At 45.3% G+C, this 50,715-nt stretch overlaps 1 protein-coding gene across 1 annotated transcript; it reads right to left on the minus strand.

Moving 5' to 3' along the window:
- Positions 1-1,343: 1,343 nt before the first annotated feature.
- On the minus strand, positions 1,344-28,114 carry TTI1 (TELO2 interacting protein 1). Its single transcript, XM_054724393.1, has 7 exons — positions 25,791-28,114; positions 21,367-21,573; positions 18,665-18,813; positions 15,661-15,801; positions 13,462-13,666; positions 13,090-13,177; positions 1,344-2,043 (listed from the first exon to the last, which is right to left on the minus strand). The coding sequence occupies exons 1-7, from the start codon at positions 28,087-28,089 to the stop codon at positions 1,860-1,862; spliced, it is 3,273 nt and encodes a 1,090-aa protein (XP_054580368.1). The 5' UTR covers positions 28,090-28,114; the 3' UTR covers positions 1,344-1,859.
- Positions 28,115-50,715: the final 22,601 nt, after the last annotated feature.

Here is a 50,715-nt window from a genome sequence, read left to right on the forward strand (position 1 = left end):
CGGTTCCTCACATGCATCTGGTGAGGAAGCATTTATCACCCCTGGGACCCTTCAGCACATGTGCGTGCGCTTAAATTTACATAACCTCTGTGTTTCAAATCACCGAGGTAGAAACTCAAGTATTTATCCTGCCTCTTTTACACAAACTCCCTCAAGGTTACGGCTGGTGGATGAAGGGAAGGTTTCCTTACACAAGCACTTCCTAAAAGCAAGCCATGGTGGGCGTACTGTGCAATCCCTAAAGAACGCGTGGACCCAGGCGAGGATCACCACGGGCTGCTGTCACAGGAAGAGATCAGACATTATATGCCACCTGATGGAAGTAATAACACCACCTATGAGGAAGAGGTGCCACAAAGCAAAAACAAAAAACCCAAACCTGATCCAGCCCGCTGTTCTGCTTCACTTACAGGAAAGACGGTGGCCGGAGGAGCCGGTGCCCTGTCCCCTACAGGGATGCGATCAGTAAACCCAGACTGTGGGAATGCTGGAGCTGCAGGACCCCGTTTCCTCGCCATCAAACGTACAGGGAGCCCTACCCGGTTTGGCTCAGTGGATAGAGCGTCGGCCTGCGGACTAAAGAGTCCTGGGTTCAATTCCCGTCAAGGGCACATGCCGGGTTGTGGGCTCGATCCCCAGTGGGGGGCGTGCAGGAGGCAACCGATCAATTATTCTCTCGCGTCATTAATGCTTCTATCTCTCCTTCTCCCTTCCTCTCTGAAATCAATAAAAATATAAATAAAAAAACTTACAGGGAAAGGAAGAGAGGTGGAGGGGAATCCATGAAGAGCAGTGCATTAAGGACGTATTAATAACAGCAACGTACATACCTTACGGTATGTGGATCCTGATTCCCTCACACTGGGAACTTGAACACTGGGTACAATATTAAAGGGCCATTGTTAATTTCGGTAGCTGTGATAATGCTATGTGGTTACGTGTTTAAGAAAAGGCTTGGATACGACATCTGGGATTGGCTTGAAAATAATCCGGGGCTGGTGGGGTGGGAGGTAAATGGGCAGGGAGCGCTAGAGCGAGGCTGGCCACGTGCTGGCATCGGGGGCAGCTGCATTATGGGTACCTGTGGCATCAGTATACCAGTATCCACAATCAAAGGTTAAAGTAATTAATCTCCTACTTAAAAGAAATAAAAAACGTTGTCATGAGCGTTTGCTTTTGGGGAGAAAACCAGGTGACTGGGGAATGGGAGATGACTCTTCACTGTTCCCATTCTGTGCTGCTTGGATTTTTATACCATGGCTCTGGACTATCCATTCAAGAACATTCACCCACTTTTAAAAAATCACCCAATTTAAATAGAAAACTTCAAAGTGAGCTCTTGATCATCCTTTTCATCCAACGAGTGTCTTTATTTCATTTTCTTCCAAAGAACAGGTTAGGTGCAACGAGTCAGTTCCATCTCATTATTCGAGGTGAGGGGTGTGCGTGTCTGTGACACTGGGCTGTGTTCTGAAGACTCCTGGTGAGTGCTGCCGCCTCGTGGTCCTCGGACACTCAGAGGACACACAATGCGGCACGCAGTCCAGGCCCCTGCCCACGTGTCTGTCAGCTCGCCGGTGTGAGTCTGTGTGTGGGGGGTGGACTGTGAGGCAGCTGGGGCCTTGGACAGAGTAAGCTAAGGAGTTAAGCCCTTAAGAGCTGCCAGACAATGTCATCTGAAAACAGCAGGTATGAAATATAAATAACAGTCAGCTACTTTCGTTCAATCCAATTTCTAAGCAGTTGTGTGATCGATCAATTTAGAAATCGATTGCCTGTCTAATCCACCTTGCTGTCTTCTCTGCTGTTGCCATGGCCTGTGGCCAGGGTGGGGTCACCCCATCGCAGGAGGGGGGCGCTCACTGCAGCTCCCGCAGCAGGAGGAGCACGTTGGCCGTGTAGGGGTTCTGCTGCCCCGTGGCCCCCCGCAGCTGCACAGGGTGGAGGGCAGGATGGGGGGGTATGAGCTGCTCAGGGCAGTAGAGTTCGTTCAGGAGGAACCAGGTGCAGTCCGGGTCGACCTTCATCAAGTGGAAGAAAACCCTGTGGAGAGAGGAACAGCAGTGAGGGGAATGGCGGCGGGGGCACAGGGAGGGAACCTGCTGGTGTTCTACCAAGAGGCTACTTCCTGGCTATTTGAGAAAAAAATTGATAAAACAGCAAATCACCTGAATAGCAGGACAAACCACCTCATTCATAAGACAGAGTCACATGGATGGTCCCAAAGTCTAACAGAAACAGAGGCAAAGAGTTTCCTATCCCTAATTAATTAGTCCGAGCAGAACAATATTGACATCAAACAAGATCTTGGCAAAGAAACTGGTTAAGTTCTGACACGCAAAGCAAGACTTTTCAGAAGGAAGAAACGGACAGGCCCACCCTCGCGCCAGGCTCCACTCGCTCACAGGACCAGCCCCAGGGCGGGGCTCCCAGTCCTGCCTGGGGAGCCCGGGCAAGCCCTCAGCTCCCGAGTCTGCAGGCCCTCACTCCGGGCCCCCAGCTCACTGCTGAACCTGTAGCTGGCCCTTTCTGGCCACGGATTCTTGGTGGGTTAGACATGCCTGGAGGGACAAGACCGGCTGAACCCTGTCCCACGACCTCTGGCAGAGGCAGGGCACTGGTGTCCCATGCACAACACAGACGGAGCTGAGAAGCCTGGACCAGCTGACACCAGAGGCCCACCAGGTCTGAAAAGGTGTCACAACCCTTTTCTCCTACCTGCTCACATCCCATTCAGTCATGTGCCCAGGGCCACTGCACGGGGCAGTCCAAATGTCAACCTCCCCCGGCTGACTCAGTGACCAGGGTCTGGCTTTCCCACCCAGGAAGGATGAGCCCTTCCCCAGCTGGGCAGCTCTCTCGGCCACCTGCCCCTCAGCTCACACATCACCTGCTCAGAGAGGTCGGCTTCCGGGACCATTTAAACAAACATGCCACTGCTCAGCACCAAGGGCGGACTAGGGAGCTTTACTAGCAGGATTCACGTAGCCGTAGACACCACTAGCCAAGTGGCTGGGGAAGATTATTCAACTTGTCTCGGTCTCAGTTTCCTCACGTCTAAGAATGGGGGCGCATATCACTCAGGGCTCTGCAGAGGCCCACAGCCTCACAGGGGGTCCCTCTCTCCGACGGGTGGAGTGGATGGGGTCTATTTGATGGACACTTTTCATTCTTAGCCACCATTCCTAGGAACCTCTTCCTTATAGCTGGGCATCAAATACGAGTTTAAATGCTTGCTAAACGGAGCTAAATTCTGGTTTTTAATTAGGTTAATCTGAAAAGCCTGTGCACTTTCGCTTTCTTCCTAGGGTTTAATATTCATATTCGAAGGAGGCAAAGGAGGGGCACTCTGAAAAACGTTCTGGCCTGTTTTGTGCCTAAACAATCTAAGTTTTCTTTACTTAGGATAATCTTGCGTTTGTAACCTCAGCGGTAGATGCTGGAGAAGTGATTAGAATATTCCAATTCATCGTTTCCACTTCGCTGCAGAAAGGAGATGGGGCCTGCGTGGAAGACAATTTTTGTTTAAAAACAAATATCTTTGATAATTAGAGCGGCGAGGGAAATTATGAAAAAACGCACCAAAAATGGGAAGCAGATTTCTATTTACACGTGACACAGTTGACAGTTTTCCCTGGTGCCAAAGACTGTTAGAATGCAAATGGTTCCATTTGATTTTTTTCCCTTCCAAGGACTGGAACAATCTCTCAAGCTGCAGCACAGCGCACTCGCAGCTCCAAGGAATATTCTGATCTGGGCAACACCCAGCAAAGTGTCACCACGGCTCCGTTCAGTCACAGCTCTGCTCCGACTCACACGGCACGGAAACGCTGCAATGTTCATTTTCTGAGAGTCCTTTTAAACATGCTAAACGCGGATGTCGTCTTCGTCGGCAGGAAAGGAAAAGCTACTCTCTTTGCCCGGTGAGATCTCTAAATAAAATGTTAACAGGGAGGCAAAGCTAAATGTGTACAAAGTTCACCTTTTTATTAAGCAAGAGCCAAACTCTTGGAAGAATGATTTTGGGTCTCATTTCTTAGCGCTTAAAGGCGTAGAGTCTGCAGAGTGACAGGCAGCAACGAGGTTCCTTCTCCCACCTCTGGGGCTCAGAGCAAATTATTTTGCCTCCATAAACCTGTTTCTTCCTCTTTCTCTGACGGAAGATGATCGCACCCGCCCCACCCTTCTCACGGGTTTGTTCAAAGGCTCTAAGGAGATGAGGTGCAGGAAAACACTTTGAAGTGTGTAACGAAAACACTGTTCCTTCCAGAGAAAGGGTGTGTGTGTCTCAGGAATAATTATCACTACCAACCCTCGCTTTCTGCATGCCATGGGAACTTCTCAGACACTCTGAAAAGGGCAAAACATCTGTCTTTTGTTTCCCTCATAATGTCCTTCACACTGATTTGGGGGGTGGGTCCCAATTCTCAGCCAAGTGGGTTATAATTTTGCCCTCAATTTTAAGGAAGAAATGAATGCAATAGTCTCTGTCCTTTGCATGCCTGAGGTCAGGAGCAAATGCCATGCTATGCAACCAGGCGTAGCTGTGCTCTTGCTTGGCAAAAGGTATGCAACCCGCTGAACTCTAAAGACCGACAGATTCTGAACCTGGATTCTCGTTCATTTTAAGCTCCTGGGAGAACTGAGACCCAGGAGATCTTGTCTGAGTGCTCACGGCCCAGCTTTGCTCCAAACTCTGCTCCCACTTGGTCCTGGGCCCAGTTCCTGCCCATCCCGGGTCCCCTGGAGAGTGGAGAGCAGAAAGCTGAAGACCTCAAAAGCCCTTTTTGCATAATCAACAGCCAGAAGACAAAGACGGGGCCTCTGCTTTGAACTGATTGCAGTAACTGCCAGGAAAATGTTCCCGATACATCTTGAGACACGGCAGAGATGGCTGTTGAACGTGCCAAATGGCCAGCTCCATCTTTTTTTCAAACCCAGAGAAACACTTTTAAAAAATATATATGTATGCGATCTAACTTCTGAACAAAAATTCCTTTCTCTTTCCCCCGGGCCCAAATCAGTGGCTCGGGGGAGCACAGTTATCAAGAGATTCTCTGGTCCCCAGAGTTTGGGGAGGCACTCAGCTGTGCCTCCTGCCTCCCAGTGTCCTGAGGCGAGTGATTATCTCTCAATAACCTGTAGGGCCGTGTAGCTTAAATGATAACTTGACTTTAAAAAATTTAGAACTCGCTGTTAGGCAGTTTCTAAGCAACCTCTGTTTCCATGGCAAAGAAGCCTGGTGTTTATACTGATTTTTCACTTAAAATGCGGTCTTATTGAATTTCACTTCATGCAGGCAGCCATTTCCCTGCATTTCAGCCCTATCTGCAGCTGACGGCTATCCGTAAGTACCTAATAAACTCTAGACGCCAAACCAACAGAAGCAGCTCATTCCTGCATGATCAATATCAGGGTGCTCGGGATGACAAAGCTAGGGGTGAGGTGGCCTGGGGAGGTAGGGAAGGTGCTACCAGAATCTGGTCGGCTGAGTTTGGGTCCCATCTCTTCATGGCTTACCAAGTGTGTCCCAGCACTGGTGTCCAGCCCAGGCGCCGTGCCAGGCGTGTGGGATACGAAGATGGGTGGATGGACAAGAAGACTCTGGCCTCAGGGCTTCCTGACTGCTAGGGAGGGCAGACTAATCACAGAGGCCACGGTGCGATGTGGAGAGGGCCATGCTAGCAGTCACATGTGGGCTGGAGCCAGGATGGAAGGGAACGGGCAAGTTTCTTTCTTCTCTGTAAAGCGGGGGAGCATCAGATGAGTCCTAAGGCCCCCCCTAGCCCTAATAGTCCACAACGTGGGCGCTGGATCACAGGCCCTTCCCTCCAAATGTGGCCAAACCAAAAAGAAACTCCGCTGCTGCAGATGCAAGTAGCACAGAGCGTGTCCTCACCACCTCAGTCTAGACAACATCTGCTCATAGGGAGCTCTAGAAAACCACCAGCCAATCAAGGCCCAGTAAGCTAAATAAACTGTAACCGAAACTCAGAGCTTCCAGCTCTCCTGGGTGACAGGCCATTCTTTCTCTGTCAATTACTTGCTTGAGGGATCTGCTGCTTCTTGTCTCTCTCTGGATGTGTAAAATGCTCCCATGAGCTGCCTGTGTAAATGCCAGTGGTAAAGAACTTGGGGCTTTGTGATCTGTTTATTTATTTATTATTTTGGGCTTCTAAATCAGTTCTTCGGGGGTGTCTCCTTAGGAACATGATACAGGCTGTCTCTACACGGGCGTGACTAAATGCAATCGGAAAATCAACTCACTTGTTGGAAAGCAAGCAGATTCACAGAGTTTCAGCTTCGCTGTTATTCCCTCTCTGACAGAACAGCCTCCACGTTCCCCCTCTCCTCTGGCCATTTCTTGTCCTGTGACTCCATACATGATGCTACAGATGAGGCTGCGTGCTTCCTTTTAAACAAACGGATGCTCAGGGTGTCGACATGTCCTAGGCAGCGAGCAGTGGGCCGATGTTTCCATGCTCGGTAATTTACTCTAGTGGGTCTTGGTTCATCGGTTAACCAGTATTTCAAGCCTGTCCTTTCTTGCTATTCAATTTAGCTATCTTCCCCTGAATGGAGGCCTTTTTTTGTTTCTAAATGCTGCAAATGGGGGATTATGACTTGAAGCAACAATTTACTATCTAAATAAGTATGTACTACCAGTTACCTTTCCAGCTATATATTCCTGTTAGATTTAACTATATCCTATTCAAGACCATTCATCTATCCATCTAATTCTAACCCACATACTCATAGCGAGACTGATATTAAAAATATTTAAGTGTAACGGGGACAGGATTTAAAAGCATAAACACCAGTAGAAGCTTATGATGCTAATCTTGCCCCGAAAGTACCACAAGACAAAGTATCATAAATGCGGCGGAATGACTCCATTGCTTTGTGCATATTTAAAAAGATACGGCACTGAGAGGACCAATCTGTCACAGGCAATTCAAAAATAAAACAGAGCCTCGAAGGGCTTTAAATCCCACTGGGGCAGGATTGAAAAGCAGCCCTTTCCATCTGGCCAGCTCTCCTGCCTCCAGGCCTCCCGCAGGCCCAGATCCCACAACGACCACAATGCTGCTAGGCACAGATTTTTTGCAAGTGGTCTGTGCCAAGCACAGAGGCCGCTGGCTTGGGCCTTGGCCCCTGCTGGTGGCATCTCAGGCCACATACAGAGTTTCCTGCTCCTCCCGGCAAGATTCGTACCCTTGAAGATAAAGACATCTCCGTAGCAGTCTTCCTACTTGCCCCGCTCCCCGCTGAACGGCTTCCCTGGAACCCACGCTCTGGCACTAAGCCAGCGGCCTCCGCTGATGGCTGTCGTAAGAAACAGCTCTAGGAAATGTATTGTATTTACTGCAAGGGTGTTAGGGATATTAGTCACAACAACACTCAGAGCTGTTCTAAGATGACCCAGGGAGAAATTTTCTTAGGGTTCAGTACCAAGGAGAGCTATGCTTCTTTCTGAAAAGCTTTCTCTTCTTATTCCAGTCAAGACCAGCACTGCACAAGAGATGCAGTTCCCTCTTTGCTCTGCCTGGTAGGAAGCTCAGAGCCACACTGAAGGCTCATCTCTAGCAAGGGGTACAGACCTCCAAGCCTGCATTTTCTATATGAACCTCAACCCTGGTTCCACCTTCTTTTCCTCTTATTTTTCCTTTTAAGACATTTGTTCACTTCCTATTTTTCTTGTTGCATACACTTAATTTGTAAGATGCCTTAGGTTTCTTTGGGAATAAGGAGGAAGTTTAAGTAATGATAACTACTACTTATTGACTTTTCACTCTGTGCTGATGTTTTGTGCTAAAGAATATGACTTTACCGAGTCCTTGTAATAACTGTATTAGGTGGATAATAATAGGTATGCTTATCCTAGTCTTGTAGATGAGGTAACCGAGACTTGGAGAAGTAAATTAATTCGCCCAAGGTTACACTGCAACTGAGCAGCAACGTGAGACCAACTCCAACTTGGTATTCATCTTTGAAATCTTTCAACTCTCAGCACAGTACCTGGCTCACCCCCAAAGGGCTTTTAAATAAACACACGTCATGACACAATCGAGGCCACGTTCCTGGCTGCTTTACTAGGTGCTGAGATCACATTCACTCCAGCCGCTCAGGTGTTCAGGACAGACTGCAGGCCCTGCAGTGATGACATGGCTCCCCGTGGTCTGCCAAGCCTTGGGCTACCCGAAGTCCACCTTGTGCAGGCGGTCCAGCTACCAGGAGCACCAAGAACATCCTTGTTCTTGACCCAGCGCGGTTCGTACACGCACACGCACACCCCAGGTTTGCCTTTCCCACTGGGTGGTGAAACGGTCAGCCCTGGCAGATTATCCATCACATGGCAACGCCGAGGGAGCAGGGGAAGGGTGGGTAGCATCTGATTTAAGCAGCACAGAGGTCCCTGCCTTCAGATCTGAAGCCCAGCAACCCGCTTTGTTTGTAATCTGCATGGCAGATGTCTCTTATCTCTGACACCAGGAAATCATGCCTATATATGCACAGCGAACAGCTTCAGATCGGAGTGTATTTTTAGAACAATGAGCCTGGAAAAGAAACGCAGCAATGCCTGTCAAAAGATGGATAATGGGAAAGCTAACTACTTGGGTCTGGATTTGTCAACTATTAATCAAATGTCGAAAGGAAAAAAATATTAGGAGCGCCCGCATTTCCATGTTGGGTGCAATCCAAGGGGGAAGCGGCTCTGCAGCCCAAGCTCAAACAAACTGCCCACACCATTTAAGGGGATGAGCTACTAATTTCAAGCTCAGCTGAACTAACGGATCACCTCCGTGGCTCCTGATCCGTTCAAATATAATAGGCCCAGGGGTGGGTAGAGAGAGGCGTTGGGGCTCTGACAGGGATGAAATGAATGAGCCTGTGCCAGGCTGTTCGTCCAGGGTTTGAAGGCACCGCTGGGTTCTTTGATGGGCTGGATCCTACTGCTAGAAGGAAAGTGGGGAAGTCAGTCAGTAAATGAACCTTCAAATCTGGTCCACGTTTCTCAAAAAACGGGCGGTAGTGGGAGGTGGCACAATTAACATGAAAAAGATCATTCTGAGTCGAAAACGGTTCTGATTTCAGTCAAGATGAAGCAACAAAAAATAGCATGACCAAGTGTATATGCCTGTGTGTAACACATACATCATCCATCTTATATTTGGTAAATTTATATACATATTTCCCACACGGGTGTGTATACACACATAAATATATGCCTGAAAATAAGCACCGTGAGGGCAGGGCTGCCTCTCTCTTTGCTCCCTGCCATTTTCAGTGCCTAGAACAGTGCCTGACACAGCAACAACTCAGCTAATCAGGAGAATGAGTGAATGCTGGGTGGATTCCCTCCCGTATTCATGCAATTCATCTGCACAGTGACTCTGGGAGAAAGGTTATCACCACCCCAAGTTTATAGAGGAAGGAAATGAGGGGAAAGGCAACTAAGTCATTTGCTCAAGGTCACCGAGCCAGTAAGATTTGAACCGAGGTTTCTCCACTCCCAAGCCTGGTGCCCTTTGCCCTCATATACAATGGCTAGGCAGAGGATGCTGGGAGGGCACCGCCCCCCTGCCCTGCACAACCAGAAGGTGACCAGCTGGTCACTACCTGCTAGCACTTTGCATCCCCACTGGTAGAGGTGGGATTGGGGTGAAGACCAAGAGGCCTAAAAGCATTGTTCCTTCATCATGAGTCTTGTTGGGCACGAACTTTATCTTTTAAAAATAGGCACTGCCCTGTTTATTCCTTATAGCCCTGAGGTGGACGCCTCGTTGGATGATTTAAGACAGGGAGCCTCAGAGGCTGCTCAGAGAGGCCCGGGGAGGATGGTTTTAACGGAGCTGAATTGAACCAGGCTGAGAGCATGTACTGGCTTGAAGGAAAAACACAGAAATCTGGGGTATGTGCTCGCATCTCAAATTCCTTTGATGTTTGGGAAGGAAACGCTGCATGGCCAGAAAGCACAGCACTGTGGAGGCCCACTGCATGCTGGGAGATAACTCAGAGGCTTCCGGGGCCACTTGGGAATTTAAATCAGCTAAGTTAGCCTGTGCCAAGGTTGAGAAGGTGGCGCGACTGATATGACCTGTTATTCTGTAATCCAATGCTTACCCTCAGGGACACTGCCTTATTTACAGCTTGTGGTCTGCTGACCCCTCCTCCCCACCCCAAGCATGATTTTCTCATTTGTCATCCACTGAAGTTATTTAACTAGATGTACTTTGGGGGAGCTGGTATTTTTCTTGCACAGCCAGTTAACAGTGACACCTGGTGGTAACAGACAGGAAGGCTATACCCTGCCCTCTATTCCCTTCCCTCCCCCAAGTTGCAAGATTTATGCCCCTCCTCACAAGGCACATTCGCTAGATAAAAGCATTAAACTGGAATGGCATCTCCGTTCTTAGCATTTACAGCCTTGGTTATACCAACCACCCCCTGATCAATTTCCATTTCTAGAATTTACAGCCTGGTGTAAAAGCCTGCCACAAAGGCTATATTTAATATGACAAATTAAAAAAGCAAACACAGGCTTGGTCATTCTTTGGATCCCGGAAAAGCAAACAGAAGGAAGGAAAAACCCAAGTGTAATGCACACAAAGAGGACATTTTATGGAGCTGCCGAGTTTGCCTCCATTCCCACTCCAGGGAGGCTGCTCCTCAGAGGTCCGGACAGTCCCACGGAGACGCCCCCCTCACAGGTTCTTCACCAGCCCTGCCAGACAGACACAGCGGCTACTTCCAAAGCAAGCGGGTCACCTGCCCAGTGCAGAAACTCACTGCCTCTGAGGGAGCGGGCTTCTGACAGCTCTGGCTGTACTGGTTCTGAGCACTGAGCTGAGACCGGTTTGCAACCCTCTGGCTACAGGGCTCTCCACTGGGCCCTGGCACTCAGCACAACAGCCTTCTCTTCTCCCATGAGTGGGTGGGGGTGTCACTGACGGCTGTGTGGGGAGGCAAGGGGGGAGTAGGGGGCTGGGAAGGCTTCTGCAGTCATTCAGGTAAGAGATGAGGGTGGCCTGGCCTGACCTGGATGGAGGCTGGGAGGTAAAGAGAAGCCGACAGTTTGAAAGGAGATTGTGTAAGTTCGGTAGACAGGCTTTCACTTCTGAATGGATGTGGGGTGTGAAGGAAAGAAGAATAAGGACAAAGAATGGATGGATGGTGCGGCCATTTGCCGACCTTGTTCATCAGTCCCTGTAGCTAGGGCTGTTTCAGTGCTAATCGGCCCGCCCACCTCCCTCTCCCCACTCGGTAATGAGCTCACAAAGCAACTAGGTTTCCCATTGTCTCAGGCTTCCTCTCCCTTTAGAGAGCTTATTAATTTTTGAATCAGGATGCCAAATCAGCTCCGGATCGAGGCCACACTGATGTTTTCTCCCCTGACTTCAAAATAAGTGTGCAGATGATGTATTTGTGAAGCAATCAACCCTGCACTTCCTCCCTGCCCGGCCCGGCCAGAGGGAGGTCATCTGACTCAACCCCGAAACGAATGAGCGCCAAGGAGCAAACAAAGGCGCTGCACTCAAGTGGTCTGGCTGCATTCCCTCCTCCCCGGCACCTGGAACACCAACTCCAGATGCGGCAAGGCCCAATTCTGGGTTTAACTGGTTTTCATGGCAAAAAAGAAAAAAAGAAAATGGAAAGATAATGAATTGCGAATATTAGTTTGTTTGATGGGTCTGGTATGGATGGGTGTAGAAGAAGGAAAATGGGACGGGGGCTGTGAAAATCAGATCTTTGTAACTCTTGGTTGTAACAGGCACACAAAAGCATTTACTTCATTATCTTCTTGAACTGTACTCTAAATCATAGCACATTAGCGTCAGGGACACTGCCCAGGGGAGGACCATTTTCACCCTAAGTCGGTTCTTTAAGGAACAGAATGACTGGGGATAAGAAGCTGGCTAGGATGCACCCCCGTGCTGGAGAAAGCATGACAGATGCTGGCCTTAGGGGATGTGATGGGAAAGAGACAGAAAGAAAAAAGGAAACTGGAGAAATCATGAGCAAAAAATTGCAAAGGATAATAAATCAATTCAAAAAGGTATTTCCATCACTCCCAGGGAGTGCAAGGTTTGTAAGGGAGCAAATAGGCTTTCCTATTTCACGGTCAGAGCGGCCTTCAGCCCCTCAGGGACCAAGACTACTCCTACCCCACCCCGGAAGATCAGGGACAGGATTCCAGAAGCCCAGGGAGTGGGAGGGGCAGTTTCTTTGCTCCAGCATATGGAGCTGCAGGGACAGTGTGCCAGGCCGCACAGCCAGCTTTTGCCCCAGCAGCTGGCACCCAGGGGATGGCAGTCCCAGGGCGCAGGCTGCTCCCAGCTGAGAGGGAAGCTGGAGAAAGGGGGCCAGAATGCATTTTGGATCCCAAGTCTGGGCAACGCTGCTGTGCTCAAGGTTTTAGCTTTTGAGAAAAACCCTTTAGGACTCCAGGAACCAGATATAGCTTCTTCCATCAGAGGTGGCACAGCTATTCTCGAGTAAGCAAACTTTGGAAATGAGAATCACGCAATTTCAGAGTTGGACAAGGCCCTTTAAGCCATTAACCCAGTGGCTCTTAACATGTCTTGGTTCACAGACTCCAACGGTAAGGACACCATCTAGAGAGAGGCTGGTACGTGTCTGCTTGCACACACACAATTTTGCATATAATTTGTGACACCTGATGCCCATTAAATTATGCCAGATTAGTAACCCATCCTTTCATTTTGTAGATGAGGGAGCTGAGGCCCCGAGAGGTGCCAGGGTCACCTGATCACAGACGAGCAGGCCTAGAAGCAGATCTCCCTCCAGCCAGGAGAGCCCTGCCCCTCCAGCACGCCATCTTCCTGCTCGCCGCCCTGTGGCATTGGTGCTGACGTTGCAGCAGAGGAGGTAAAGGTTACTTGCAAAGGGAAATGCGTCTAGTAAAAAACGCCATCTCTAGAGGTGGCCCGGTTGAAGAAATCACCTTAACCTACAAGAAGACAGAGAAGAGGAAAGCGCAGCGATGCCTCAACTCTGCGTGCCATTAGCAAATCATATATAATTTAGGACAAACGTAAAGAGACGCGGGTGATCAAGCAGACGTACCTCCTGGCAGCCTCTTGTAATTTCACGGGCTGTTTGGCGCTGAGGTAAATCAGGCAGGCATCAGCCACTTTATTCAGGTCACCCTCACCTGCAGAGAGGAAAAACAAAACAAGTGCTGGCCCTTGGATTTCACTTGGGACAAGCAGTAGCCAACTGCTGTCTGGGAAACTGGGAAAGCTGGGCAAGAGGACATGGGCTCTTTACCTCGCAAACAAAACACAAACATCAGAGTGAGTGGATAAATGAGGTCAAAGTAAGATGGAAGCATGTACACATGAAGGGAGAAGAGGGGAGCATGGCTAAGTGGACAGTGCAAGGGTGGGTGTGGGGCAGAATGCAGAGTGTGTCCAGGTGAGCCTGGCTGGTACCTACCTAGGTCCAGTCTCTCGCAGAGAGGGCCCAGGCCCTGCAGGACGGCCAGCTGCAACTTGAAGGCCAGCGTGTGGGAGTAAACCGGTCCAGCCCGGGCACTGACGGGAGCCTGGGCGACCAAGGAGCCAGCCAGCTTTGGCAGGACATCTTTGCAGAACCGGCTCCGGAGAAAATCACCACACTTGCCTCCGAGGGTACGCAAAACCTGCAGAAACAGCCCCAAGCTGGTGTCTGAACATCGCCAGGGCAGCAAGAGAGCTAAAGAGCGCTTGGTAATTCAATTTCATCTGGGTCTATGCTTGGGAGGTGGGGGTGGGGGGGGGGGAAGGAATTACTGCTGTTAATTCCTTGCCCATGGTTTGTGATTCTGACAGTTATGAATTCAGAGGTCTCTGCTCCCAAGGTATGGCTGCTTCTATTCATAAATACAGATTACACAGTAGAGTATTTCATAGGAATCTTGAGTTGGATGAATATGATTAATCCCTTGATTTTCCTCTCTCTTTTGTTAAAAAAAAAAAAAAAAAAAGAAGGCCTTAAAGCAGTTAACATAGATCATCCCTTGAATCTTCCTAACATCTCTGGAGAAAAGATTTGTGTTTTTAACTGTAACTGGCTGAACAAATACAAACACCGAGGCTGGCTGCTGCCACGTGTGGGCAAGGGGAGGGCAGTGGCTGGCTGAGGGTCCTCTGGCTGAGTGAGGGCAGAGTCCCAGTGGTCAGAGCTGAGTTGGAGTTCCTTCTGTTCCACAGCACAATCTCTTATGTACATCACCCTCATTCCATCTTTCACAACAGGCAGTTTCTCTGCACGTCTCATTTTAAACTTTCTCTAGCAGAACATATTGAAACGTTTTGCCTTGCTGCACAAGACTGAGTATACAGGATAACAGGAATTTCTTTAAAAATTGGTAAGCAAGGCATAACCAGCACAGAGAGTGTTTGCCGACTTTGCAGAGAATAAGGCGCTATTTCGGGTCCCTTGGCTGGGCTGTGCAAGGCCTGACAGACCTCAGGTGTCATCGGCGTGTCTGGCAGCAGAAGAGCAGCCTCTGTTACAGCACACAGGTCTTTATGTTTTTTCATTTTTCTACACTTGCTGTCATTTCAGATAACCTATTAATTTTCATAAAGGAAAGCAGCACATCTGAATAAGATTTAGCAAGATCTCCTTGCCCCTTGCTTTCTCTTGCTCTCTCTCTCTACACACACACACACACACACACACACACACACACACACACATCATTTTGTGTTTTATTTTTGGAAAAAAAAATTAGCAATTTTATATGTTTTAAATGTAGGCTTGTGTTTTGATCTGGCATATGCTAAAGAATCTTACAGAAAACCAAATTTCCTTTGCTAAGTATCTTAGTTGTGCTCCTGGCTTCATTTTTATATTCCTCGTCTTGCTCACCTACCTCTAATTTATATTACCTTGCCATGGTAAATGTATCTCTGTAGGTTGCCTTAAGTGCTTTTTAGAACAAGAAAGAATATACATAAATCAGCTAAAATATGTGAGCTAATACAAGTCAAACTAAGTCAGGGAGAACAATATCTTACATGTATGTAGGGCTTTAAATTTTTCAAAGCATTTTACCCAGCAGCCCCATTTTACCCTTGACAACAGCACTATGAGGAAGATGGGCCAGGTGTTCCTAAGCCCAACCTGAAAATGGGTGGTCACTGGCTTTGCCCAAGTCACGCGGCTGGCAGAGGATGCCCATTACTAGAACTAGATCCCTTCACCTGACTCTTGTGCAGTGCAAAGAACATGGCGTGAACTCACAGGTTTGGTTCTAGCACTTACTAGCTGTGTGATCTTGAGAAAACTTCTTAGCTTCTCTGAGCTTGTTTCCTCCTCTGTCAAACATGGGGATGATAATATCTACATCACAAGGTTGTTATAAGGAGATGAGCTCATGTGTGGGGAAGTGCCAAGCACACTATATGACACACAGTAGGTGCTCAATAAATACCGGTGGCCCTATCATCCACTAGTTGCCCCTGCTTCAAATTCAGAAGGAAACTGACTTTTATTTTCTTCCTTGTGCTTTTCTGATTTCTTTATGCTTTCTTCCAGGTGTATTACACTGCAATCAGATACAAAGAGAACCAATCCCAAAAGACACTGGTGAGCTCTGTGCTTATTCCCCTCTGTCCCCACGACGGTAGGGGGCCACCAGGGCAGTACCTTGAAGGCTCTGAGCACTGCCAGGGGGTCATCGTTTGTGAGTCGGCGTACGAGCGGGGGCCAGGCCCGGTGAGCCAAAGGGAGGAGCTGGTTCTGGTGGGACTGCAGAACGACCACACACAGATCCAGCACATCCAGGACCTGGAGGGAAAGAGGGCATGGCTTCAGGAGGGAGGACAGGCTTGAAACCAGGGTAATCAAGTCCCCATTTTAAAAGAATAACATTTAGAAACTCATTAATTGGATAAATATTTACTGAGCCCTAATAACATGCCAAGCATGGCTAGGTACTGGGTGGGGACACTCAGGGACAAAATGCATATGCTCCCTTGCCTTCCTGGGGCTCGGTCCACTGCAGAAAGATAACACCCAAGTAAAGGGTGATCACCACCTGCGACAAGTGCGAGGAACGAACTCGTAAAAGGAGACACACAGGATGAGTAGCAGCTAGTCATGTGCACAGAGTGCACCAGCGTTCCTAAAACCAGAAATAGTGACGAGGAAGACTCTGAGGTGGGGGAGCTTGCAGTGCGCAGGTGCTAAGGCAGCGCAGGGTGGATCACAAGGGGACGGGTAAGTGGGGCTGGATAACCTAGTAATGGCACAGGTGTCATGTTGAGAATTTTTCATTTTGTACTAAGGGCAGTGGGGAGCCATCAGAATGTCTTAAGCAGGAAAGTGGCAGGATACAGTTCATGTTTTAAAAAGGTCATTCTGGCTGCTGGGTGGAGAAGGGACTTGAAGTGGGAGAGAGAAGTAAGGAGGCCCTTGAGGAACCATGGCACATGTCACGAGAGGAGGAAAGTGAGGTGGCCATGTAATTGTGGCTGCAAAGTTACCTGTTTTGGAGATGAAATGGTTTAAACTGCTGAAAGACCCGATACTGGGGAGATGAAGAGAGGGATCTTAGAGCTGTTTGGGTTCAGACTTAGCAAATGAAGAGATGCAAGTGCTGCCTAATGAGACAGGAACAATGGAAGAGTGAAATCGAGAGGCGAGGTGAGATCAAGGTCTGTTATTCCTAACGAAGAGGTCAAGCAGGCAGCTGAGATACAGTCAATCTTAGAAGAAAGGTTTGGGGGATCCTAGATGTAAATCGCATTTTTCACCTTCCTGATCCCTCCTCTCTCCCAGCTCACTGAAAGCAGGTGGTCGGCTTCAGTCCCGTAAGAGTGATCAGCCCACAGGGCGGGGCCGCCTCCACAGAGCCGGTGAGGGTGCAGGCGTGAGTCAGAAAGACAGAGGGAAGCCTGTCAACTTAATGTTAAGCAGTAAACCTTGTATTAAGTGCCTACTGTGTGCTGGTCACACTGAGACTGGAACAGAAACAAAGAACAAAAGAGGCCCTGGAATAGGAGAAACTCAGCCCACAGCGGAGAGCAGAGCACACAGTGGAAAGGGCGTTGGCATCACCGACTGGCTTTGAACTTGAGTTCTGTTCTTAATTGGGCAAGTTATGTCATATACTTCACTGATTTAGACACATTTTCCTCCTCTGCCTGGAATGTTCTTCTCTCTGCCTTTGCCCCTTTGCATGGTTGGCTCCTTTTCAAACTTTTAGGACTCAGTTTAAATATTACCACCTCAGAGAGGCCTTCCTGATAACCTGGCCTAAATCCCAATGTAAGGTTTGCCTTACTCAACAGGGTTTGGTAGAGTAGGCTCCCAATACATGTTTACTATACGGGTGAATTACTGTTTTCTATCACAGAACTGCTTATTACCTTCACAGCATTTCCTCAGCCTCTAAGTGTGTGCCTATGTATCGCCTCTTTCCCTATAAGAGTCAGGATGCTGCATGAAGACAGGGACCATGTCTGCTTCACTTCCTTCTATACTCTATACGCCCCCTGCCTGACCTGTCACAGTCCTCAGTAAGCACTCAGTGAATAAATGAATGAATGAATGAGTGTGTATGTCATACGGGATGCTGTTTTGTATTTATAATCGATAACCCAGTGAGGTAGGCACCAACATCTCCATTTTACAGATGAAGAAATTGAGGCTCAAAAAGGTGAATTAATTACTCAAGGTCATATGGCTAGTAAGAGGCAGAGGCAGGATTTGAACTCAGGTCTGTAGTCCTGACTCCAGTGTTGATGCTCTGAGTAACTATGATGTGTACACAACTGCTACAAGGTCTCCAGGAAGGGGAAGACGGATGGATCAACCAGACAACCATACACTGGAAAAGCGCCTCTTGAACAGAACAACAGATGCATGCTAGGAAGTGCCTCTGGGAAGACTACACAAATTCCAAAAAACACAGAGGCAGAGGTTTGAGAGAAATCTGTGGAGCAGGGTTTCCCAGCCCACACCCTTGCGCAGGGCAATGCGCTCTCATCACTCCCAGTAATTAATCGAGGCAGCTGTGCTTCTCACTCCTGCTGTGGGTGGGGAGGAGTGGGCCAGGCTGTGTTGTTTTCCTTTGGATACTGAGATCTTCCCCCAAATGACTCTGAAAGCTCTGTCCCCAATGCCCACCCCTCTGCACCCCACTGTGCTGTGGTTGGAGTCACAACTGCACAGTTTAAGTCCTTGCTGACGGGATGCTGCTTGGGAAGCTGCCAGCAAAGGAAGATGTAAGATTAAGAACAGCGCTGGTGTTTTTCCTGGGATGAAAATAGAAACAGAATGGAGATAAGGGCCAGCGTCAGGCTTGGAAGAATGACCATTCCTTTAAAGTTCTGAAACCTACATCTTTCATGAAGTCAGCTCAGAAAATGACATCTTTTCCAAAGCATATGCCTTTCTTCCCCTTGGAAATTCAATGACTCCCCAAACCTTTGTGGTTTTTAATTCCACAAAGGGGACTCAGCTCCTTCTGGCATCTGGGCCAATGCAGAAAGACCTAGGAATGTCATCCCGCAGATACATTCCTCCTGATGGCTTCTCTTGGCCACCACACATGGACCAGGAGATAAGGGCAGCTACTTGCTCATCCCTGTAGCTGCGGCCAACCACACCACGCCTTAGGGAATGCAGGAAAGGGCTGCACACTGACCTTCAAGCGGATTTTCAGGTTTTTATCTGACAACAAGTGGATGCAGCGCTCCATCACGTCGGTGGCTATTTGGATCTGCAATGGCAGTGGGGGCTCCACATGGGGACCGGAGTCATTCTCCTCCACCTTGGGAGGGTCTGACTGCTCCTCTGGAAAAAGACAGTATTTTATGAGCAATGCCCAACTTAACTTGATCTCCCAACCTCAGGTCAGAAACAGGACTGATGAGGGCAAATGTCTAGAAACTGATCCTAAGGAAACCGTGTTAAATTTGGGTCAAGATATGAGTTAAGATAGTCACCAAAGCATTAACTGTATCAGCTAAAAATGGGGGTAACCCTCCATGTCCACTCAGGGGGGGGTGGTTTTATAAATCTTGGGACAGCCAGAGAATAACATGTTATGAAGGCCCTAAAATTTGTGTTTACCAAGGGCTTTAACGACAAGGGAAAGTGCTTATGAAATAACATTGTGTTAAAAAAGAGAAAAGCAGGATACAAAATTGCACACATTGTGAACACTGTTACAGAAATTTTTATATAAAGTTGGAAGTACAACAAAATATGAACAGAGATGGGTCATGAGATAATAGATGAGCTTTACTTTTTTCCTATACCTCTGGTCTTCTCTAAATTTCCATGAGTAAATATTTACAATAAAAACCTAAGAGAGCAAGGCTCTAATATGGAGTCCTGAGGCTGCACCATTCCCTGGGTGGCCTCTGGTCCTCTCCTCTTTCCTCTTGGTTCATCTTTTGACCAAAGGGGGTATATGTCTGTCTTCGCCACCAGCCTTTAAAATCTTTTGATCTTCTCAACAAAAAGACTCGAGAGCTTCCTGAAAACCAGGTCAAAATCCCTACCCTGAAAAAGTTCCCTCTATTTACTTATAGCCTCCAGCCTCTCCCCCATTACCAGCTGTGCTCATCTCCATTAAGCTGAGCATGGCTCCCTTAACTTTTTCCCATTTCAGTTTCCTCTGCTGGAAAACAGAATCTTACAGTAGAGGCCACACCTGTCTCTAACAGATGCTGAAGCGATAAATGAAAATGCATTTGTACAATGCTTGGATTTCTTGGAGAAAGGGACCTCAGAAACACAAGGTGGTTTTATTGTGGTTAAGACAAAAAACGCATGTCAAACAGCACTGAGCCAAACATTCTTCATAATGCCAAGTGTGTGGTGTGTACTTGATGAATGATAATTATAGGAATGATAAGGCTGTACTTTTCTTCCCAGAGTAGGCTTTGTTGTTTGAAATTCACCTATTGCAGAATGTTGCTTGAGAAATGCGAGTGTTTCTGTTACTGGAAGAAAGGTTTGATTCATTCAGTCTGTTCCTAGTGAACATCAACTAGACCCAGAAGATCCTAATCGTGAAAGAATGGATTCACTGACACTGCTAGGGTTTCAAACAAGAACGGCAAATCCAGATTACGAGGGATCAAGCTGCCTCCCCTTCTTCAGGTTTGAGCGAGGGGTGCAGTTCAGGAAAAGAAGGATTGGGTTGGCTCAAGTAACAAAACTGAGAAGAAAAACGGATAGATTTCTGATCAGAAAACTGTCCTTGGGGAAACCAATGACTCAATTCTGCATAAATCATTACTTGGGCCCTGTGATGCTGCCCTGTTATTAGTAGGAATCTGTTGCTGGCTTCAGTTCATCAGAGCCTCAGAGTAGAAATCGCAAAAAAAAAAAGAAAAAGAAAGAAAGAAAGAAAGCTGCTCGATTCCAACCTAACAAACTATTTGGGACTCAGTTCGATTTAGGATATTTTTGAGACCACCAAGCTCATTATAACTTGGCATTTTATATTTGCAGAGGAGATTCTAATAATTTATTAATCCCTTTGTGACCTGAAGCTCCAGATTGGGCTTGTGAATAAAACAACAGGCCAGAGCTTCAGCTAGCCTAAACTGCCTTCTTTATCATATAAATTGGTAAGAAAAACATTGAACCTTCCTCCCACCAATAAACAAATGGACAAGCATATACGTAGACAATGGGCATAAGTAAAAGAAATTGTCAGGAAAGAAGCATAGAGAAAGATGTTCAACCTTTCCACTAATCAGAGAATGCAAAGTAAAATAACAAGAACCATTTTAATTTAGTAAGAAGTAAAACTGGTGATAGCCAATGTTGGCAAGATTGCGGTGAAACCAGTATTAATACTGCACTGCTGAAGGGAAAGTGTAAATTGATACAACCTTTCTGGAAGGCAATTTGGCAAGCATAAAATAATGTTCATATCCTTGACCCAGAAATCCCACTTCTGGGATTTACAAAGAAATTTGCAAAAAGAAGGAAAAGGTCACATGCACAGAATCATCCGCTGTAGCTCTATTTATTAGAGTGAAAAGCTAGAAGCAACTCTAAACTTCCCACAGGGAAATGGATACTTAGTAGCAGCTATTAAAACATTAATTATTAAAACTCTACAGCAACATGGAGAGTTCCTTATTATAAAACTAAATGCAAAAAGGGCATACTGCATTTAAATAGGCTGCAACCATATAAAAATAGGTTTGCAACAAAAAAGAATGGAAAAAGATTATACAAAAAGTGAGAAAGCCTATGTTAGCATGGTGGCGTTATGAGTGATTTTTTAAAATCTCCAAACCTTCTATAATAACCTTTCATTGTTTTCACAATAATCTGCTACAAAAAGAAAAAATCGGCTGAGCCCAAATAAATTATACTTACCTTCCTCATCGAACTCTGAGACATTTCCATCTGCCACATCCTTTTCCTTGAGGTAGTTCAGCAAAAACTGTTCAATGTCTTCGGCTGTGGTGATGTTCTCAAGTCTGTCCTGAAGAGTTGTTGATCTTTGGCTCAAATGACTTCCCTCCTCCCCTGTACTTTGCTCTTGGAGTTGCCCAAGATCACTTGTGTCTGGGAACCACTGGGCTGTAAATAAAGTGTTAGAATGATCACTGACAATAGTCATTAATACTTATAAGTAGAACTAGAGGCCCAGTGCACAAATTCGTGCATGGGTGGGGTCCAGCCAGCCCATCCCGATCGGGCGGATGGGGCTGGGGGGAGGGGGCGAGGGAGGTTGGCCGGCTGGCCCCACCCCCTGGTTGAGTTCCAGTGGAGGGGACAATTTGCATATTAGCCTTTTATTATATAGGATAAGCTCTTTGCCATGGCTTGCATGGCCCCTGCATGATCCAGGCCCTACCTTTTTCTCTAACCTCATCTCCTAACCACTCCCAGTTGCTGTACCATCTTCCAGTTCTCCAATGTGCCAACTGTTTTCGTGTCTTAGGACTTTTGAATATACTGTTCGTGCTGTCTGGAATATTTCACCCCCATGCCAACACACTTTTCATGTTTTGATACAAATATAACTTGGCCACTAATGCAATCCCTTGACCCCCCAATCTAACTTAGGTCCCTTCTATGTTGTCTTATGTAGCACCATGTTCTCTGCTTTCATAGCAATTCATCATGATTTATAATTATATTTATTTGTGTGTACTGTTTAGTATCTGAATCTCCCATTAGACTCTATGACCCATTGATCACCACTGGAAATCCAACGTGCCCAGCACAGAATGGGAACTCAAAAGTATATGCCGAATGAATAAATACACTAGATTGGAGAACACAGTGACAAAATTCTGAGTACAGGAGACACTACTCATTAGCAAAAGACAGGCTCTATGGAGCCTTGAGAATGAATACAGGCTCACATCTGTACTAGTATTTCTGACATAAAATGCTTCCAAAAGCTGCCATTTCTTTCTACATCCTTTTCTTCTTCAGTGATGCTTCCATACTTCTGATGTGTCATCAGAGAATAAGCCTTAAACATCACGGAACCAGTGATTTTTCAAACTGTGCCTTGAGGAACCCTAGGGCTCTGCATACGTATCTCTGGGTCACAATAGGGAGGTCAAGAGACAGCAGGCTAACCAGGGTGGGCCCAGGGTTTCTAGCCCTTCTTTGACCAGAGCAGCTCTAATTTCAACCCTGGGACTTCATTTCAAAAAGGCTCTTAATACTGAAAGAGTGAAAGAACAACAAGAAAAGCCTTTAGCCTGAATTTTCACTCTCCTTGCGCAAGGCAGCAGGGAAAAAGTCTCTGATAACCTTTAGCACTTGCTAATCTCCTCTCCATCAAGGAGCATCTGCACAGAGCAGAGCAACAGCAGGTGGAGGTGCCAGGTCAGGCAACTGGGAGGAGCAGAGAGCAAATGCTGGAGATGAGAGCCTTCAATCTGGAAGTTCCTATATGTAGGGGCCAATTATGACATTTCTTCAATGCCTCATCCCCAGACAAAATCAGGCCCATGATGTACCGTAAGGGATTGCATTCCCAACGAGTTAAGACATAGCATTCACACTGCTAAAAGCAGACCAGCTATGAAGATTATTTTCTAGATTTAAGTCTAGTGCCAGACATTAAAAAGTCTTTGCTCACAAATGGCTTTTCAACATATGAAATGAAACTCAATCTCACTCCTAATGCAAATTAAACTATAATAAGGTGCTATTTTTCTCCTATTAGATTAGCAAAGATCAAAAAGCTGGGTAATATATAGTGTGGGTGAGGGAGTGGCAAAATTGGCACTCATACATCGCTGATGGGAGTTTAAATTGGCATGAACTCTTTGGAGAGCAATTTGATACTCTACCCAAAATTTAAATGTAATACTCTAAGCCAGCATTTGTCTTAGGAAGCTTACCCTACTGATATACTTACCCATGCTCAAAATGACCTATGAAGATATTCATTGCAGCATTTTTTTTTTGTGTGGTTTGCAAAAGATTGGAAACAACCAAAATGTACACCAAGAAAGAATGCTTAAATAATGATGCAGCCATACAATAGAATATTATGCAGCCATCAAAACAATGTGGCAGCTCTGCATGTACAGATGTGGCAAATCTCCAAGTGCTGAGGCATGTGACACGGATGCTTTCAAAGCCTTGTTTTGTTATGAATAAATAATCAGCCAACCAATAGTTGGTGCTTAGGAGTAATTTAACTGATATGGCTCTTGTGCTCCCTGTGGTACCTAATGCTTTTTAGTTGATGCTTATGAAACCCTGTGTTTATGGTAACTCAGTTTCCTAAAAAATGTCCTTGTTTCTTTTAGGACCTTTAGGAAGTTCCTTGCGACCACACTTCCACTCCCATCTTAAAAGAGTGCCCATCAGTTGGACAACTGGATGACAAAACAGAAATGCCAGCATCTAGTGCTACTCTGATAATTGTGTGACTGATCAATTCCTCCTCAGGACTGCTTACTGTTCAGAATGAAAGTGTACTCTGGGTTATCTCAGTTTCAGAAAAGCTAGCCCCAGTTGTGCTTCTTTTCCTAAGATGCTCTCAAGTCAACCTTACCCACACTGATTTTCCTCTCTGCAATGGAGACGCCCTCCTCCTCTAGTTCAATTAAAAAAAAAAATTGCTATACAGAATTCCTCCCTGAGATGACCGAAGACATTAACACAACAAGGCAATTCAATTTCCAAGGTCCAAATTGAGATAGCTCCTGAGAGGATATATTTAATAGGTCTTTTCTTAATATATTTTTTAAATCTCAAATTAATATGTAGTCAAGTTCCCCAAAGTACTAAAGGGTGCAGTCTGGAGTGTATTTGGACCATGGAGGTCAGCCACAGTCTAAAATGTACAAGCAGTTGGCTCGTCTTCGTGGTTTCCAGGAGGGCAGGGACTAGGCTCTTCTTGGTCACTACTGACAGCCCAGGGACTAGGGCAGTACACAGGCTTTCGAGTGGATGCAAAATAAAATCTCAACTCCTCCCCTGGGTCCAAGGCCCTACAGGATTCGTCCTTCCCCACCTTTCCAATTTCACCTTGTATCCGTCTCTCCACCATGACCTCTCTGCTAGTCTCCAAAGATTCCAAACCCTTTCTTCTCTCCAGGCCTTTCCACCTGCTGTTCCCTGTGCCTGATGGGCCCTTCTCAGTCTTCAGGTCTCAGCTTTAGTGTCACTTCCTCAGAGAGGCCTTCTTTGAACACTTACTTTTATCCAAAGAGCATTTATCTACTTAAAGTAGCCCGTCCCTGTTCCTCTCTTGTATTAAGTTGCCTGTTTCCTCACAGGGCTTGTAAGATTTTTAAATGAGTTTAGTGATTTGTTTACTTGTTTATCATCCCTCCTGAAGCAGGAGGAAAGCTCCATGAGTTTATTCGTCTTGTTCACTGCTGTATCCTGATTACTTAGCACAGTGCCTGACATATGGCAGGCATGCCTTATTGAATGAATGAATAAAAGAACATTTACACTACATGTGAATGTTCATGAATGGATGAATGAACATTGGAAATGGTATTAGCTATAGGCCAGAGGACTGTCCTTGTTTCTCCTCACCTTCTGGGAGAAACTTCCTTACTCGGTCTTGGCTTTCTCAGCTGATGAGGTCAGTGGCCTTTCCATCTACTTTGGAGGCTATTAGCAGTACTGAATTAAGCACTGGAGCTATGCTCTTTGGATAAAAGGGACTCAGGTATATGGTTCATTTAAAAAAAAAGTCGTTTCTCATTCTAAGACGGACTATCCAGTTGAGGGATTCTTTTTTTCGTATAATCCAAAAACGTTACCATTTTAATGGTGGCTAACACCTCTGGTAGACACCCAACAGGATCAAAGGGAAGGAGAGAATCTCAAACCACCTCATACAATTAAAATGTCAAAAGAAAGTTTCTAGACCTGCTCTGTCCAATATGGCAGTCACTAGCTACATGTGGCTATTGCATAGATGCTGCTCATTCTTAAGTATTGCTAGGAGCAGCTTGGTATATTGAAAAGAAAAAAAAAAAATCACAAATCCTGGTTTTTCTCCTTATTAACTGTGTGACCCTGGCTAAGTAGGATATCACTGAACCTTAGCTCTTATCTGCAAAACAAAAATAATATTTACATTTAGTCTGCAGGGTTCATGTCCCCGGCACAGAGCAGGAGCTCAATAGATGGTAGAGATTATTAAAAGTATGTGACCATAATGTGTGGAACTGGGCAAATTCAAATAATATTCAAATAATGTCCTCCACAGCATAACCGCAAAGAAAGAAAAAAATAAGGTTAAGCAAATAAGGGTACTAGTCCTCCCCCACAAACAGCATTAAAAAGGGCTCTCAATGTACCTAATGCTGCCAGCAGGGCGTGTAGAACACTGACAAAGGAAGTGGCCCTCTTATCGTAAAATTGGTCCAGGGTGGCCAAGACATCTTGAACCACATCTGCCACCAAAGGAAGCAGGCTAGCATCAGAGTTCCTCAGCATGACTTCCAAGACCTTTGGGGTATGGGGGTGCAGAGATAGATGACGCAGATTTAAAGAGATCCCATTCACCAAATAGTCTGAATTTTGGTTGATCAGTTGCTGTAGGGAGTCGTAGCCACAAGCATGGCAAATGTCCATCATGGCACTGGTAGCTGCCTGGCTAATGAGCAGAGTTTGGTCTCCAGCCTTCTCCAGGACTGGATAGAGGGCTGACATCAAGAGCAAACGGAAGTCTGTTCCTAGTGCATATGCAAAGTGGCCGATCCCTTCCAACTGGATGCATATTTGCCAGATGTTGCTGTTCATGGAGCAGATAGTGGGACTTGGCTTTGAGAAGGCTGGAAAAGATGTAACTTGGCAGGTGTGTGGACCAGATGTGATGGCCTGGAGGCCTGACTGCTTCATAGTTAGCTCCTCTCCCATTTCTTCAGCTTCAATACAAGTGGCCAAATACCAGTTTTCTTGGCTCGTGTATTCTTCAAGTAGAGATGTCACGATCTCTCTCAGTTCCTCTGGGCTTGTTTTAATATGGTTTTCATGAAGATTTTCCACTTCCAGCCCAGCAGCCCCTGCAACCAGTTCATTAAGGATCATGGCAGCTTGCTTTCGGTAAACCACGGATTCATGGTACAGGTCCATAAAGTGATCCACAAGCAAATGGAGGTTCCCATAAAAACCAAGAAGCTGACAGACCTGCTGCAAGAGCAGGAAAATCCTCTCATCAGTAAAGAAGCGGAAGTATCTCCTCTGAATTTGACTCCACGGCCATGTGGCTGTCTTTGGAGAAGCACTCAGATGATCAGAATTCCAACGCCGCTCTTCAACAATTTTGATGTCAGCCACGTCTAATTCTAGAACTTGGATAAGCGCTTTGGCAAGGCGCTGGAGGTGGGCCACAGAGTTGAGGACAAAGTTCACTTTGGGGCCCAAGAGTTTCAGATAACCGAGTAATAAGGAAAGAGTAGAGAATTTGCCCTGATCATCTTGGGAGTTCATTAGGCGGGGAAGAGAGATGGCGAGGGAATGGAGGTTTTCTGACAAGATGTCAGCAAAGGCTCTGCTGCCCACCACTACTTTCTGATCTGCAAAATGTCTCAGAACTTTATTGCACCGGGCTTGGACTTCAGGACTCTCATCATTTAACAGACCCACCAAAGCCTTCAGAAGGGGTCCAGCCGATTCGACCAGTGACTGACTACACTTCCAAAGAAGGGCCTCAACAAGTTCTATCAGCTCCAGCCTCACCTTCCAGTGTGGGTGAACTGAAGCACACTCAATGATCTTCTTAATAAGGATAGTCAACTTGTCGCCAGTATTTTTTATCCACTCGGCTTCCCTGTGAACCATCAGCTGTGCTACTCTGTGCTCCACCATCGGCCCTGCTTGGACCTCTGAGATTCTTCTGAGCTGTTCGTCAGCCATGATGAAGCCCACTGTCGTGTAAAAGATCTTTAGGGAAGATACGACAATGCTGTGCCCTTGTTTAAAGTCTCCTGTGATAACCCTGGTCAGTGCCGTTGAGATTCCAGGTAAAAAGGAAGCAAACAAGTCCCCCAGCTGCTTTTGCTCATGCTCATCCAAGGACCTCGGATGGTCATCACAATCACACTGCAAGAGGAGAACCTGTAAACACTTTAAGGCAGCGATTTTAATTTGCTTTGACTTCTCCTGTTCTGCTAGGCCTAACAGCAAAGATACAGCAAATCCTAAACGAGGCAGAATGGAGGGCTCATAAAAAGTCAGAATGATGTCCCCATAGGCCGAGTGCATTAATGTGCTGAGGCCCTGGATTACAGCCAATTTCAACTCCTCTGACACAGCGGCGGGTTTTTGGGAGCTGGGGGAATAGAGACAAGTGGAGAGCTCTGAAAAGAGTTCCTGGAGAAGCTCCTGCTCCTTCACACATGTTGAGGAGAGGACAAATGTGAGGCACTCCACCACGCTTTGGATCAAGCGCTCCCTTTTGGGACCTGGGGTCTTCAGGGTAAACCGCAGAGGGAAGAGGATGTACTGCTGAAGCTCCTGGAGGGCCGAGTCACTCACAGTCCGTAACTGTGCCTGCAGCTGCTCCACGTTCTCCACTGTCTGGGTCTTTGTCAGCTGAACGCAGATGGGACGTAAGATGCCAAAGGCCTCCTCAGGAGTGTCAAAAACTGCCATGGTGCACTTTCTCTCACAGAGGAAACATCCTGCAGGTTGGAGGAAGGAAGCAAATACAAAGTAAACTTGCATTCACTCATTCAGCAGACATGTAGGGGAGTCTATGTGCCAGTCGCTACACAAGGCACTAGGGGAACAATGGAACTGAAGAGACAGTTCCTATTTTCAGGGAGCCCCCAGTCTAGTGAGGAAAGTAGATGGACAGTTACAACACAGATGGTTAAGAATTAGAATAGGCCTATGCTTACAGCCCTAAGTGAATGTGGAAGACCCATCTGTCTTAACCCTGGGGAAGCCAAGATGGGATTCACAGGAAGATGCTTGAGCCAAGAGTTGAGGGAGGAATGAAAAAAAGTCTGTGGGCCAGTCTAAGGAGTTTTGGATTTTAACTCAATGTTTCTAACTCTCTGTCATCATAATGGAGAACCACTGAAAGTTTGTGTATGTGTGTTTAACTTGAGGCATAACATACACACAGTAAAATACTCTAGTCTTAATGTACAGCTCAGTGAATTTTTATGTATGTAGAGACCCATGTAACCACTACCCAAAACAAGATACAGACTATTTCCAGCGCCCCGGAAAGCTCCCATTTCCGATTTCCCCTGCCCAGAGCTACCATATTCTGACTTCTATCACTATGGATTAGTTTTGCCTATTCTTGTCATGGCGAGGTTTTAAGGAGGGGGTGATATGATCAACTTCATGCAGTGAAAAGATCCCCTGGCAGCCAGTAGTAACATGGGAGAAGAATCAGAACTAGGTGGGACTGGACGCAAAAGCAAAATGAAAGAGTGGCCAGAGAAATGGAAAAACCAGAAGTGCACATGATCAGAGAAATCATGGGAGAAAGAGACTCAAGCAGGATGAAAAGATGGATGGCACGCATGCAGGCATGCAGGCAATGAAAGGAGACAGGTTTAAGGGCAAGCGAAGGGAGCTGAGCAACTTAATATGAGAGTCTCTTTTCTCTGTGAGGGGAAATTCAAAGTCATGGGCTGACAGTGAACAAGAAGGAGGGTAAGCAGAGGGCTTGAGGAGAGAAATAAAAGTCTCAAATATTCCCTTCGGGGAAGCAGAGCATGCTGGGAAGACATAAAAGTGTGGCCCAAGAGTACTGAGGACTGAGCTGAAACTGGAGACCATAAATGTGTACAACTGTAAAATGCTGGCATTGGACGAAAGCTTAGAGACCACCTAGTCTAGTGGTGTCTCTCTCACTCTTTATTTAGTTATATATTTTTTGGCTCTATTTGCTGGGGGGTTCTGAACAGATGATGACAAGAAAGTGTCTCTGCTGCCTCTCTCCATCTCCAATCCTGTGAACTCTATTGAGCCCCAGTGACTAGGACTGGCAGGCAAGTGATGCTTAGTGTCTGTGGGCAAGACCTGCTCAGCCCAGAGAGCTGCTGCTGAACTGTCTCCCTGGGTCAGGAGAGGGCTCCAAGGCAACAATCAGGCTTTAATACCCTGGAGAGAGCATGGTCCACAGAGCTCCATGGACCCTGCGAGGAAGGGTGATGCTGGTCTCTGTGAGGCTTCTTGGGAGTATATTTCCTGGTCTCTGAGACCCCCAAGAAGCCAGGGGAGGGAAGAAGCTGATATATTCCCTATCCCAGGCTAGGAAAATGCCAGGTGTGGATGCCAGAAAGCTTGGCCAGGGACTACAGACATCTCATCGGCACCGGCTCACAGACTGATGACCCAGAGGCTGCTCTGCCATTCCCTGCCTAAAACATGGGTAGTTGAAATAGTAGAAGAAAAGGAAGATAACCACTTAATGGGACCTAGCTGTCAGAAGTAGGAAAAGGAAATAATAGCACCCTGAGGTCGTGAATCTTAGATTAACAGAACCACTAAAGGAGACAGACAAAAATTTGAAAAATAATAAGACCAAAAAGGAAGTTCAATTACAAGACAAAAGGTATTTCTTAGAGTTTCCAAACATGATTTTACACACACATACAGCGCAATTGATGGGGGAAATAAAAAAGATGGCTAATTGCTGAGACCCAAATAGTGGCCAGGAAGATCAAGTAGTTATCTTAAAACTCTGAGCAGAAATACAAAGCGATGAAAATTGTGAGACCTAGCCCTAACCAGTTTGGCTCAGTGGATAGAGCGTCAGCCTGCGAACTGAAAGGTCCCAGGTTTGATTCCGGTCAAGGGCATGTACCTTGGTTGCGGGCACATCCCCAGTAGGGGGTGTGCAGGAGGCATCTGATCGATGTTTCTCTCTCATCGATGTTTCTAACTCTCCATCCCTCTCCCTTCCTCTCTGTAAAAAAAGCAACAAAATATATTAAAATAAAAAAAAGAAAATTGTGAGACCTGGAGGACAGATCTGAGAGAACTAACATGTAAATAGCTGGGAATTCTGGAAGGGAAAAAAGGAACAGATGGAGGAGCTAAAACAAATAAATAACAGAAACATTTCTATGAGGTACAAAAAAAAAAAAAAAAAAGATTTATATGGAGACCGAAAAGACAGAAGGATACACACCTAGTCACATTCTGGTAAAATTCCTGTACACTAAAAAATAAAGAGGAAAATCATATATGCTTTCAGGAAGAAACAACAAATAGCGCTGGCTTTGAATTTCTCCTTTACATCAGTGGATACTAGAAGACAGTAGAACTGCAAAGAATTGTGCCCCTCTCCCACCCCCATAAACAGGCAAGATAGTCACCAGGGAAGGTGAAAGAACCATATGTAAGGATTGAGAGAGGATCATCATCCGTATACCTGACAGAGGAAGATAACTGAAAAAGAACTTCATTCAAACAAAAATGAAACAGAGACCTAAAATGGGAAGGTGAATGAAAAAGAGACTATTGCTCAAAAACTTCTTTTCTTTTGGCGTGGGAAACTTTCTTCAAATAAAATGTTTAAATGGAAGCTCAGCATGTAAAACAGATAAAATCAGAGGGTCTAGTTAAAGTGGGGTGAAGGCAATGAACTGGGCTCTGCATTGCTCCTATTCATCTCAGGAGTTTCAAGAAGATAACCTTGGGTGCCCTGAACTATGTTCTTGGATTATATGACAAAAACTGTACTAGAGCTAATGAAGTGGGAACACGCAATATGTCTAAAACTACTTCTCTGCTCTTTCATCTGTATTCTCTTTATGACTGATGGTCCTCACCTGAGCTAGCAACCTTAGGCTTTCTGCTTTCTTAATTCCACTATTCCCTTAAGTTTCATCAATTCTACCCCTTCAACATCCTTCAAATAAGTTGATGATCATCATTTATTTAATGTTGGACTGACCATAGCGATTTCCTCTCTGGCTCCCTGCCTTGTGTGCCTGTCCTTCTTGAGCCTACATTTCATGATGACATGTAAGTAATCCTTCTAAACAAAAATCTGATCACCTTTCTCCATGCTTAAAATTCTTCAATTGCTCTCCGTAGCCTGCTGAAAGTAAAAACACTTACTTACCATGGCACACAGGCACCTATCTATCTCCATACTCCATCTCTATTGCTTCACCCATTAAACTTGAAACTATAACCATGTAAAGTTATAAAACTTGCAATTTCCCACACAGGTAATGCTATTTCACGTTTGCCTCTTTGGTTCTAACACTGTAAGCACCGTTATTATAGTATTTAGCATGCTGTATTATTCTCTATATGTCTGTCTTACATATTTTAGCGGTACATATTCTGCATTCAAATACGAGATATTAGGGTGTGGCAGGCCAATATTCCTGCTGACAACTAGAAAAAATGCTAAATAAATTCCAAAAATCATTTATTAAAGCATCAAATAGTTGTGGAAGCAACACGATAGACTAATACTCTCACTGAGGGAAATGTTCAGAGTGAGTCAATAATCAGGAGCTACTCCCCCCCCCTTTCCCCCTATGGTGCATTTGCTGATCCTGGACATGAGCTCAGGATTATGGCATGGCTCAGTGGAGGGACCAGACTGCAGCCTTCAGGGATCTCAAAATATATGACTTCTGGGGGAAGGCTGGGTGAGAAATGACTGAGAAATGTTCAAACAAATGAAAGAGATCAACCCACAGATTCAAGAAGCTCAGCAAACCTCAAGTTGATAATACAATGAGAAAGAAATACACATAGCTACCTCACAGTAAAAATGCTGAAAACCAAAAATATAGAGAAAACTCTTAAAAGTAATGGAGCAATAAATCAATAGACAACTTCTCAACAGAAATGATAAAATCCAAAAGACAATAGAATGACATCTTTAAAGTGCTCAAATAACTACAAACGTTGAATTTTATATCCTATAAAACATCGTTCAAAACTGAAAAAGATGTGTTTTTTTTTATGTAGAGAGATGATAGATTTTATAATTTTTAAAATATTTTATTGATTTTTCTACAGAGAGGAAGAGAGAGGGATAGAGAGTTAGAAACATCGATGAGAGAGAAACATCGACCAGCTGCCTCTTGCACACCCCCTACTGGGGATGTGCCCGCAACCAAGGTACATGCCTTTGACCGGAATCGAACCTGGGACCCTTGAGTCCTCAGGCCGACGCTCTATCCATTGAGCCAAACCGGTTTCGGCTGAAAAAGATGTTTTAGACAAACAAAAACTGAGTGAATTCTTGCTATCAGGTCCACACTAAAGGAAAAAGTAAAGGGAGAAAATGAACCTGAAGAGAAACATGGATATGTAGAAGGGAATAAATAACAATATAATAGATCAATATATAAGAGTATTTACTGTACAAAACAATAATTATTATGTCTCTTGTTATATATATATATATACACACACACACACACACAAAATGCAAGACAATAATGCACAAAAGGGTATGGGGAGTATGTAAGAAATTAAGCATATTAAGAATCTAGCAGTATCAGGAAGTGGTAAAATAATTTGCATTAGACTATAATATGTCAGGAATGCATGATAAAATCTGTAGAATAAGCTCCAAAAAACCCCCACACCAAACCTGTAAAATATATGCCTAGCAACTTCAGAGATCAGTAAAAATGAGATAACAAATATTATTAATTTATCCCCACCAAAAAGGGTAAAAAAACAAAAAACAAAAACAAAAAACCACCAAAAAACCAAACAGAAGCAAAACTAGTGGGTCAAACAGAAAACAAGTAGTAAGATGGTAGGCAGAAACCCTAATGAAACAGTGATATTAATTCAGTTTCTCCACAGAGGCACTATTGACATTTGGGGATGGATAATTATTTGTTGGTTGAGGGCTGTCCTGTCCATGGTAAGATACTTAGCAGTGTCTTTGGCCTCTGTCCCTCAGATGGCAGTAGCACCCCCCAAGGACGACAACCAAAAATGTCTCCAGACACGGCCAAATGTCCCATGGAGGGCAAAAGTCACCCCTGATGAGAATCATTGGTGTAGTGCAAGCATGTCAAACTCAAAGGCTAACAGGCCAAATAAACAAGGTTTACGTTTATGTGGGCCACAAAAAACCCCAAAAGCTTCAATTTTCATAGAAACGTAGATTTATTTCGATAGAGACATGCTGAATACAAAGGGCTGAAATAAATGAGTAATTGTTAACATAAGATAATAGAACATTTTAATAAAAATTAATACTTTTTCTTGAACTTTAACTTACCAGACACTGAATAACTGCACAAATTAATAAGCGTAATGCACATAAACCTATTTTTCTTGTTCTGAAGAAAGAGAAATATTTCCTGTTGCGCACACCAAACAAGTCAGTATAAGACTAATGATGTGGCAATCAGCTGCTAAAATATTTGCTGCTAGTATTAGTGGAGAGAAATTAGTGATGTGCCTGTGTGTAAGGGAAATAAATGCAACACGATTATAGTAATCAGTCATTAGTGAACGTTGTAGTTCATTATTAATAATTATGCATAACAGGATATTATAAAAATTAAGCTACGAAATTTTTATTAAAACGTTTCTTACATACTGTTATATTGGTTAGGCCGCAAAAATATTCATTGTGGGCCGCATGTGGCCTGCGAGCTGCGAGTTTGACATGCTTGGTGTAGAGTCAACATAACCCCAATCAAAACCATCAGGATTTTTGTACAAAGTAACTAGATGATTCTCAAATTTGTATGGGAATGCAAAGCATCTAGAATAGCAATGGCAATCTTGAAAAATAAAAGAATTAAATTGGTAAGCTGTGGTTCTGTAAGTTCTGACATCATCTGATTTCAAGATTTACTGTAAAGGTACAATAATTAAAGACAGTATAGTGTGTTATTGGCATAAAGAAAGACAAACAGATTAGTTGAACAGAAAAGGGTCCAGAAATAGCCCCCAAATATAAAAGAGTCCATATATTCACATACCTGATGCAGGTGATACTAAAATGAACTGGGGGAAAAGAATAGTCTCTTAAATTAAAGGTGCTGTGTCACTTGGCTGTCCATATGAAAAAATACATTATGTCTTGATTTCATCTCACACCAAATTTAAATGTAAAATATAAAACAATAAAGCTGCCCTGACCGGTTTGGCTCAGTGGATAGAGCGTCGGCCTGCGGACTGAAAGGTCCCGGGTTCGATTCCGGTCAAGGGCATGTACCTTGGTTGTGGGCACAGCGCCCCCTGTGGGAGGTGTGCAGGAGGCAGCTGATAAATGTTTCTCTCTCATTGATGTTTCTGACTCTCTATTCCTCTCCCTTCCTCTCTGTAAAAAATCAATAAAGTATATATTTAAAAATAAATAAATAAATAAATAAATAAATAAAACAATAAAGCTTTCCAAAGAAAATAGAAAAAATATCTTTGTAATCTTGGAGTAGGCAAAGATTTTTTAAACAGGATACAGAAAAGTGCTGACCCTTAAAAAAAAAAAAAAAGGATAAATTCGACTACATTAAAATTAAGAACTTGTGTTCATGAAAAGACACCAAGAGAGGGAAAAGACCCATACAGAGAGGCAAGATTATTTCCTAGATTTCTGACAAAATATTCATATTTATAATATAAAATATTTTTTCTAAATATATATTTTAAAAATAAATCATTAAGAAAAAGGGCATCCAGTGCGTTCTTCCCCTTCTCTTAACCCTTTGCACTCGCTTGCTTTTTTCTCGATTCCTTTATTCTACTCAGGATTTAATTTTTTAAATACCCCAGATTTTACAAAGCGCGGCAGTAGAATAAAAAATTGGAGTTTCTTTTCATACAAACTTATTTATTTGGATTTTTTAATATTTCAAATTATTGATACATTCAAAGAGTATAAAAAGAGCTGCTACTGATGCTAATCGTGTCGAGTCACACTCGACATCTGAGTGCAAAAGGTTAAAAACCTCCCCCACCCTCCCAACACACACACACACCACACACACACACACACACACCACCAAAAACCAAACAAAAAAAGAGAAAAGAGAAAGACAGTCCAACATGGAAAAGGACTTGAACAGACATGTCACAAAAGAGGATATCCAAAATGGCAAATAAACATTTGAAAAGACATTCAACATCATTAGTCAGGAAAACACAATTTAAAACCACAATAAAATACCATTATATACCGGAGAAACCAAGATGGCGGCATAGGTAAACACCTAATCTGCAGCCTTGCACAACAATTTAAAAAATACAACTAAAAGACAAAACGGACATCATCCAGAACCACAGGAAAGCTGGCTGACTGGAAATCCTACAACTAGAAGGAAAGAGAAAACCACAAGGAAAATCAGAGGAGCCGTAAAAGCCTGAGGTACGGAGACACGGGCGCGCGTGTGCGGAGAGGACGGAGCCGGAGAGGACGGGGTGGCTGAGTGCCTGGCTGGCGTTCTCTAGCAGGAAGGAGATAAAAGCCCTGGACTGCGCTGAACCCCAGTTCCGACTGCACTGAACCCCAGTTCCGGGCGAGACCCTGGGGACCCAGGCTCATACTGGGGGAATCTTGGCTGTAAGGCGGAAACTCAAGGGGAGTGGCAAAAGGCAGAGCTCTGGAGGCGCGCACGTGAATGCGTGCAGAGAACAGACTGTTGACTGTGCCGCTGGATTGCCCTAGCGGAAAGGAGACAAAAGCTCTGGACTGCGCTGAGCCCCGGCTCCGACTGCACTGAACCCCAGTTCCAGGCCAGACCTGAGGACCCAGGCTCATACTGGGGGAATCTGGGCTGTAAGGCAGAAACTCAGGGGAACGGCGAAAGGCAGAGCTCCAGAGGCGCACACGTGAATGCGTGCAGAGGACGGACTGTTGACTGTGCCACTGGATTGCTCTAGTGGGAAGAAGACAAAAGCTCTGGACTGCGCTGAACCCCAGTTCCGACTGCGCTGAACCCCAGTTCCGGGCGAGAATCTGGGAATCCAGATTCATTGGGGGAGAGACTAGACTGTCTGGCAGTGGGCGAAACTCGAGGGCGCCTTTCTCTCAGAGGTGCTTTGCAGCAAGTACCAAGGGTCACTGAGGGACACTGAGACCCAGGAACCTCATAGGGCGGGGCTGACGGGAAGCCAAGGCTGTAGGCTCCACCCTGAAACTCCGCCCCATCCAAGCTGAGCACAGAGGCTTTTGCAATTTTGCAAGTCTAGTCGAATAAGGCTGTCTCCCAGCATAGACACAGCTGATCCTCACAGCCAATTGGCCTGGAGGTCAACTCCTCCCACTGATACCAACAGCAATCAAGACTTAACTACAACAAGGCTGTACACAGAGTCCACAAAGGGGTGCACCAAGAGTGTCCACCTCAGGTAACTGGGGAGGCCGAGCCACTGGCCCATTTAGGACACCTAGCACACAAAGCTACCCTACCAACTCAGGGAAGCAGCAAAAATGCGGAGACAAAGAAACAGATCACAAACCAAAGAAATGGAGGAAAACAAACGACTGGAGATAGAGTTCAAAACCACGGTTATAAGGTTTTTCAAGAATTTCCTAGAAAAGGCCGATAAATTTAGCGAGACCCTCGAGGATATGAAAAAGGACCAACTAGAAATTAAACATACACTGACTGAAATAAAAAATATTATACAGAAACCCAACAGCAAACTAGAGGAACGCAAGAATTAAGTCAAAGATTTGAAATACAAAGAAGCAAAAATCACTCAACTGGAAAAGCTAAAAGAAAAAAGAATCCAAAAATTTGAAGATAGTGTAAGAAGTCTCTGGGACAACTTCAAGTGTACCAACATCAGAATTATGGGGGTGCCAGAAAAAGAGAGAGAGCAAGATACTGAAAGCCTATTTGAAGAAATAATGACTGAAAACTTCCCCCACCTGGTGAAAGAAATAGACTTACAAGTCCAGGAAGCGCACAGAACCCCAACAAAAGGAATCCAAAGAGGACCACACCAAGACACATCATAATTAAAATGCCAAGAGCAAAAGACAAAGAGAGAATATTAAAAGCAGCAAGAGAAAAACAGTTAATTACCTACAAGGGAGCACCCATACGATTGTCAACTGATTTCTCAACAGAAACTATGCAGGCCAGATGGGAGTGGCAAGAAATAGTCAAAGTGATGAATAGCAAGAACCTACAACCAAGAGTACTCTACCCAGCCAAGCTATCATTCAGAATTGAAGGTCAGATAAAGAGCTTCACAGATAAGAAAAAGCTAAAGGAGTTCATCACCACCAAACCAGTATTATATGAAATGCTGAAAGTTATTCTCAAAGAAGAGGAAGAAGAAGAAAAAGGTAAAGATAAAAATTATGAACAACAAATACATATCTACCAACAAGTGAATCTAAAAACCAAGCGAATTAAAAATCTGATGTACAGAATAAACTGGTGAATATAATAGAATCAGGGGCATAGAAAGGGAGTGGATTGACAACTCTCAGGGGGAAAGGGGTGTGGTGGGTACGGGAAGAGACTGGACAAAAATCGTATACCTATGGATGAGGACAGTGGGGGGGGTGTAAGGGAAGAGGGTGGGATGGGAACCAGGTGGAGGAAAGCTATGGGGGGGGGGGAAGGTACAACTGTAATAATCTGAACAATAAAGATTTATTAAATTAAAAAAAAAATACCATTATATACCTGCCAGAAGGGCTAAGCAAAGAAAAAAAAAGGGGGGGGGGGCGAGGATAAAAAGAAAAAGGCGTTGGCAAGGATATGAAGCACCCAGAATTCTCATTCAGTACTGGTAGGAGTGTATCTATTATTCTAAAGGAACATATGTATGCTCTATGATCTAGTAATTCCAGTTGTTCATATATACCCAACAGAAATGCATGCATACATGTATCAAAAGATATGTTCTGGAATACACTATCCACAACTACCCAAATGCTAATCTATGATGGATAAATTGTGGATACTATTATGATAGATAAATGGATACTAGTAAATTGTGGTATATTTTCTCAATGGAATACTATACAGATGAAGATTTACCACAACCGAAAATCTTCAAAAGAACAGATTACAGGCTCGGAAATATATAAAAGAGATTTCTGTGAGGAAGACAGTATAACAAATTGCTACTTTGACATGACTATAAAAGGCAATCATATACCTTTATGGGATGGCCATGAAATCACACTTGTGTGACAATATGTCAATTACAGAAGGTATTGTTTAGAGATTTAGAGCCTTCGGAGTCCTAGACTCTATTCCTATAAAATACAACTCTGATTATTCAAAGTGGTACTGCAAAGTTTGATGCTGAAATAACTGACAGCAGCAGGGGCATTCTGGTCCAGAAAGTGATCGTGAGATGAGGCATTCAGAATAAGCTGATTCTCCAGGAGAGCAGAGAAAACAAACCAGAATTCAACTGTGACAGAATAAACAAAGCCCAAATACACAGTTCTTGATTGCTGATGGCCATCGAAACCTTTCCTAGTTTAGTGTTCTACTGTGGCCGGGGAAAGTAGTCCCAGGAGAGGTGAGGGAAGAGATCTGCAATCATAGAGCATGAGTGAAACCATTCCCCCTGGAGGCCTTATCCCCTCCTCCCCTCTTTCTGCCTCTTCACAGGGATTGGCTATGTAAGATCCCCGAGCCATGGTGCGGGAAGCCAAATGGGGCAATCTGTACAGATGGCTACCTTTACAGGCACTTAGAGGATAGGATGGTAGATCACAAGATACTTATTATATCATACAATCGAGATGTGAAAAAGGGAGGGAAAAAGACTTGCAAAGGAATTTGGACAAGAGAATCTGTGTTGGGGTTGGGAGACTAAACACTCAGGGCTGCCTGGGAAGACTACTCAAGGTAAAATGCCTGTCAGAAGCAAAGGCCAGAAGGAAGAAAAGTCCTAGCACCTAATAAGCCAAAGAGACAAGACAGAGGTGCCCTCATGGCAAGTGAGCCACAGCTCACCCAGGCGTGACATCTGATCACTCGCGCTGGGCCTTTGCACTTGCTGTTCCAACATACATCCTCATGGCTCACTCTCACTTCTCTCAGGGCTTTGCTCACATGTGAATTCTGAGTAAAACCTTCTCTGATTACCCTTATTTAAAACTGAAACCTATCCTCACTCCTCCACTCCCTGACACTTCCTATCTCCGTTCCCTGCCTTTCAAATTTTCTCCATAGCACTTAATATCATCTGTCAAAACAGATGATCTACCAATTTATTTGCCTCTCGTCCCTCACTAAGAATACAGGCTCTACAAAAGCAGTGATATTTGACAGGTCTGTTTATTGCTTCTGGCACATAGCAGGTATTCAGTAAATGCTTGTTGAACCAATAGCCATAGTTTAAGGTCTGGTTCTCTCATTGGTAGAGCTTTAATATCAGCTATGTCTGAACCGGACTCCTTTTCTGCACTCTTTTTCTGTTGGATTGAGTTATTCCCATAGGTAGTTGATCTGATCCACTATGGGAAGATCTTACTAGATGTATTCTCAGGGGAGCAATCGTAGCTCTAGATTTTGGCTATACCCAGCCCACTTTTAGGCTGTCTCCAGGACAGAGAGAGAATGAGTATAAGAAAATGAATCTGACGATCTGGGTTCTAGTCCTGGCTCTTTTAGTGCATGGCTGTGTGATTTTTATCAATTTCAGTTTCTCCATCTTAAAATAAACTTGGTGGAGAAGATGATCTCCAAAACTTCTAGCTTTGATTAACTAGCATATGGATAGGAAGGATGGGTTTAGATCTCAGAGACAGGAGTTCAGATATGAGAATCTCCAATATAAGTTCTTGAGTAGAAGAAAATTAATACTTGTTGAAAACACCCACCATATGCCATGCAATGTACATAAAATCTTATGTATTTTTTACATACGTAATTTTTTTGTACGTAAATTCCTCATCCACAAGTTGAGTAACACAAGACTCAGGGAGGCTAAGTGATGCCCACAAGCACACAGCAAGCAGTGTCAGACCTGGAATTCAACTCAAGCCTGTGTGATTCCAAAGGCTGTATGCACTCCTTCCACAATACCAGAAGTTCCCAATCCAACTGCTTATCAGAATCAAGGGGGAACAATGTACAGATTCCTGGGCCTTACACCAGATCTCCTGAATCAGAATCTACCCTGGGGCTGGGGGGTGGGGGGGGGGGTGGGTGGTGGTGGCTAGCACGTATGTTTGGGAAAAGTTCAGGTCAATCTGATGATCAACCAGGTGTGTGAAGTCTGCACTGTATACATTGTACACATACTGGGTGTCTTCCAAAGAACAGGAGTCAGGTGATGAAAGAGGTACTTGTTTAATAATCCACCTGGCAGTAGTGCTCATTGGACACTGGAGGACTACTGCCTTGGGTTAAAACGATTGGCTTATTTGTGTGCCTCTCCAACAGGACGGTGTGCTTTTTTAGTGTTGCAGCGTTACTGTGGTTTTCCCAGCATCTGGTGTAATGTCTGCCAAGCAGTTCCGACTCACTGTTTGTTTAATAAATGAGTAACAGCTAGATAAACATTAAATCTCCTGCATACCCTGAAGTTTTGTAGCTTCCTACCCATCCTTCCTTCTAACTAGAAATATTTCCTTAGCATACGCTACACGCCATTCTGTGCTAAGCTCTTGAAGAGGGAACGGAGACACAAAGGTAAATGGAGGGTCTAGCCCTGCAATGCAGGAGGGGATGTCCTGCAGAACAGTAAGTACATGCCTGGCTGATGTGGCTCAGTGGTTGAGCATTGACCTATGAATCAGGAGGTCATGGTTCGATTCCCAGTCAGGGCACAGGCCCAGGTTGTGGGCTCGATCCCCCCAGTGAGGGGTGTGCAGGAGGCAACTGATCGATGATGTTTCTCTTTCATCAATGTTTCTATCTCTCTCTCCCTTCCTTTCTCTCTAAAAATCAATAAAAACATATTTAAAAACCAACAACCATTAAGTACACAAAACAGAAGGTGGAAGAGGGGAATCAAGGAGCCTTCCCATAAATCTTTCCACAAATTACTCCAGGCTCACTTTAGTACTTTGTTTATAGCTGTTCTCTACAGAACACTTGTGAAACAGTACCCTGTGTTAGACTAATAATATGTGTGAAGCAAAAACGGATAAGACTGAAAGTTTAGGTGATCACAAGTATAGGTGATGATTTCAACTTTCTTCTCTCAACAACTGACATAACAACTAGACAGAAAATCAGCAAGGATAACAACTAAACAATACTATCAACATTTACGGGATACTTCAACTCACAACAGCAGAATACATATTCTTTTCAAGTGCCCACAGACATATATCAAGATAGATCATATTCTGGACCATAAAACATACCTCAACAAATTTAAAAGAATTAAAATCATACCAAGTATTTTCTCTAACCATGAAGGAATCAAATGAGGAATCACTACCAGGGAGATAACAGGAAAATGTCCAAACACTTGGAAACAAAACAATTCCTTCCTTCCTTCCTTCCTTCCTTCCTTCCTTCCTTCCTTCCTTCCTTCCTTCCTTCCTTCCTTTTTAAAAAAAATATATTTTATTGATTTTTTTTTCTTACAGACAGAGGAAGGGAGAGGGATAGAGAGTTAAAAACATCGATGGGAGAGAAATATCAATCAGCTGCCTCCTGCACACCCCCTACTGGGGATGTGCCCACAACCAAGGTACATGAGAGAGGAAGGGAGTGAGAGAAATTCTGGCCCTTGACCAGAATCGAACCTGGGACCCTGGGACCCTTCAGTCCACAGGCCGACACTCTATCCACTGAGCCAAACCGGTTAGGGCAAAACAATACATCCTATCTAATAAAAGAGCAATATGCAAATTAACCACCACTCTGCTACACCTACAAGCCACGCCCACTAGCCAATCAGGAGTGAGTATGCAAATTAACCCCAAACAAGATGGCTGCAGCCAAGGAGAGAGCAGGAGGGAGGCTTGGGTTTCCTCGGCAATGGAGGAAGCCAAGCTTTCCACACACCCTGGCCGGCCCAAGCCTCTGCTTAAGGCAACAAAGTTTCAATTATAGAAGATAAATAAACCCCAACAGAAATAGCTGCCACCACGGAGGAAGCAGAAGGCTTGGCTCTGCTCCAGGCTACAAAGTTTCAATTGTAGAAGATAAATAAATCCCAGATACCAGGGCCTCCACTTGGGTCGCCGGGGGGCATGGTCGGCCTGCAAACCACCACAGGCCCCTCGCCCAGGCTGCCCTACGACCCAAGGGAACCCCCACCCTGATCCGGGACACTCTTCAGGGCAAACCAGTTGGCCCCCCACCCATGCACCAGGCCTCTATCCTATCTAATAAAAGAGTAATATGCAGATTGACCATCACTCCAACACACAAGATTGCTGCCCTCATGTGGTCAAAGATCCTGCCCCATGTGGACACAAGAGGGCCACCACAAGATGGCCAGCAGGGGAGGGCAGTTGGGAGGGACCAGGCCTGCAAGGGAGGGCAGTTGTGGGCGATCAGGCCAGCAGGGGAGGGCAATTAGGAGGGACCAGGCCTGCAAGGGAGGGCAGTTGGGGGCGATCAAGCCTGTAGGGGAGGGCAGTTAGGGGTGACCAGGCCAGCAGAGAAGGGAAGTTGGGGGCAAACAGGCTGGCAGGGGAGCAGTTAGACATCAATCAGGCTGGCAGGGGAGTGGTTAGGGGGTGATCAGGCTGGCAGGCAGAAGTGGTTAGGGGCAATCAGGAAGGCAGGCAGCCCACCGAATGACTAGAGCACATGGACCTCAACGGTCCTCGGTCACTTATGAGCAGCAGTCAGCTACGACTGGGGATCAAACTCGAAACCTAAGTAGGTGCCCTGACAGAATGGAACCCAAACCTTTGCTGTGGCAGAGGAGCTCCGGCCCACAGCAGGGGCCAGGGCACGCCAGAGGGGTTTTGTTGAGGAGCCCTGACAGGCAGCCCACAGTGCAGTGGGTTAGAATCTCCTCCTGATACAGCAAGGTTTCGGGTTGGATCCCTGGTCAGGGCACAGACAAGAAGCAACCAAAGAGAGCATATTAAATGAAACAACACACTGGTGTTTCTCTCACTCCCTTCCTCTCTCTAAAATAATCAATAAAAAAAAACAAAAAACAAAAAACCCTCTGGCCCTAACCGGTTTGACTCAGTGGATAGAGCATCTGCCTGTGGACTGAGGGGTCCCCGGTTTGATTCCCATCAAGGGCATGTACCTTGGTTTCGGGCACATCCCCTGTGGGGGGTGTGCAGGAGGCAGCTGATCGATGTTTCTCTCTCATCGATGTTTCTAACTCTCTATCCCTCTCCCTTCCTATCTGTAAAAAAATCAATAAAATATATTAAAACAAAAATAAAAATAAACCCTCTGGCTTGCAGAGTTGCTAAAACAGAAAGCAAAGTCCCATCCCTTCCTGTTCATTCAACAAATACTTCATATGCTCCTTCAATAATCACACTGGGAAATGGGTGTTTGTTTGTTTGTTTGTTTTGGTTAATCCTCACCTGAGGACATTTTTGCATTGTTTTTTTTTTTACAGAGAGTGGAAGGGAGGGAGAAAGACAGAAACTAATGTGAGACATCAATTGGTTGCCTCTTGCTGAATCCCTGACCAGGGCCCTGGATTAAGCCTGCAACCCAGATACGTGCCCTTGATTGGAATCCAACCCGGTACCCTTCCGTCCGCCTGCAGAAGCACTATCCACTGAACCAAACCAGCATTTTTTTTCTTTTTAAGTCCTCCCCTAAGGATATGTTCTTTTCATTGATTCTAGAGAGAGAGAGGAAGGGAGAGGGAAAGAGAAAGAGAAACATCGATTAGTTGCCCAAGCAATCCGACAGGGATGGAACCCACAACCTGTGTATGGAATCGAACCCATGACCCTTTGGTGCGTGGGAGGACACTCTAACTACTAATCCACACCCACCAGGGCCTGGAGGTACATTAAAAATTTTTTTTCAGATCTGCCCTGGCCAGGTGGCTCAATTGGTTGGAGCCTCAACCTGTACACCAAAGGATTTCCTGTTGGATTCTAGGTTAGGGCACATAATTAGGTTTAGGTTAGATTCTGCTGGGTCAGCAGGTGCAGAGGCAGCCTACTGGTATTTCTCTGTCACATGGATGTTTCGCTCTCTAAAAATCAATTTTAAAAACATCCGCAGGTGAGAATTAAAAAAAATATATATATTAAAAAATTTTCAGATCCAAAATTTTATTATTATTTTTTAAAATACATCTCACTGACTTTTTACAGAGAGGAGGGAGAGGGATAGGGAGTTAGAAACATCGATAAGAGAGAAACATCGATCAGCTGCCTCCTGCACACCTCCTACTGGGGATGTTCCTACAACCAAGGTATATGCCCTTGACCGGAATCGAACCTGGGACCCTGAGTCCGCAGGCCGCTGCTCTATCCACTGAGCCAAACGGGTTAGGGCTGGTTCTTTTTTAAATTTTATTTTTCATTTACAGTTCTCATTCAATATCCTAACCCAGTGGTCAGCAAACGGCGGCTCGCGAGCTTCGGTTTGCCGCTCTGTTGACTTAATGAGTTTGCCGACCACTGTCCTATCCTATAGAATAAAACCCTAATATGCAAATAGACCGACTGGTGGAATGACTGGTCGCTATGAACTGACCACCAGGGGGAAGATGCTCAATGTAGGAGCTGCTCCCTGGTGGTCAGTGCGCTCCCACAGGGAGTGCCGCTCAGTCAGAAGCCAGGCTCACAGCTGGTGAGTGCAGGAGAGGTGGCGGGAACCTCTGTGGCAGCACTAAGGAGCAGCGAGTCAAGCAGTAGGGAGCAGCAGGCAGGCAGGTGGCAAGGAGCGAGGGGTCCTGGGCTGTGAGAGGGCACAGGCCGGGCTGAGGCCCACCCCCCCCCCGCACGAATTTCGTGCACCAGGCCTCTAGTATACTATAAAAGGGGAAAGGTCTCAAATCAATAATCTAAACTCTCACCTCAAGAACCTTGAAGAAAACAAGCAAGATAAAACCAAAGCAAGCAAAATAAAAATCAAAACAGAAATCAATGAAATTGAAAACAGAAAATAATAGGTAAAAACTCAATGAAACAAAGAACTGGTTCTTTGAAAAGATCAATTAAATTGACAAACTTCTGGAAAGATGTGTCTGTGTGTGTGTATGAGAGAGAGAGAGAGAGAGACTTTAGCAATCCTCTCTAATAAAAGAGTAATATGCAAATTAACCATCACTCTGCTACATAAGCCACGTCCACCAGCCAAGCCACGCCCACCAGCCAATCAGGGTGAGTATGCAAATTAATTCCAACCAAGATGGCTACCAGAAGGGAGGCTTGGGTTTCCCTGGCAACAGAGGAAGCCAAGCTTTCCACACACTCTGGCAGGCCCAGGCCTCCACTCAAGGATACAAAGTTTCAATTATAGAAGGTAAACAAATCCAAACAGCAATGGTGGCAGCCACGGATCGAGCAGGAGGCTTGGCTCCGCTCCAGGCTACAAAGTTTCAATTGTAGAACGTAAATAAATTCCAGATACCAGGGCCTCTGCTTGGGTCGCCAGGGGCGTGGCTGGCCTGAAAACCACCACAGGCCCCTCGCCCAGGCCTCTCCACGCCCCAAGGGATCCCCACCCTGATCCAGGACACCCTTCAGGGCAAACCAGCTGGTCCCCACCCGTACACCAGGCCTCTATCCTATCTAATAAAAGAGTAATATGCAGATTGACCATCACTCCAACACACAAGATCAAGATAGCTGCCCCTATGTGGTCAAAGATCCTGCCCCCATGTGGACACAAGATGGCCATCACAAGATGGCCAGTAGGGGAGGGCAGTTGGGAGGGACCCAGCCTGCAAGGGAAGGCAGTTGAGAGGGACCAGGCCTGCAAGGGAGGGCAGTTGGAGGCGATCAACCCTGCAGAGGAGGGCAGTTAGGGGCGACCAGGCCGGCAGAGGAGGGAAGTTGGGGGCAAACAGGCTGGCAGGGGAGAAGTTAAACATCAATCAGGCTGGCACGGGAGTGGTTAGAGGGTGATCAGGCTGGCAGGCAGAAGCGGATAGGGGAAATCAGGAAGGCAGGCAGGCGAGCAGTTGGGAGCCAGCAGTCCTGGATTGTCAGAGGGATGTCCGGTGGGATCGGGCCTAAACGGGCAGTCGGACAATCCCTCGAGGGGTCCCAGATTGGAGAGGGTGCAAGCTGGGCTGAGGGCCCCCCCCCCCACTCCCCCATGCATGAATTTCGTGCACTGGGCCTCTAGTATCAATAATAAAATGAGATAGTACTACAAACCTTGTAGACATCAAAGAATAACACAAGACTACCACAAATACCTTTACACTCATAAATCTGTCAACTTAGATGAAATGGCGAATTCTTAAAAAACACAAACTGCTATAACTCACATAATATTAAATACACCTTTGAATAGCCTTATACTATTTAAGAAAATTGAATTTGTAATTTACAAACTAAAAAAGGAAGAAGAGAGAAAAAGACAGAAAAAGAAATCTCCTGATTTAGATGGTTTCACTGGGAACTTCCACCAATCATTTAAAGAATTAACAGTAATGTTAACGTAAAAAAAATTCATATGTAATACTTTAAGCAAACAAATAAAAAAAAATTCAAACCTGTAAAGAATTTTGTGAGTTTGAGCCAAACTGTCAACAATTGCCCGGAAGCAGTATCTTAAAGTGTGGCAGGTTTTCCTCTATTTTCATACATTGAAATCAAAGGAGGGACATAGGTGGGTTACAGGAAATCCACTGGTGACTGATTAGAGAAGTAGGAGAAAGCAAAGCACAGGGAAGGGGGGGGAGGAACCTCTGGGATTGGATAACAAGTAAAATGATAGACATATCATATCATAATTAGGTGGGTGCAGGACAGTAAACAGTCAACAATTAACATGATAACAATAACAATGAAGGAATTTGTGGTATCTGTCCTGGCGCCCAGGCACATTAGGTTGTGCCCCAAGGGGTCCAGAAAAGGGGAAGTTACAAGTTACCCAGACATTTCAAAGATAAGTTATTATAGATGCAAACAAAACAAAACAAAACAAAACAAAACCCAGGTAGGCTCAGTTAAGGTAAAGGTTGACCTTGTCAGTGAAGATACCGGCCTAAGCTGTAACTACCCACCTTAACTGTTTTTAGTTAAAGTTTAATTTCAGACCACCCTTTGTGGTTACTTTAGGTCTTTGAGTTTGTAAGACTACCATGCAGGCCTTCACTGAGCTTGTCAGGTCAGCATCCACACTAACATCCAGTCAAGATGGAGGTGCAGGTAAACTTAGTACTCAAATCCTCCCACAACCACATCAAAATTGTAACTAAACTACAGAACCACCACCACCCAGAACCGCCTGAAATCTAGCTGATTCCTTACAACCAGGGAATTAAAGAAGCCCCACTGAGATTGGTAGGAGGGGCGGAGATGCAAAACATGCTGGTCCCACACCCAATGTGGCAGATGAAAATCGGGAGGAATTGCCTCAGAGGTTACCCCAGAGGAGCAAGAGGTCCCAGCCCCATACTAGGCCTCCCAGCCAGGGTTCCAGTGTCAGGAAGAGAAGTCACCCTAACTTCTGGCTGTAAAAACCAGATTGTGGCTGAGTGACACGAAGGCTGCTGCAATCCCAGGCAATTCCTCTCTTTGTTTGTTTGTTTGTTAATCCTCACCCGAGGCTATTTTTCCGTTGATTTTTAGGGAGAGTGGAAGAGAGGAAAGACAGAAACATCTGAAGTGAGAGAAACACAATGATTGGTTGCCCCCTGCAGGACTCCAGACCAGGGTCCGGACAGGGGAGGAGCCTACAACCAACCCGCTGGGGTCCAGGCAATTCCTCTTAAAGAGTCCAAGCATCGACTTACTCCAAAACTTACTCGGACTCCCTCCCTTTGAGCTCCAGTGCTGGGGCAGCAGCTTAAAAGGAACCAGGGACATATGGAAAAAACAGAATTGTCTGGAATTAGCGTGAGAACTGGGAGGGTGGGAGAGGGTGGGGGGGTGGGGGAGGGGGGGGACGGCAGGGTGGGGGGGAGGAGAGGCAGGCAGCTTTCTCCCAGACATAAGTGTTGGCAGAAGCCATTGTTCCTTTACTGAGACCACCTTCTCCCACACAGACAACGGGGAGGTTGGGGAGGTGGGGGCCACCGTATCTGAGTCTAAATCAATCTAGCTAACACTGTTAACCCTGCCCTAGTGATTCCTTGAGACCCAGCCCCTCCCAACTTGAAGCCAGTTCCAGAGGTTTTTCCATACCAATGGCCTCTCTTACCTCATATCTAACCTGTCAGCAAATTCTGTTACCTCCCCTAAAATATCCCCAGAATCGGACCCTTTTTACTACTTTCCCTAGTCTGAGTCCTTTCACCTGGGTTATTACAACCGCTGCCAAACTGGTCTTCTTGCTTCTACCCTTGCACCCTTACTGTTTTCTATTTAACAGCCACAATGCTTCTCTTTTTACTCGAAACCATCCAATGGACTCTCATTTCACTCAGAGTAGTATCCAAAGTCATTAACAGTGCTTCAAGTCCCCATGCAATGTGGTCCCTGGCTACTTTTCTGAGCTTGTTCCAGCCTTCTGCTTCATATCACTTCAGCCTTACTGTCCTCCTTGCTGTTCCTTAAAAATGCCCGAAGTGGTGTAACCTCAGGACTTTGTACTTGGCCTTCTCTCTGGAGCATCATTCCACCACATAGTATATGGCTTGTTCTCCCATTTTTTTTTTCAGGGCTCTGATCAAATGTTACTGTCTCAGTGAGGCCTTCTCTGACCAGCATATATAATAGCCTCCTATCCACCCACACATACATTCCTCATCCCCCTTACCCTCCTTGATTTTATTTAAAGCACTCAGCACTTTCTTACTCATTTTATACTTGCATGTTTATCTGCCTTCCCCTATAGAAGTTAAGCTTCCAAGATAATGGATTCTGACTGTTTCCCTAGAATAGTGCTTCAGACATAGATACCAAAATTATTCGCTGAATGAATGAGAACCACTGGCTCAGGAGTGAAGAATTTGGGATCTGACACCAGATAACCATGATTTGACTCCTGGCTCTGTCATTTCCTACGTCCAAGTGACATTGGGTAGATTACTCACCCATATTTTATGTTTTCTCATTTATCCAATAGTGGTAATAATGTCCACTCCATAGGACTATTGTAATGATTAAATAAAAGAATGTATATAATGTGCTTAACACGTTAAGCGCCCAGTCAGTCACCAGTGACTGACACTATACTTTCCGTCCGGAAGACAAAACAGACTGGGCGCTTAACATGTTAATAAAGGTGGTTTGGGCCCTAGGTGGTTTGGCTCAGTAGATAGAGCATTGGCCTGCAGACTAAAAGGTACCAGGTTCGATTCCAGTCAAGGGCACATGCCCGGGTTTCAGGCTAGATCCCCAGTGTGTGTGTGTGTGTGTGGTGTGGGGGGGGGGTGGGGGGGGTGGGGAGTGCAGGAGGCAGCTGATCAATGATTCTCTCTCATCATTGATGTTTCTATCTCTCTCTTCCCCTCCCTTCCTCTCTAAAATCAATAAAAATATATTAAAAAAAAGTTGTTTGGTATAAAAGTACTCAGTGTATGAGTGTTACTTAATACACAAAGATAGATACACTAGATTTGGACTCAGAGACCCTACGTTATAATTATAATTAGAATAGAGGCCCGGTGCATGAAATTTGTGCATGGGTAGGGTCCCTAGGCCTGGCCAGTGATCAGGGCCAGCTGGGGCCTTCCTTTGGGCTGCCGGCTGCCAGCCAGGGCCCTCCCTTCCCCAGCTGCTGGCCTGGGCCTTCCTTCGTACCGAGCTGCCCCCCTGGTGGTTAGTGCATGTCATAGTGAGCGAGCGAACTCCTGGTCGAACTCCTGAGGGGACAACTTGCATATTAGGCATATATATATATATATATATATATATATATATATATATAAAGAGAGAGAGAGAGAGAGAGAGAGAGAGAGAGAGAGAGAGAGACAGAGAGAGAGAGAGAGAGAGAGACAGAGAGAGACTGTGTGATTTTAGGCTATTCATCTTTTTTATAGTAATTCACTCAATCAGCCATGAATCAGGTGTTGGGGTAAAAAAGATAGATAAGATGCAGTTCCTTCCCTCAAATTCAGTTATGTGGTCTTGGGTAAAGTTACCTAATCTCTCTCAGCCTGTTTCCTCATTTGCCAAAGGGGAATTACACAACACCCTTTAAGGATTGAATGAGTTACTAAATGAAAATATTGTAATTGGCTTATAGCAACTGCTCACTATGTTGGCCATGATTATGATTCTAGTCTGGAGGAGAAGCACCTAAGCAAATAACTACAATACAGTGAGTTAAAAGCAAAAACAGGCATCAACTAGAAGACTGTCTC

This window comes from Eptesicus fuscus, chromosome 12, assembly GCF_027574615.1.
Source record: "Eptesicus fuscus isolate TK198812 chromosome 12, DD_ASM_mEF_20220401, whole genome shotgun sequence".
NCBI lineage: Eukaryota > Metazoa > Chordata > Mammalia > Chiroptera > Vespertilionidae > Eptesicus > Eptesicus fuscus.

Bases quoted from the DNA above. Each gene is read 5' to 3' on its own strand.
- TTI1 (XM_054724393.1), bottom strand. From the start codon at position 28,089: ATGGCAGTTTTTGACACTCCTGAGGAGGCCTTTGGCATCTTACGTCCC. The intron at 21,574-25,790 runs GTACATTGAGAG...CTTTATTTACAG, and splicing joins CGCCCTGCTGGCAGCATTAG to CCCAGTGGTTCCCAGACACA. The intron at 15,802-18,664 runs GTCAGTGTGCAG...CTTTCCCTCCAG, and splicing joins ACCTGAAAATCCGCTTGAAG to GTCCTGGATGTGCTGGATCT.